Source organism: Heterodontus francisci, unplaced genomic scaffold (assembly GCF_036365525.1).
Source record: "Heterodontus francisci isolate sHetFra1 unplaced genomic scaffold, sHetFra1.hap1 HAP1_SCAFFOLD_101_1, whole genome shotgun sequence".
In the NCBI taxonomy this organism is placed as follows: domain Eukaryota; kingdom Metazoa; phylum Chordata; class Chondrichthyes; order Heterodontiformes; family Heterodontidae; genus Heterodontus; species Heterodontus francisci.
Window position 1 is genome coordinate 5038349 of NW_027141025.1, and position 72089 is coordinate 5110437.

At 42.9% G+C, this 72089-nt stretch overlaps 2 protein-coding genes across 2 annotated transcripts; both read left to right on the forward strand.

The window, feature by feature from the left end:
• The first annotated feature begins 24622 nt into the window (after nucleotides 1-24622).
• LOC137361870 (deleted in malignant brain tumors 1 protein-like) lies at nucleotides 24623-38592 on the forward strand. The gene is made up of 4 exons (XM_068026474.1): nucleotides 24623-24919; nucleotides 32533-32847; nucleotides 35177-35491; nucleotides 38516-38592. Exons 2-4 carry the CDS (start codon nucleotides 32625-32627, stop codon nucleotides 38569-38571), a joined length of 594 nt encoding a protein of 197 aa, XP_067882575.1. The 5' UTR covers nucleotides 24623-24919; nucleotides 32533-32624; the 3' UTR covers nucleotides 38572-38592.
• A 1749-nt stretch (nucleotides 38593-40341) lies between these two features.
• Nucleotides 40342-55161, forward strand: LOC137361868 (scavenger receptor cysteine-rich type 1 protein M130-like; the record flags this gene model as incomplete). The annotated part of the gene is made up of 3 exons (XM_068026472.1): nucleotides 40342-40642; nucleotides 41777-42071; nucleotides 54846-55161. Coding segments are annotated over 3 exons (912 nt in total), but the record flags the coding sequence as incomplete, so codon positions are not given.
• Between the last annotated feature and the right edge of the window lie 16928 nt (nucleotides 55162-72089).

Here is a 72089-nt window from a genome sequence, read left to right on the forward strand (position 1 = left end):
CTTAATAAATTATACTGGATTCATAAGCAGCCGTTATTTGTAACTTGTTAGGGCAGGCACAACTGAGGACCCCATTGTAATAAATTGAAAATTCAGAACTGAGAATTTTTAGATAAAAGTGCTTAAGCCTCAAAACCCCAAAACATACAATGGTGCAACTTGGAGCCAGACCTTGAAAAAGGCTAAAACGAAATGACTGGTTGTGAAGTTGAGTGGACTCTTGCTCTTGTTAGTCTGACCAACTTTTTTCATTCAAGATTGGGAATCCATGAGGGGAATAACCGGACATAGAACAGCAAGACCTGTGAATAAGATGTCATTTGAATTACGAGGAAAAAGATTGTTCAAAAACATAGAACGAATATCAGCAGCAAAGAGCAATAATTTAGCATTTTAAGCTTCCCATAACCATAGAATCATCGAAACATAAAATGTTTAATGCACAGAAATTGGCCACTTTGACCCATCGTGTCTGTGCCAGCCGAAAAAGGATCCACCTATTCCAATCCCACCTTCCAACAATTGGTTCTGAGCCCTGCAGATTTTCGGAGCTGACGTGCATATCCAGACTCCTTTTCAATGAGTTGAGAGTCTCTGCCTCAACTACCCTTTCAGGCAGTGAGGTCCAGATCACTACAACTCTCTGGGTGAATTTTTATTTCCTCATCTCCCCTCTACTTTTCTATCAATCAGTTTAAAGATATACCCCCTCGGCACTGACCTCTCTGCTAAGGCGAATAGATTCTTCATCTTCATTCTATCCAGGCTCCTTAGGATTTTGTACATTGCAATCTGATCTCCCCTCAGACTTCTCTGTTCCAAGGAGAGTTACCCCAGCCAATCCAATATTTCCTCCTACTTGCATTTTTCCGGTCCTGGCAACATCCTCGTAAATCTCCTCTGTACCCTCTCTAGTGAAATTGCATCCTTTCTGTAATGGGGTGACCAGAACTGCACACAGTACTCAAGTTGTGGCCAAACCAATGAGTTATACAGTTCCAGCATAACCTCCCTGCTCTCATATTCTATGCCACAGCTAATAAAGGAAAGGATTCCATATGCCTTCCGAACCACCTTGTCGACCTGTCCTGCTACTTTCAGGGATCTGTGGACATTGACTCCAAGGCCCCTCACTCCCTCTACACTTCTCATTAGTTTATCATTTATCGTGTATTCCTTTTCCTTGTTTGACATCCCAGAATGCATCACCTGACATTTCTCTGCCTGGAATTCCATTTGTCACTTTTGTGCCCATCTGAGCAGACCATCAATATCTTCCTGCAGCCTGCAGCTATCCTCCTTGCTATCTACAAAACAGCCAATCTTCGTCTTATCTGCAAACGTCTTGATCATGCCCCCTACATTTACATCCAAATCATTAAAATATACCACAAAAAGCATGGGACCAAGTATTGAGCCCCCGGAATACCACTGGAAATAGCCCTCCTGTCATTAAGACACCCATCAACAACTACCCTTTGTTTCCTGCCACAAAGCCAATTTTGTATCCACCTAGGATTTTGTGATAATTACTGTTTCTGAATTAACACATATATCTGGGCAGAAGGAACTGATCTGGCTCCAAGCCGAATGGACCCTGTGTTCTTTGTTTCTCTAAATATGTGGACCATACGGTCACAGAGATTGATCAACTCCAGCAGCTTAAGACTTCTGCAACATTTAAGAAAGCATGGTAATATTTTGATCTGAAGACTTGGCCTTTTTTTAAAAAGTCAGGAATTGGCATTAATTCATTCATACATTTGTTTATTTTTGTTATCTTTCTGGAGAAAGTCTTTGTAATTATTTGTAGCCAGCTTGCATAACAACTGTAGACATTAGTGTCTCTGATAAATTCATCTGAAACCACGAAAGATGGAAATAATTGTTTATGACATTTGAATCAATAATAAATAAATTAATATGTGTTGCTATTCCAAGCACTCAAAGGGAAATCTACCTGAGAAGGGATATAAACATACGTAATTTTGCAAAACGTTCATGGGAATACTGTCGAGGTGGTTGCTGAGTATTGAGGAAAACCTTTTTTTTAAGATGCATAAATGAAAGATGTTATCAACTGACGACACCATTATTTGAATTTGGGAATCTTAGACGAAAAACAAAATCAGTATGATTCGGTGCGTTTCCTATCATCAGTTAACCCCGCATTCCTAATCTGTTGTTTTAATGTATGTACTTACTTGATAATAGTTTAGGAATAAACAGCACTCATGTGAAAGGATAATGATTGTCATCGAGTGAGGTGATCAGCAGGTCGAGTGACAGTCTTCAATCTGAGGATTGTCAATGAAGTTTTAACAGATAATAACATACTTCATCATCAGTAGTCACTTCGGGTTATGATATTTTAGAAGGTAAGAAGATGCAAATTTGTGCAGATCACACCACTCATGAGCTAGAGAATAGAAAGAGTGGTCAACAACACAATGAGATTAAGGAAGAGGCAGATTTTGTACTGTGGGGAATTGGAGGTTCTTGGAATGATGTTTTAAAATGACTAACGCTACTTAATCCTCATAATAATTAATCAGTGGACTCATTAAGAAAGGATTGAGTCAATTTAGTACGTTGTGAATGATAACATGATTTGTAACTTTTCCTGGGATTCATAATTAAACATCCATCTATAAAATAAATGTGTTGAGGTGGGGTAAAATCCGTCGTGGTGCGTCTATCTTTAAATAGGCAACTATTTTGTTGCAACTTGCAATAAGTAATTTGAGTTATAAGATAATCCAGTTTCAATTTTAACCTAACTTATATCAAGCAAATAGGAGAGAAAATATTTGAGTATGACCACTGGGATTCAGAAGTGCAACAACAACTGAGACAAAGACAAAAGTATTATTAGTGGAGGAATCAAATGAATAGACAAACAAAACATGGCAAGGCCTGGAATCAAATGGAATGTCGATTCTTGAAACAAAATAAAACACATTTTAAATATTGTATTGGATAATAAAGTTTCTTCAATGCTCAACAGTTGGCGAGTAACAGTTGTTACAGAATAACACCAAGTAGCTGGGTTGGAAAGTAAAGGTAAAGGGAAAGGTCTACAGTTTTTTCAATACAGTATGTAGTTTTTTTTAGGGACCCAAGCTACTTTGTGTAAATCATCTAATTGTTGGGTAATTTAAGGGTACAAATTAAGGGTACGTTATGGCAGGGCAGCTCGACAACTAGGAGTGCTGCTCGTGAGCGATATGGGAAGTTAGGGACACTTACAGTGTCCAGGGCGAACACGTGTGCAGGAGGTGTCTCCAGCTGCAGCTACTCGAAATCCGCGTTTCGGATCTTGAGCGGCGGTTGGGAACACTGTGGAGCATCTACGAGATTGATATAATCGTGTATAGCACGTACAGGGAAGTGGTCACACTGCAGGTAAAGACTGTATCTAACTCCTTCTTGAAAACATGCAATGTTTTGGCCTCAACTGCTTTCTGTGGTCTCGAATTTCACAGGCTCACCACTCTCTGGGTGAAGATATTTCTCCCTATCTCGGTCCAGAAAGGTTTATCCTGTATCCTTAGACAATGACCCCTGATTCTGGACTCCCCCACCATCGGGACCATCCTTCCTGCATCTACCCTGTCAAGTCCTGTTTGAATTTAGTAGGCTTCTATGAGAACGCCCACCCCCCCGGCTCACTCTTCCGAACTCCAGAAAATATAGTCCTAACCGACTCAATCTCTCCTCATACGTCAATCCCGCCATTCCAGATCTAACAGAACTCAAAATAATGAGGAGTTATGATGGAGTAAGCATGTGGAAATTATTTCCTCTCATGAATACGTTTGTCATCAGAGATCATGGCCAGGATTTTACTGGCCCCCAGAGGCATGATTGGAAGCCAGGAGGGGTGGGGAGGGGACAAGGAGAAAAGCGGCGGCTGGCAGGGGATATGGCAGGATGGAGATCCCAACGCATCCCCCTCGTCCAGTGATCCTGGGGGCAGGATAGACCGACAACAGCCTTCTCGCCCAGTGGCACATTGACGATCTTAAGTGGCCTATTGTGGGATAATTATGGGATCATTCCACCGCCGCTGGGATCTTACCAGCAGCGAGGTCCTCCACCACATGGAGAGGACACCTTGTAAAACGAAGCACTCACCCTGTGGCCGTGCGGGTGGGGTGGGGCGCTGCCTCATTCCTGGGTATTTTGTTGCCCACAGAGCACCTCCACCAGGAACCAGTTCATTCCCGGGACCTCCCTCCACCTGCACCACCAGAATACCGCCTTAATCTCTCACCGGGGCCTAACGGACTGTAACTGGTGACCCCGCTTCACCTACCTCTTCTCTGGGCTTCCAGCGCTGCGCCTGGGGGCCGAGGAGTTCGATAGAACCGGCAGAATAACTGGAGGGGGAATGAAGAGACAGTATTTTACACAGAGGCTTGTTAAGATCTGGAAAGCACGACCTGAAAGAGTGATGAAATCAGATTCCTGAGGAATGTTTAAAGACAATTAAACAAGTGTTTGCAGTGGAATAATTTGCAGGGTTACCAGAAAATGCTACATATGTGACAATAAATTAGACAGCTCTTTAAAAACGACTCTGACTAAAGTAGGCGAATGGCCTTTCCTGTGCATCTTTGATTCGATGATCTGGGCGCCAGATCAGTGATTCATTTACTTTTCACACTGTCACATGTCATTATCCTCGCAGGATAGGCTGGTAGTTGGAACCTGGGTTCATTTCATCCATTAATGGTCACATTTCATCTCATTGGTGTATTTTACCAGACTGTAATTCACGGTTCACACAAGTCAAAATCTATTGGGTATTTGGAAGGAAACATTGGTTTCTGTAGAAACTTCTGTCAAAGAATTAATTTCCACAACAGTCAGAGTTTCAGAAGTTGCTGGAAGGAGCTCTTAGTCTTTGAGAATAGCGTTCGGTTAATGTTCTGTTCACATCGCTGTACCCGGCACCAGAACGATGCTGCTGTCCTTCCTCACCCTGTCTCTGCTGCAGCTTTTGAACTGTGAGTTACGGATTATTGAATGCATTATCTTATTTACTGATACACTGATTATTATTACAAGATATGTATTATTAATCTAATTATCATATTTAATACAGAACCCATTCAGGAGATGTAGAAAGTAAATAATGCTTTATGCATTTTTATATTCTTGTGTCGAGTGCAATGAAATATCGGAACTTGTTTATTGCCTTCTACCTGCCGCTCGTACAGACAGAGCAGACTGGAGTTGAAAATCTAATGGGTCTATTTAAGCAGGGTCTGTTGGAAAAAGAGCCACTTCGCTGTTACAATAGAATCTGTCAGTATCTGGGATCAGTTTACAGAAAACGCATCTATTTTATTTACAGTTGTCATTCATTGGGATGATATGAAATGGATACTGAAAGGTTTATACAATTTGTAGAAGTTTCATTTGACACACATTTGGGATTGATTGTTTCCATTTTAAGTTCCATCAACAACAAATAGGAATAAACCTCCATATATATAAAAATGACTTGCGTTTATGTAGCGCATTTCACGACGTCAGGACGTCCCAAAGAGCTTTACTGTCAATTAAGTACTGTTCTGTAGTGTTGTCCATACTGTAATGTAGGAAACGTGGCAGGCAAGTTGCACAGAGCAAGCTCCGACAAACATCAATGTGATAATGGCCAGAATACCTTTAGTGTGTGTGTGTGATGTTGATTGAGGGATCAACATTCCTCAGAGCACTAGGGATAATTCCCCTGCCCTTTCTCCAAATACTGCATCTGAAAGAGCTGACGGGGCCTCAGTTTAACTTCTCCTCCGATGGAAAGCATCTTGGACAGTGCAGCACACCCTCAGTACTGCACTGGAGTGGCAGCCCACATTTTGTGCTCAAGTCTCTGGAATTAGACTTGCACCCACCATCTCCTGACTCAGAGGCGAGAGTGCTAACAATTGAGTTATTGCTGACAGTAATATTGTATTGGTGACAGTAAACAAGTTTGGAATATTCTACATCTCATTAACGGGAATTTTAAATTCCCAGTTGAATTTGTGTTGGGCACAAAGACCAAGGCAGTTTGTTTTATTACCCGCCCCCCCCCCACTCCCCCCGCCGTCCCGCACTGCGTTTTTTACACTGACACAGCCAGCTGGAATTGAAATTCTAATCTGATTATTTAAAGCGAGACTGTTAGAAGTAGAGCGCCGTCTTTGTTTGAATAGACTGAATATGAGTCTGTGTGTAAGTTATCTCACTGAGTGTCGAGCACCAGTCAAAACTGCTTCGACGGCTGACATTAACCGCCACACACATTTCTGTCACAGATATTTTTCAATACAAATGTTGTCTGCTCTTCTAGTGATACAGTTCATGAGACAAAATATTTTAAAATAGTTTGTTCAGTTTTGAAGTGTAATATTCAATCTATAATTCCTCTCAAATGTAGATGGAACCAAAATTTGTCAATTTGTTTTCATTGTTAGTATAATTATCAAGTGCACTCTGCAAAAAATGGCGTTACTGAAAGTTCCTGAATCGTTGGGGAATTTGCTCTGTCTTATTGATCAGTTAGTGATGATCTTCAAAATTAGTATCTTTTACATTAAATTCATTATTATATATCCTCCATTTGTATGTACAGTACCTAAAGATAGTTCAGTTTTCCCAATCACATATTTTTACACAGTGTCATGTAGTGTGTAATGAGTGCGTGATAATGTTCTTTATTATTGCTCCAACGGCTCATGCTTGTTGCATATTTGTTGTTTTATTCCATTGATGATTCAGTCTGTTTCTCACTATTTACCGTGTGTCTTTGGTTACATTCATTAATCTCTGTCTATTGAAACTTTATTGGTTTACTGACAGGAAAATTTAGTCTGAGTGCTATCCAATACTTTATGTATTTAGCGAATTATACTTCCGTGAATATTAACTAATTGGAGAGTAAAATCCTGTTTTGTGGATTAGTTAAAAAAAAATTATTCAAGCCACTGAAAAGATAAAAAAATGAAGTGCACATGACTCCCTGTATCCTTTTCTCCAATCGCTAGTTGCTCCGAATGATTTTTAAAAAGCAGGCATGCTTTATGACAAATAAACAATGTTTCATTGCTGTCATATGAAGCGAATATTGAAATAGTTTATATCATTTGTGGAATTCGCATTGAATACGGATCTTGGGCTGTTGGCTTGATTTTACATTCTATCAATATTAAATACAGAACAATTATCCATTCTTTCTCTATCAGAAATCATTGTTTTTATAATATCTTACATCTGATTAACACGTCTTCTCAATTCCCTGGTGGGACATGTGTGAAACTATCATTTAAATCCAAAATTGAAAACAAATCACGTGGCAATTTATTTTATGTGGTCCTCTGCGGCTATTGTACCGACACGACTGACTGGAGTTGAAATTCTCAGCAGATTATATAAACACAGCAATCGAGCAGCAGAATGTGATCAGAGTGAGAATAGAAGGTCTCGGGGTTTGGGGTCTGGGGTCCATGGGAACACAGAGATTATAGAACAGCAGTCAAAGCTAAATCTACTGCTGACTGAACCCACACGGGCATTTCTGTCCCAGGTATTTCACATTAGAAGTGCTGTCTGACACTAGATGATACATTGAGTGGAACTGAAATAATTTAAATAAGTTTGTTCCACGTTAGAGTGTTGTACATGATCTATAAATATTGTATAATATATTAACTAGAGACAGAACCAATATTACTTGAATTAGCATCAGTTATTACTGTAATTGTGAAGTGCCTGTCCAAAAGATAATGTTAGTGAATATTCCAAAATCTGCGGAAGATTTTCCATTTATTATTGTTTACTTAATGATGACCTTGAAACTTTCGAACTTTGTATTATAAATTCTCAACTTATTTCACATATTCGTATGTACAGTGTCAAATAATGATTAGTGTGACAAAGTCTCCTTCCACATGCTCCTTTTTTGTAAAGCATCGTGAAGTGTTTCATGAGATATCATGAATAGTCTCCTTCCACCTGCTCAATATTTTTTCAGAGTTTTTCGGTCGATGATTCCATTCAGTTTCTCACTGTTTCCAGAGCGGGTTTGGTTACATTTGTTAATGTCTATCGACAACAAATGCAGGTTCACGACAGGGAAACACTCCCTAAATGTTATTACATACTTCCGTGATGAATTTTCTTTTGGTTTTGTAAAAGGGATTGTGTTGTAAAATCCTGATCTTGAAAGTAATTTAAGAATATTTTCTGCAAGCCACAGAACAGAAGGAAAGTATAAAATGCAGCTGACTCCCTGAATTTTTGTTTTTAGCAATCCGCACCAGATCAAAATCAATTTATAGGAAAGTGCATATTTATTTTAATTTGTCATTTATTGAGATCGTATAAAGTGAATATTGAAACAGTTTCCTTAATTTATAAATTTGTCATTAAATACATTTTGTCCTGTTTGATTTCAAATAGGGAAATGTTATCCATTTTTGTCGTTGACAGCAAAAATTGAACTAATATTTGTCATCTGATTAACATTTAATTGCATTTCCAGAGGAGATATGAGTTAAATTTAGTTTTAGTACCAAAATTGAATATAAACACCGTAAGAGTCGGTTTTATGTTGTTTCCTAAGACTCTCGTACAGACGCAGCAGACTGGAGTTAAAGTTCTAATCAGGCGTTTAAAACGGAGACTCCTGGAAGTAAAAAGTAGTCAGTGTTACAATCGAGTTTATGGGAGTCAGAACTGCAGAATACCGGGATCTCCATCCAGTCGACTCATCCCACATTGAGATTTCTGTCCACGGAATTTCTCAGTGAAGTGCCGTGTCATACAGAGAATTAGATTAAATATTGTGTACAGCATTTGGAATATTCAGAATGGACAATAAATATTTTATACTATATTAACTGGAGGTGGAATCCAATATTGGTTCATTTGTACTGATTATTAATAGAGTTATCAATTACACCCTCCAGAAATGATGCTACTGGTTTCAGGGGGATTCGGTGTGTGAACTGTTTTATTTGGTCACCGACAATCTTCAAAACTATCATTTTTTATAATAAATCATGCTTTCTGTTTCATACATTGTTGTGCACGGTGTTGTGTAATAATTAGTATTTCTCAATCTATTTCTACATGATTCATACATTTGATGCAGTTTTCAACATCCAGACGTGTTTCGGCATCTCTTTCCACATGTCCCATTCTTTTTGTATCGTGCGATGCGGTGTTTAATGAAAGATCTGGAGTTTTTTCCCAATCTCTGGGGAAAGGTGGGAAAGTGGAGATGGGGCAATAGATGAGCCATGATCTTATTGAACGGCGGAGTCGTCTGGGTAGGCAGTATGGCCTAACCCTACTCCTATTAAATTCTTTAATGTCCTTCCACAAGTCCCATACTCTGGTAAACTTGTGGAACAAATCCTGAATTCTTTTCCGTATTTAAAATTAACAGACAGTGCCCAGAACAATTTGTCTCAGTTCTGTAAATGTTTGATGCCTGTTTGGTTATTTATAACAATGGTATCGTTCCTTCAGGCACTAGCTCATGTGTTTTGGAGATAGATTGTTAAAAATTACTGATAATGCTATTGACGCACTGAATCCGGATTGTTTGATATGATTTCCTTCTGTCCGGTGCTTTGCTTGTGGTTGTAAGCTACAATAACTGTAATTATCTCAATTCATTTGCTTCTGAAATCTAAAAGAGCTCACTTAATTGCGGAAGTTGTTCAAGTTGGACCTAAAAAAGTTTGATATAATCATTTTGATTCTTGACCCACCGAGTAACCTGCCGTGAGGAATATGCACTTATAAACTCTCTGTATTGACTGTATTTTGTAACCCCTAAACCACCTCTATCCTTGGTTTTTTAACTCATTCAAGAGTTTCAATTCTGGGCTTTGAATATCCCACGTTTGTCCCGTTTCAGTTCACCTCCTTTGAATTTATTGTTATTTCCAATTAATATTTATCTATTACTCTTTGTGGTAACATGGTGCAATAGCAAGTTAACATAAGTATAACATGTATAAATAACTTAACAGTTTTGCACCAAAACCATTAGTCTAAATATCAGGAAGTTAACCGTGCGACCACTGAAATTTGAGGTGCTGGGAAGTGGGAGTCGCTGTAGGTCAGTAAGAGCAGGGGAAATGGGTGACCGGGAAAGTCCGCACCAGGATAACAGCAGCAGCAGAGTTTCAGATCTGTTGAAGTTTACGTAGGGTCGGAGACCGACCAGAAGAGTGTGGGAATATTGGGTATATTCTCTGTATATAGAGGTGATTTGGATAACGGTGCACAAAGAAATGCATTCAAACTCCTTCGAGTACAACAATGAGAACAGTTAGAAACTGTGAGGAAGGATATAAGAGCAAAATGGAGGAATCAGCAGATATGAGTAGTGGAGATAAATGGGAAAATAGTAATGATTGAGAAAGGGGTATGACTGAACATTTCTCTGAGACAGTAAGAGATAAACTTGTCGCATAGGCAAGAATGGGAGTCCCGGTTACAGGTTGTTTAGATTCATTTTCGGGATATGAGTTCGCTGGCCAGGCGGAATTTACCGAGCATCCCTTCTTTGCCGGAAGGGATGGCGGGGTGTTTTCTTGAACCGCTGTCGTCATGCTGGCGATATTGGTCTGCACCCATTTATTGTCCATCCCTTGTTTCCCTCGTGGGCTTGCTCCTTGAACCACTGGATTATCTGGAAAAAAAATCTGGCGTGACATGGATGGTTACAGGCTGAAATGATAAATGCATGAAGAGCAGGAGAAATGAATGAGTGGATTGAAGAAGATTCACGGACTCTACAGAAACACTGAGGTTGGAACAGTTTTTCAGGAAATTCTGAAAGATTATTCCCCCTCGCCTCTCATTGGGTCACTGGAAAAGGGGAATTTGCGGGAACTGACTATTATCAGGTAAAGTTAGTAGGAATGCTAAGGCTCCAGGACTGGGAGGAAGTCACATACTATTTACATTATAGAATTAGGAGGATAAAGAGACCAGTGAGATTATAGTTGGGAAAATGTATCTCATGAAAGATACTCAGTAAGCACAGCTGAGGACAGGAATCGGTGTCCCGTTGCTCAGATCACCAGGGTATACAAAGAGACAACAATACATGGGAGATATATTATCACCAGCGAGCTGGGGAGCAGGTCAACACACCATCTATAGTGTATAATGTTGAGAACAGAAAAACACCTGGAGATCTGAGATCTGAGAGAGAGAGAGAACAGCGGGAGCAGAGCTTTGAAAAGCGCGCCAAGAAATAGGAAGCCACAGAGAGAGAGAGAGTGCAGCGGGAGCAGAGCTTTGAAAAGCGCGCCAAGAAATCGTAAGCCACAGAGAGAGAGAGAGAACAGCGGGAGCAGAGCTTTGAAAAGCGCGCCAAGAAATCGGAAGGCACAGAGAGAGAGAGAGAGAACAGCAGGAGCAGAGCTTTGAAAAGCGCGCCAAGAAATAGGAAGCCACAGAGAGAGAGAGAGAACAGCGGGAGCAGAGCATTTCTCCTATATAGGCGGAGCGCACGCGGGACTGCTGGGTAAGTGAGGTTACATATTTGGATGAACTTCGGATCATTCGGGAGGTGGAGGGGGTTATTGAGAGGAGTTATAGGGAGGTAGTTACACCTCAGGTAAAAGAAGTAGGTAGATGGGTTACCGTCAGGGGAAGGAGAGGAAACCAGCAGGCAGTGCAGGGATCCCCTGTGACCGTTTCCCTCAACAACAGGTATACCGTTTTGGATACTGTTGGGGGGGGGACACGACTTACCAGGGGTAAACAATGGGGTACAGGTCTCTGGCGCAGAGTCTGTCCCTGTTGCTCAGAAGGGCAGGGGGAAGATGTTGTGGCCATTTCGTAGACATGGGTAAAGCAGGGACAGGAATGGATGTTGCAGGTTCCGGGATTTAGATGTTTCAGTCAGAACAGAGAAGATGGTAAAAGAGGGTGGGGGGTGGCATTGTTAATCAAGGAGAGTATTACAGCGGCAGAAAGGACGTTTGAAAACTCGTCCACTGAGGTAGTATGGGCCGAGGTTAGAAACAGGAGAGGAGAGGTCACCCTGTTGGGAGTTTTCTATAGACCTCCGAATAGTTCCAGAGATGTAGAGGAAAGGATAGCGAAGATGATTCTCGACAGGAGCGAGAGTAACAGGGTAGTTGTTATGGGGGACTTTAACTTTCCAAATATTGACTGGAAATACTATAGTTCGAGTACTTTAGATGGATCAGTTTTTGTCCAGTGTGTGCAGGAGGGTTTTCTGACACAGTATGTAGAAAGGCCAACCAGGGGCGATGCCACATTGGACTTGGTACTGGGTAATGAACACGGCCAGGTGTTAGATTTAGATGTAGGTGAGCACTTTGGTGATAGTGATCACAATTCGGTTAGGTTTACCTTAGCGATGGGCAGGGACAGGTATATACCGCAGGGCAAGAATTATAGCTGGGGGAAAGGAAAATATGACGCGATTAGGCAAGATTTAGGATGCGTACGTTGGGGAAGGAAACTGCAGGGGATGGGCGCAATCGAAATGTGGAGCTTATTCAAGGAGCAGCTACTGCGTGCCCTTGATAAGTATGTACCTGTCAGGCAGGGAGGAAGTTGTCTAGCGAGGGAGCCGTGGTTTACTAAAGAAGTTGAAGCGCTTGTCAAGAGGAAGAAGAAGGCTTATGTTAGGATGAGACGTGAAGGCTCAGTTAGGGCGCTTGAGAGTTACAAGCGAGCCAGGAAGGATCTAAAGGGAGAGCTAAGAAGAGCAAGGAGAGGTCACGAGAAGTCATTGGCGGATAGGATCAAGGAAAACCCAAGGCTTTCATTAGGTATATCAGGAATAAAAGAATGACTAGAGTTAGATTAGGGCCAATCAAGGATAGTAGTGGGAAGTTGTGTGTGGAATCAGAGGAGATAGGGGAAGCGTTAAATGAATATTTTTGTCAGTATTTACAGTAGAGAAAGAAAATGTTGTCGAGGAGAATACTGAGATTCAGACTACTAGGCTAGATGGGATTGAGGTTCACAAGGAGGAAGTGATAGCAATTTTGGAAAGTGTGAAAATAGATAAGTCCCCTGGGCCTGATGGGATTTATCCCAGGATTCTCTGGGAAGCCAGGGAGGAGATTGCAGAGTCTTTGTCCTTGATCTTTTTGTCGTCATTGTCGACAGGAATCGTGCCGGAAGACTGGAGGATAGCAAATGTTGTCCACTTGTTCAAGAAGGGGAGTAGGGACAGCTCTGGTAATTATAGACCTGTGAGCCATACTTCGGTTGTGGGGAAAATGTTGGAGAAGGTTATAAGAGATAGGATTTATAATCATCTTGAAAAGAATAAGTTCATTTGCGATAGTCAGCACGGTTTTGTGAAGGGTAGGTCGTGCCTCACAAACCTTATTGAGTTTTTTGAGAAGGTGATGGAACAGGTGGATGAGGGTAAAGGCGTGGATGTGGTGTATGTGGATTTCAGTAAGGCGTTTGATAAGGTTCCCCACGGTAGGCTATTGCAGAAAATACGGAAGTATGGGATTGAAGGTGATTTAGTGCTTTGGATCAGAAATTGGCGAGCTGAAAGAAAACAGAGGGTGGTGTTGATGGCAAATGTTCATCCTGGAGTTTAGTTACTAGTGGTGTACCGCAAGGATCTGTTTTGGGACCATTGCTGTTTGTCATTTTTATAAATGACCTGGATGAGGGTGTAGAATGGTGTGTTAGTAAATTTGCGGATGACACGAAGGTCGGTGGAGTTGTGGATAGTGCCGAAGGATGTTGCAGGTTACAGAGGGACATAGACAGGCTGGAGAGCTGGGCTGAGAGATGGCAAATGGAGTTTAATGTGGAAAAGTGTGAGGTGATTCACTTTGGAAGGAGTAACAGGAATGCAGAGTACTGGGCTAATGGGAAGATTCTTGGCAGTGCAGATGAACAGAGAGATCTTGGTATCCAGGTACATAAATCCCTGAAAGTTGCGACACAGGTTAATAGGGCTGTTAAGAAGGCATATGGTGTGTTAGCTTTTATTAGTAGGGGGATCGAGTTTCGGAGCCACGAGGTCATGCTGCAGCTGTACAAAACTCTGGTGAGACCGCACCTGGAGTATTGCGTGCAGTTCTGGTCACCACATTATAGGAAGGATGTGGAAGCTTTGGAAAGGGTGCAGAGGAGATTTACTAGGATGTTTTTGTTTTTGTTTTTGTTTACTAGGATGTTGCCTGGTATGGAGGGAAGGTCTTACGAGGAAAGGCTGAGGGACTTTTGGTTGATTTTGTTAGAGAGAAGGAGGAGGAGAGGTGACTTAATAGAGACATATAAGATAATCAGAGGGTTAGATATGGTGGATAGTGAGAGTCTTTTTCCTCGGATGGTGATTGCAAACACGAGGGGACACAGCTTTAAGTTGAGGGGTGAGAGAAATAGGACAGATGTCAGAGGTAGTTTCTTCACTCAGAGAGTAGTAGGGGCGTGGAACGCCCTGCCTGCAACAGTAGTAGACTCGCCAACTTTAAGGGCATTTAAGTGGTCATTGGATAGACATATGGATGAAAATGGAATAGTTTAGGTTAGATGGTTTCACAGGTCGGCGCAACATCGAGGGCCGAAGGGCCTGTACTGCGCTGTAATGTTCTATTTTCTATGTTCTATGTTCTATACATTGTGCTCAGGGAGATTGGGAGCAGATCAACACACTTTCTGTAGTATGTAATGTAGAGAATAGAAAACCACCGGGAGATCTGTGAGACACATTGTCATCAGGGAGATTGGGTATAGGTCAACGCACCGTCTGCAGTATATAATGTTGTGAACAGTAAAAATACCTGGAGATCTGTGAGACACATTGTCATCAGGGAGATTGGGTACAGGTCAACACACCGTCCATAGTATATAATGTTGTGCATAGTAAAACACCTGGAGATCTGTGAGACACATTGTGATCAGGGGGATTGGGTGCAGGTCAACACACCGTCTGCAGTATATAAGGTTGTGAATAGTAAAAACACGTGGATATCTGTGAGACACATTGTGATCAGGGGGATTGGGTACAGGTCAACACACCGTCTATAGTATATAATGCTGTGAATAGTAAAAACACCTGGAGATCTGTGAGACATATTGTGATCAGGGGGATTGGGTACAGGTCAACACACCGTCTTTTGTATATAACGCTGTGAATAGTAAAAATACCTGGAGATCTGTGAGACACATTGTGATCATGGGGATTGGGTACAGGTCAACACAACGTCTATAGTATATAATGCTGTGAATAGTAAAAACACCTGGAGATCTGTGAGACACATTGTGATCTTGGAGATTGGGTGCATGTCAACCGACTGACTGCATTTTTCAAAAGCAGGAACTTTTACCCAGTAAACGGGAGGACCATTGATCGAACATCATTAACGGGTAAAAGAATAAAGCACGTCGGCGAGGGCAGCTTACAAGAGAATCAGAGCAGCAGCAACTTAGTAAGAAACAGTCAGCACGGAGTTGGAGGCTGACAGACCCTTCATGTTGTTTTTTTTTGGTTGAGGAAGCTATATATTTTATGGAAAAACAGAAAGGGCCAATTACACCTTTATAGAAACTTTGAAAGTTCCCAGTGGAAGATTATGCAGTAAATTAAAAGGCATTGAAATTTACCACAGGATCAGAAAATCTTTAATTGAATTTAAATGTTCCCATTCCTTCTCGAGCTTTGGATCGGAATGCTGAATTCACTGAGAGTGCCATCACCAGTGGGTTTAAAGGCGGTTACATCACCACCCTCTTCTCAGGACACCTACACACGGGTCAGAGCACCATCAGCACAAATTTACAGGGCGACGGGGAAAGGCAGTGGGACTAACTAGACAGCTCTTACAAAGAGACAGCATAGGCACCATGGGCCGAATGGCGTCCATCTGTGCTGTTTCATTGTAAGATTCTATAAGGGAGAGGACCATCAACACCGCCTTCTCAGAGCACCTTCACACTGGTAATACATGGAGACCACCCACCGTCACCACAAGGAGACAGTGTATCCAGGTGTCAGTGTGTGTATATGTGAAAACATTTCTGGCTACATTTTGGCCCATTACCAATATTAATTTGTTGCAGAAATTTTATTTTGGGTGTTAAGAAATGAAATCACAGATCCCGGTATAACTTCTTCTGCAAAGCAAAAGGAATAATGACCCTGCAGTTAGTTGTATTTGTGTCTTTTCTTTCTGACATTGTCATTCCTTTCTTGTCCCAGTGAACTCTAATTGTTAACTTCTTATTTCAGGCAGACCTGGGAACAGTCAGGCTGACCCGTCAGGTAATCGCCCATTATTTTCACACGACCTGTTATCTCTTTGCTCTAATTCATCCCATTAAATATTAAGCTTGGACGACAATCTCTGTACTATTTTTGATCACGGAATAACCCGCTGCCCGGTTGCGAGCCAGAAAGGGAGTGTGTCCCTCATAATGTTAGCAAAGGTCTTTAATTCTAGCTGAGAGATGACTGCTGCCTTCATGTGGAGGGACAATAACTGAGGGTGTCTGAAGAGCAGAGTGTGAAGGATCAGCTCCACTCACACTGTTACCTAGCTGAGAGATGACTGCTTTCTTCATGTCGAGGGGCAATAACTGAGGGTGTCTGAAGAGCAGAGTGTGAATTATCAGCTCCACTGATACTGTTGCCAGTCCAAAGGTCCACCTCACCAATCTGCTCTGATCTCCAGATCACATCACCATCCAGCCCTGTCTTTATTGGCTATGGTGGGTGAGGGTGCAATTTCCTCTGCTCTTTCCAGGTGCTGGGATCTCACTGTGTTCGTCCATTCAGTACTGAGCACGTAAACATGTGATCATACCAACTACGCCCATCTCCCCACTTCTGCAGGTTAAATATATTCTGAGCCTGTCCCCATCCGGATCCCATTGGAGCCTCTGTGTTGGTGGGAATATCTCGCTGCCGCCCGGTTCCCAGCTGGTTTGCACTGTTTATTAGTGTTTCCCTTTCCTTTTTCTTCATGTGCAATATTTACTCCGGGTTTTATTAGGGTTCAGGGTGCAGACTAATGTTCTTATCAATTCATGCCTAGTGTATAGGGAGGGTCCGTTCGCTGGGAACGTGTGGGTTTAACACACTATAACCTCTTGGTGATATTTCTGATATTTTACCGAGACGGTGAAGCTGAGACTGGTGAATGGGGAGGGTCCGTGCGCTGGGAACCTGTGGGTTTAACACACTATAACCTCTTGGTGATATTTCTGATATTTTACAGAGACGGTGGAGCTGAGACTGGTGAATGGGGGCAGTCGGTGCGCTGGGAGAGTGGAGATTCACTACAGGGGACAGTGGGGGACTGTGTTGGATTCTGACTGGGACCTGCCGGACGCCGCTGTTGTGTGTCGGGAGCTGGGCTGCGGGACCGCGGTCTCTGCACCGGGCTGGGCTCACTTTGGGGAAGGGACCGGACCCGTTGTGACGGCTGATGTGGAGTGCATTGGAACTGAGTCCGCTCTGCGGGACTGCGAATCGTATCAATGGGATCAGTATTTCACGTCACACTCCGATGATGCCGGCGTCATCTGCTCAGGTATAAATCTTTCTCAGTTTCTCATCTGCCGCCGCAGCTGATAGAATCTGTGAAGAAGCGAAAATAAAACAATCCGGGTCAGTCCGTACCTGGAAAATCAGATGATAATAATTCCAGTAATCTCTGGTTAAAATTATCGTTTCTATTAGGATCACTGTTTAAACTTATATCATTAGTAATATATTTCATAAACATTCTCCACCGGGAGAAGTAAATACCTGATACGGAGCACATTTGCAATACAGACAAAGCAGTTTCCATTGAGATTTTCCCTAAAGCTGCAGTGAATGAGCTGAACCGCAGGAAATTTCGCAATCTTAATCCAACTCTCCATTCATCAACCCAACAACCGCTGCCAGGCATGTACTGTCAGCCTAGCTGTCCACCTGCAATGATCGCTTGGCCTCAGATCTGATATATTACACAGATTGTGAAGCTGAGACTGGGGAGCAAGGGAGGAAGGGAGGCAGGTTTCTCAGCCTTGGGGAGCCGAAGTAATGGGTCCACAGTTTTTGGGAGTATCACAAAGAGGAAACAGCTCTGTAAGATCCCACCGCTGCGTGCGCATTGCCATTTACATTTTGGCAAACGTGAAGAAAGTGAAATGCACAGAATATTAAACAAAAGAGCTAAGATAGTTCAGGAAGCAGTTGCAACGATTAAACTCAGCACCGTAGAACTATTGGAAGAAAAGCGCCGAGTTTTCCTGAAATCCTGACCAGTTACTGTAAGGAGGATAGTGATAGAATTCAAGAGGACAAAGAGATGCTGGTGAAATGGGCGGACAGGTGGCAAATGCAATTTCATGCAGAGAAGTGTGAACTGATACAATCTGGTTGGAACAAGGAGGAGAGGTGATATCACAGAATCACTGAACTGTTAAAGTGCGGAAGGGGGTTATTCGGCCCATCATGTCTGTATGGGCTCTTTGAAAGAGACATACACTCAGTTCCATTCCCCTCTCTCCATACAATCTTCCTTTTCATAGAACTGTCTAATTCTCTTTTGAATGCTTCAACTGAACATGTCTCCGCCACATTCTCAGGTAAATATTGCAGATCTGAAACACTCGCTGCATGAAACATATTTCCCTCATGTCACTTTTACTTCTTTTACCAAATGCTTTGTATCGGTGCCCTCTCCTTCTCGATCCTTTCACCAGTGGAAACAGTTCCCACCCTGTAAGTGGGATCTTACAGGGCATTTTCCTCTTGTGATACCCATAATTACTGCGGACCCATTACTACGGCTCCACGAGGCTGAGAAACCTCCCTCCCTCCCCTGCTCCGCAGTCTCACCTTCACAATCTGTGTACTATATCCGATCTGAGGACAAGCGATCATTGCAGATGGACAGCCGGGCTGACAGTACATGCCCGGTAGCGGCTGCTGGTTTGACGAATGGAGAGTTGGCTTGAGATTGTGACATTTCCATATAGTAGATAGAGAACCCTCATGATTTGGAATACCTCGATCAAATCAACTCTCCGCCTTCTCTTCTCCAAGGAAAACAGACATAACTTCTCCAATCTATCTTCATAACTGAAATTCCTCAATCCCTGGAACCATCCTCATGAAACGTCTCCATACTCTCTCCAATGCCCTCACATCTTTCCTCAAGTGCGGCCCCCAGATCTGAACCCAATACTCCAGCTGAGGCCGAACTAGTGTCTCATATAAGTTCTACATATCTTCCTTACTATTGTACTCCACGCACCTATTAATAAAGTCCAGGACACTGAACGCCTTATTAAACGCTCGCTCAACCTAGCCTGCCACCGTCAATGACTTAGCACTATTCAACCAAGGCCCCTCTGCTCCTGCAACCCCTTTAGAATTGAGCCCTTCATTTTATAATTTATCTCCATGTTCTTCATACCAAAATGAATCACTTCATATTTCTCTGCATTGAACTTCATCAGCCACCTGCCTGCTCATTCCACTAACTTGTCAATGTCCTTTTGAAGATCCGCACTATCCTCCTCACAGTTCGCAATGCTTCCAAAATTTGTGTCATCTGCAAACTTTGAAATTGTGTCCTGTAGACTATATAGATTGGGACCCGAATATTGAAGGATACATGGCATTTCGGAAGGACAGGAAGCTAGGAATAAGCAGAGGGGTCGCTCTGTTAAATAATGATGGTATTAGCACAATAGTGAGGGATGACCTAAGTTCAGCAGACCAGGATGTGGAAGTCGTTGGGGTAGAGATGAAAATTCATAAAGGCAATAGGTCACTTGTCAGAAGTGGTGCACAGGCCACCTAACCTTAAACACACTGTGGGACGGAGTATAAAGGAATAAATAATGGAAGCTTGTCCGAAAGGTACACCGATAATTATAGGGAGATTTTCACCTACATGTAGCTCGAAAAATCAGATGGCCGAAGTCGCCGAGATAAGGCGTACATAGAGTATTTTCGGGATAATTTCTTGGAATAATACGCTGCGGTGCCAACCAGAGAGCAGGCAATCCTGGACCTGGTATTGTGCCACGAGATACCAATAATTAATGACCTCATAGTTAAGGCGCCCTTAGGATGCAGCGATCATGATATGATTGAATTTTACATTCAGTTTGAGGGAGAGAAGAGTGGGTCCATGACTAGTACTTTAAATAAGGGCAATTATGAGGGCATGAACGCAGAGCTAGCTAAAGTGAACTGGCAAATCAGGTTAAGGGATAATAGAGATGCAGTGGGAGATATTTAGGGGAATATTTCAGAATATACAGAGTAGATACAATTCAATGAGAAAGAAACATTCCAAGAGTGGGACCGCAATCTGTGGTTAAGTAAAACAGTTGAAGTTCGTATCAAACTTAAAGAAAAAGCCTATAATTGCACAAAAATGGGAGGCAGGTCAGATGATTGGGAAGAATATATACAAAAAAGCAAATAACGACTAAAAGATTGATAAGGAAGGTAACATTAGAGTACGAGAGAAAGCTAGATAGAAATATAATGACAGATAGTAAGGGTTTATATAGATATGGTTCAAAAAAGAAAAGAGTTAACCAAGTGAGCGTTGATCCTGTAAAAAATAAGTCTGGGGAATTAATTATGGGTAATAAGGAGATGGCAGGTGAATTGAACAGATATTTTGCATCGGTCTTCAATATTGAGGGTAAAGGTAACATCCCAGTATTAGCTGTAAGTCAGGAAATGGAAGGGAGGAAAGAACTCAAAAAAGTTACAATCACCAGGGAAATGGTACTGAGCAAATTGTTGGAACTGCGAGCTGACGGGTCCCCGGGTCCTGATGGACTTCATCCTGAGGTGTTAAAAGAAGTAGCTAGTGAGATAGTTGATGCGTTAATTTTAATTTTCCAACATTCCCTGGATTCGGGGTAGGTTCTTTTAGTTTGGAAAATAGCAAATGCAAAGCCTTTATTCAGAAAGGAAGGGATTTATAAAGCAGGAAACTACAGGCAACTTACTTGAACATTTGTCTTGGGAAAATGTTACAAACTATTATTAAAGATGTTACAGCAGGGCATTTAGATGAATTCAAGGTCATCAGGCAGAGTCAACATATTTTTGTGAAAGGGAAATCACGTTTAAGCAAGTGATTGGAGTTCTTTGAGGGAGTTGCAAGTGCTGTGGATAAAGGGAAACCTCTCGATATATTGTACTTAGATTTCCAGAAGGCATTGATAAGTTGCCATATCAAAGGTTATTGCAGAAAATAAAATCTCATGGTGTAGGGGGTGACATATTGGCATGGATAGAAGATTGGGTAGCTAACAGGAAGCAGAGAGTAGGCATAAATAGCTCATTGTCTGGTTGGCAAGATGTAATGAGTGGTGTGCCACAGGGATCTGTGCTGGGACATCACATTTTCACAATTTATATCAATGACTTGGAGGAAGGGACCGAAGGTATGGTTGCTTAATTTGCTAATGACACAAAGATAGGTAAGAATGTAACTTGTGAAGAGGACATAAGGAGTCTGCAAACGGATATAGATAGGTTATGTGAGTGGGCAAAGACCTGTCAAATGGAGTTTCATGTGGGAAAGTGGGAAATTGTCCATCGTGGCAGCAAGAATAGAAGAGAAGCATATTATATAAATGGTGAGAGATTGCAGAGCTCTGAGATGCAGAGGGATCTGCGTGTCCCAGTGTATGAATCTCAAAACATTTGTATGCAGGTACAGAACGTAATTAAGAAAGCTAGTAGAATGTGATCATTTATCGTGAGTGGAATTGAATACAAAAGTAGGGAGGCTATGCTTCAGCTATACAGATTATTGCTGAGACCACATCTGGAGTATTGTGTACAGTACTGGTCTCCTTATTTAAGGAATGATGTATATGCCTTGGAGGCAGTACAGTGAAGGTTTACTAGACTAATATCTGGAATGGGTGACCTGTTGTACGAGGAAAGATTTGACAGACTAGGCTGGTATCCGCTGGAATTTAGAAGAGTAAGAGGCGACTTGATTGAAACATATAAAATCCTGAGGGGTCTTGACAGGGTGGATGTGGAAAAGATGTTTCCCCTGGTGGCAGAATCTCGAACTAGGGGTCACAGTTGAAAAATAAGGGGTCGCCCATTTAAGACAGCGATGAGGAGAATTTCTATCTCTCAGAGAGTCGTGAGTCTTTGTAATTCTCTTCTTCAAAAGGCAGTGGAAGCAGAGTCTTTGATTTTTTTAAAAACAGAGGTAGATAGATTCTTGATAACCAAGGGGGTGGAAGGTTATCGTGGGTAGGTGGAAATGTGGAGAAATCAGTACAGCCGTGAACTTATTGAATGGTGAAGCAGGTTCGAGGGATCGAGTGGCCTACTCCTGGTCCTAACTCGTATGTTCATCCGTATGTTCGTATATAACAGGGTATATCTAAAACATCCTCTTTATTAATGTTAAACCCCTCTAGTATGTGAATTACCAGCTCTTTTACCATTGCCTGAGGTGTATCTTCTTCCTTGGTAAAGAAAGATGCAAAGAGTTCAGTTAATAGCTCAGCTATATTAAATCCCCTTTCTGGTCCCTGATCGGCCCCACTCCTCCTTTTACCAACTTTTTGCTAGTTATCTGTCTATAAAAAATATTGGAACTTCGTTTAATGCTAGTTGCCAGTCTCTTTTAAAGGGTACAGTTCTAAAGTGACTGCAGGACGAGAGTGATCTGGGAGTATTTGGGATCAAATAGTTGAATGTAGCAGGGCAGGTTGAGAAAGTGGTTAATAGGGATGTTGGTCTTTTTTAAATAGAGGCATGGAGTACAAAAGTAAGGAAGTTATTATGAACCTTTGTGAAACACTGGCTTCACCTCAACTGATCGATTGTGTACAATTCTGAATATGGCACTTTAGTAGAATGTGAATGCTTAAGAGTGTGTGCAGAAAGGATTTACAAGGAATGTTCAAGGGATGAAAGACTTCAGTTATAATGATAGATTGGAGAAGCTGTGGTTGCTCTCCTTCAAACAGAGAAGGCTGCGAGGAAATTTGATTGAGGTTATTCAAAATCACGAGTGGTCCAGACAGAGTAGATAGAGAGGAACTTTTCCTCTTGGCAGAAAGGTCAATAACCTGAGGCCACTGTTATAAGGTGGATGGGAAAAGAACCAACCGTGACATGAGGAAATACTTATTAACGTAGTGAGTGGTTAGGATCTGGAATGTTCTGCCTGCGAGTCTGATGGAGACAGATTCAATTGTGGCTTTCAATATGGAATTGGACAAGCACCTGAAGAGAAAATCTTTGCATGTCTATGTAGAAAGGGCAGAAGCATAGGACTAGTGAGGTGCTCTTACAGATATCCAGCATGGACACAACGGGCTGAATGGCCTCCTTCTGTGTTGTAAACATTCTATGATTATATGCTGACTGCTGCAGCTTGTTAGTCGCAAACTGTCTGTCCAGTTTTTAAACTTAAAACTGTGAATGTGGTTGCAGGGTAATTAATTGCATACGAAGGGCTTTGAAGGGTGATCAAGACAGACTGTAGCAAACTGGCTACAAAACAGTCAACAAATTGTGGGTTAAAGGTAGTTATTCAGACTGACAAAAGTTGAGAAGTATTGTGTGACAATTCATGTCAATGGGTTAGCGCTGTGCAAATGCGTTCTATTGTTTGGTCCATTCCGAAGATTACGGCACACAACATTAAGAAGCGGCTGAGCACGCAGCACAAAGCAAAAGTTAAAGGCCTGATAACACTCCAGCTGTAGTGCTGAAGATCAGTGCTCTAAAACTAGCGACAACTCTAGCCAAGCTGATCCAGTACAGTTACAGCAGTTACAGCACTAGGATTCAACTGATATGGTGTGAAGTTGCTCAGTTGCACACTGCCTAGAAAAGTAGGGAAACACTGACTGGTTAGTACCCAATCAACCTCCTCCCAATCAACACCAAATCTTTCCTTGTGCTGGGTGTGACTCCCCTTTCAACGTATCTCTCTTTAATAAAACTCATTTTTTTTTGTATTTTCCAGAGCTTTGTTAACCTGTATTGCTATTTTATTGATTTTTATATCTGCACCCCTGAGTCCCATTGCTCCGCGACACAATTTAGATTATCATTGTCCAAGGAGTATGGGTTCTCAGTCTTCCTACCCAAATGTGTAAGTGCACATTTATCTGCATGAAAATTCATTTACAATTTCGTTAACATGAAGTATTTTTCTCACAATCTGCCTTTGTATTAACTATTGCTCCAAGTCAATGTCATTAGTGAATATTACAATTGTACGTCCTTTTTCTGCGTCGAAATCATTTATGTTAAATATGAACAACAGTACTCCCAGCACCAGTTCTTGTCACACAATACTTCTTGCCCAGTTCTAACTGCTGATACAGTGACGGCGACTGGGTAAGTTATAAATAAATAAAGGCACATTTTAAAGATTATAGTCCTGTCACATTATAAGCAGTAGTGATACAGGAAACCCAGCATCATCAGTTTTGAACAGAATCTGAGAACGGCTCGTGTCAGATCTGTGATTAATCAGATGCGTATTGAAATAAAAATCTATGTATTATTGTGATTATTAACGTATTATGCTAATTATGATATAATATGCTTATTAAGATCACAGATATCCTCGACTAACATCCGGAGACTCCCCATGCTCAGGCAGACTGGAGATCCAGTACGGTGAAAACTGGGGAACAGTGTGTGACCTTGACTGGGATTTGAAAGACGCCAATGTGGTCTGTAGTCTGCTTCAGTGTGGAGTCGCCGTGTCGGTGCCAAGATATGCTCATTTTGGAGAGGGCATTGGGCTCGTACGGTCTGATATCTTTGACTGCACTGGAAATGAGACCAGTTTATTGGACTGCCGTCTTTTTCAAGGAAATCAGCAGGAGTGCAGCCACAGGAACGATGCCAGTGTGATCTGTTCCGGTGAGTACAGACTTACTGAAAAGCAGACAACTCCCTGCTTAATATGTGGAAAACTGAGGAAGGTGGCATTCCCATGTTTCTGTCTGAAAGGTTCATATCTAAACTAGTCATTATAGTTTATTATTACTGCTAAAGGTCTGGTGTAACGTGGTACAAAATACCCACAATTACTGGTAAACAAGATGGTTCTGAATCTTAACATTTATTTTGCAAGAAGCAGAATTTTCGCAAGTTTGTTTACCACTGCACCGAATGTATATTTAGAATTGAATATTGGCTGCAACAGTTGGGAGTTGACTAAAGGAATATGCACTGGCCTATTTCGATACTTTAATTTGAACACCACGAATGATCCGACATTACAATAGCCTTCTGATCCTCCCTGCCCACGTTAGTATTCTTATCATACAGTACTGAAGCAGGCCCTTCGGCCCACCGACTGTCTGTCGACCAACAACCACCCATTTCTACTGATCCTACATTACCTACCACTCTCCTTGCACCTACCCACAGTCGGGTTAATTTACAATGGTCAATTTACTTTCGACCTGCAAGTCTTTCACTGTGAGATGAAACCAGAGCACGCGGCAGAACCCCACGCATTCACAGGGAGAACATGCAAACTCCGCACAGACAGCACCCAGAACTGAACCCAGGTCACTGGAGCTGTGATGCAAACCACTGCTCCACTGTGCCCACGTTAACACTAACTGAACGGCAGGGTATAAAAGCACGGCTGTACTCCAGCACTGCTCAGTGCAATCAGGCCAGAATTGAAAGATTACAAAGTTATTTTATAGAAAGTGTGTATTTTACCCGCTAAATATGACAGGATCGGACACATATCCACATTATCAGTACAGAGCTTTCAGTTGCACTAGCCTGTTCGATCATTCAGTTAGATCATACCTGATATGTTCTTCAAGTCTCTTTACCTGGCTTTGACCCAGATTCCTTGATACACCGAGCTTAAAAAAATCTATCAATATTAGTCTTGAAAATTTAGATTAGATGTAACATCCACAGCTCTTTACTTTGGACGTTGTTAGGGAAAGTTCCAGATTGCCGCTGTTTTTATCGAAAAATGTGTTTCCTAATTGTTCTTTGAGGCCCAACTATCTTCTGGTGCTTCGTCAGTTACCTTCCCACCATCAAAATGTCAGAAGTTGGGCTTTTTGCTGAGAATTGCATGGTCTTTAGTTCCATTCACAATTCTTTGGATTAAGAAACAGTTCATGCCCAATTACATCAAGAATCCGGACATTATTTAGACTTGGGCTGATAGGTAGAAAGTAACACACTCACCACCTCCGTGTCAGTTAATGACTATTTCCAACAAGAGAGACAATATCATCTCCCCTAGCTATTATAATCAGTGAATTCACTACCACCATCAAATCCTACTGGGTGTTGTCATTGACAAGAAACTGAACTAGACCATTCACAATAATGTAGTGGCGAGTGGAGCAGGTCAGATGATCGGCATTCTGTGGCAAGTAGCTCACCTGCAGAATTCCCAAAGACTTTCCAGCAGCTGGAAGACATAGGCTGGGAATGTGAAAGGACATGACTCTTATAAATTTCAGGGAACCCAGCCACAGTTTGTGTAATCCTTCTTCATAATGAGGGGAGGCAATGGTGTGGTGCTAATGTCACTGGACTAGCAATCCAGAGTCCCAGGCTAATTCTGGGGACGCTGGTTCAATTCCCACCATCGCAGCTCGTGGAATTTAAATTCAGTTAATAAATCTGGAATTAAAAACTAGTCTCAGTAATGGTAACCATAAAACCATTGTCGATTGTTATTTAAAAAAATCTTGTTTCGTCATATCCTTAGGGGATGAAATCTGCCATTGTTACCTGGTCTGGCCGACATGTGACCAGAGACCTACAGCAATGCTGTTGACTCTTAACTGTCCTCTTACATAGCCTAACAAGTCACCCAGTTGTGAAAGGTAACGATGCATGAGCAATGAATGCTGGCCTTGCCGGCGACACCCACATCAAATGAATGAATAAAAAACAGAAACATTTGAAGCCAAGGAATCATTCTCGCATCTTTTATGCTGCACACTCTCCTTGGTCAACATATCCTTCCCAAAGCATATTGCCCATAGCTTAACATTACACCAGATGGGGCCTGACCAGTTTTTTTTTAGCTGCAGCATCATTTCTTCACCCTTGTATTCCATTCCTCTAGACATAAATCCCAGTATTCCATTGGCTGCTTTGATTTTCGTTCCTGTACTTTCCCATGACCCTGAAGTCTATTTTCCCTGTGCTGCATCCGGCTTTTCACCATGTAGAAAATACTGTAATCTTTTTAAGTCCAAATTGGACACCTCACGCTCACCAATATTGAAACAGTTTTACACAGTCACGGAATCTTTTTTTTTGTAAAGTTATGCTTAAAATATGCATGATTACAATATGGCTGATATTTTATTTCAATGGCAATATTGAGTATGTCAATTATATGTGGCTTTCTATCCAGAGATCTAAGTCATTAATAAATATGGTGAATAGTTGAGGTTCCTGTGGGACGGCGCCATCACATCCTGCCAGTTAGATGATCTGCCCATTATCCCTGCTGTCTATCTCCTGCCACTAAACAAACGTCCGAAGCAGGTCAATAATTTCCCTAAATTCTATGAGCTTCAAGTTTAGCCAACAATCAGTTACAAGAGATTTTGCTGAGTGCTTTCCGGAAGTTCATCTGAATAACATCCATTCAGGTTCCCCTGTTCTCTACTTTAGTTACCTCCACAAAATATTTGATCAGGTTCATCAAGCATGATCTACCTTTTACAAATCCACGCTGGCTCTCTCTGATTGGCTGTCACTTTTCAAGGTGATCAGACACTCCATCTTCAAATGTACACTCTAGTAATTTCCTGACAACTGCTGTTAGGCTAACCAATCTATAATTGCCTTGGTTCTCTCGCTAACCTTTCTTTAAATAGCAGTGTGACAATTGCAATTTTCTAATTACTGATCCAGCAGTTTGCTCTCAATCATTAACAAAGGGACGGAAGGTGTTGTTTACAGCGCTATCAAGCAGTACTTACCAATAAACAACTCACTGATGCTCAGTTTGGGTTTGTCGGACCCCTCAGCTTCAGACCACATCACACCCTTTGTACAAACATGTATGATAAAGCTGCATTCCAGATGACAGTGACTGCCCTCAATGTCAGGGCAGCATTTGTCCGACTGCGGCAACAAAGAACCTTAATAAAAGTTGTGTCCATGTAAATACTGATGCAACGAAATTATGCATAATTCCTGCCATTTCCTTATTTTCATTTATAATATCACAACTGTCATTGTAATGAGACCACATTGCTTTTAATGACAATATATTTCTGAAGTTATTGTAAAAGTTTTGTAGCTCTTGCGAACTGTTTTGTCATCCTTTGCTATTCTTTGTATCTCTGCCATTCACGAAGATCTGTGCATTTTTCTTTTTGTATTTTTGCATGTTTTTGGTCTCTTTTATACTTATGATGTTCTTGTGTCGTGCACGCCAGTCCATAATAGATGAGGTTGAGTTTGGAATTGGACCATTCAATGCGGTGGTCATTGAGTTGAGCTTCCTTGATGGCAGGCTTGTGCCGTTCACTGCGTCAAGGAAGCTATGGAGACCGATAAACACAAGACCTTCCCCCTAACAGTGACCTGTTCCTCGGTGAATATCAGGGTTTCCCTCCTCGAGAAACGCACAAGCACCTGCTGTGCAGCCAACAAACCACGACCAGAACAGTAGCATGGATTGACTTGCCACGATGCACAATAACTGACGAATCAGCAGCAAGAATAATGGCATATACTGACCTCTCATGGAATATAATTAACTGACCAAGAAAAAACAGAACAAGAACATGTAATAACCTATCAGTAGTAAGATCCTGCCCACATTCCCGTTCTGCACTGCATATAAACAGACTGCTTCCACCAATTACAATTATTTCTCCAGACAATGGGCAGAGTACATGGCCCAAAACGTCGTGGTCTGTCAGTATTTCTAACAACTGCTTTTTCAAGAAAGCAACTGCTGTTCTCAGCGCAAAGGCACGTGATGTAAAACCGTAAAATGGTCTGACTCAAATGTTGAATATTTTAGTTTTCTATTTCCCTGTAGCACCTAGATATGCTACATTTACAACTGTGCTCTACCCCCTCACCCGCCCCCCACCAGCCTCCCCTCACCCATTTACTAGTTTAAGGTTCCTGTAACAACCCTATTTATCCTTTATTCTGGGACCCTGATCCCAACCCGATTCAGGTGCTTCACATTCCAACAGAATAGTTATTTAATATCCCAGTACAGGTGCCAGGGTCCTTTGAAAGGTAACAGCTCTTTCCAACATCATAACCTTCAAGCACGTGTTCATCTCCCTGATCGTTTATTTTTCCTATGCCAATGTGCAAGCGGCTTGTATAATAATCCAGATATTATAATCCTTGAGATCTTCTTTTATATTTCAGCTCCTGGTACTCTCCGAAAAGAACCTCTTGCCTACTCTTTGCAATGTTGTTTATGCCTAATTGGTCCACAACGACTGGATATTTCCACCCCAATCTTGCATTCTGATTTGAGATAACCCTCACTTCGCACAAGTTGGGAAAATACTGTGTGGGACTGTTAATGCCCTAATTATTGAATCACTTAAAAGTATCACATTATGCACCACTCCTCCTCCTTTTGAACAGCTTCCTATTCGAAGGTATCACGGTCAACATTGTGGCTGTCCTTCTAACAGTCTTCATCCTGATCTTCACAAATAGACAGTACTTTGTTCCTGTTCACTTCTGTATATCCTCGTTCTCCATTACATCTGGATTTCAAATCTGTACACTATAAGCTGCAACAACCTCATTCTGATCCTGCAGCTCTCGACAAGGTGTGACTGAAATCTGCAGCAAACTGTCAAATACTCTTCTTGCTATCATATGTGTTGGTGTTTTTCCAATTCCCACAACAGCTCTATGATCCTGAGCCAGAGAGGTTCCAGGTTGAGATATCTACTACAGACAAGTTCCCTCGGTTCAGTTCCATTCTCTACAAATTCCAATATCCAGAAAAAAACCTGCTCTGCCAGAACTTAGTCTGTCTTTATTTTAGAGGTAAAATTATTTGTTGATGCATTTTAGCTTTAACACTATTTTACTGGTTAGCTAACGCCGAAACACTAAGCACTCATCAATTAACATAGTCCGTATTTACAACTTACCCACGCCCTCTCACACTCTGACCTGACAATTGCTTCACTGAGTGAGTTTGTCCCTCTATTTGCCAGGTGTCTGTCTCTCAGCCCCTTCCAATAGGCTGTGCTACTGCTGGCTGTGGCGCTCTTTTAAACCGGTTGCTCTAGTCACTGACTCCAGTTTAACAGACAAAACAGAACACCTCCATCCGAACGCTCACCCTCTACTACCTAGAAGGACGAGGACAGCAGATGCATGGGAACACCATCTGCATGTTCTCCTCCGAAGCACACACCATCCTAATTTGGAACTATATAACCGGTCCTTCACTGTCGCTGGGTCAAATCCTGGAAGTCCCTTGCTAACAGTACTGTGAGTGTACTGAAAGCGCATGCACTGCAGTGGTACAAGAAGGCGGCTCACCACCATCTTTGCAAGGGCAGTTCGGGATTGGTAATAAATGCTGTCCGAGCCCGAAATTCCCACCCCCTGTGAAAGAATAAAAAATACCTCCTTTTACCCCTCTGCACCGAATTCTTACTCTGAGCAAACTCTAACTTCCCACTATGTTCATAATGTATTCAGTTAACATTGCAATCTTTGTTTACACTCTGCCTTACCAGAAGTCTAAATATAGAATCATAGAAAATAGGAGTAGGCGTAGGCCAGACAGCCCTTTGGAGCCTGCTCCACCATTCAAAAAAAGTAATGGCCTATCATCTAATTCAGTACTCTGTTCCCGTTTTTCCCCATATCACTTGATTCCTTTTGTATTAAGAAAGATATCTATCTCCTTCTTGAATATATTTAGAGATCTGTCATCCACTGCCTTCTGTGGTAGAGAATTCCACAGGTTCACCACCTTCTGAGTGAAGACATTTCTCCTCATCTCGGTTCTAAATAGCATACTCCATATCCGGAGACTGTGACCCGTGGTTTTGGACTCTCCAGCCATCGGGAACATCCTCCCTGCATGTAGCCTGTCTAGTACTGTTCGAGTTTTATAGGTTTCTCTGAGATCCTCTCTCATTCTTCTAAACTCTAGTGAATATAGTCCGAGTCGATCCGATCTCTCTTCATACGTGAATCCTGCCATCCCAGGAATTAGCCTTGTAAATCTACTTTGCACACTCTTAATGGCAAGGGCATCCTTCCTCAGATAAGGAGACCAAAACTGCACACAATGCTCTAGGTGTGGTCTCACCAAAGCCCTGTATAGGTGCAGTAACATCTTGCTCCTTTACTCAAATCATCTTGCAATGACGTCCAATATTATATGCTTTTTGAGGCACATTCGAGATACAACAGTCCAGACAGTTTCCAGCTGACAGTAATTACCCGAGTTCGCACAATCACAGCTGATTGACAGCTTACTGCTAACCTGACTTACCCTGTTAACTGCGAACAATGAACTGCCTTGCAGTTTGGTTTTTAATTCCAAGCGAATTGCTAAATGTTACGGCTAGATTTAAGTCTTAGCCACTAATTACCAAATTCCAAACTTCCCACTCTGCTGACAACACATGCAGCTAAAGGTACAGTCTATGCTTGCACACTTTGCCTTAACTCTACCTTACTGCATTGCAGAAGAAAATTCCCCATGCAGGCAATTGCAGTTCAAGAGGACGGTCCTGACACCGGTTTCAAGGGCAAATAGAGTTGAGCAATAACTGCCACCTCTGCCAGAGATGTCCACATCCGCATAAAGAAAAGCAGCTCCGAAATGGGCTTGTTTTGTATTTGTTCTCCAGATCTTCTATAGCTCATCTATCAAACCCCTTAACCATTTTAAACACATCAACTAGATAAGCTGTAATCCTTCTAAACTAAATCTATTACAAACAAAGTTTATGCAACTTATCTTCATAATGTACCGTTTAAAGCATTGTTGCCATTCTAGTGACACTGTCCTGAACAACCTCCACAGCCAATGGTTTTGTGAAGTGCCGTGCCCAAACGTGACAACAGATACAACTGAATCATCACATCCTTCATCGTTTACATTCCAAAATCCAAGAGATAAAGACCAACAATCGATTAGCGTTTGCAAGAAGAGCTGTTAATTTTTGAGTGTTCAGCCAACTTCTTAAAGAGGTCCTGTAGTAATTATTGTGATGAAAGTACACAGACCTGAAACATAACTCTCTTGCTCTCTCCACAGATGCTGCTAGCCCTGCTCAGTATTTCCAATATTTTCTGTTTTATTTCAGGTTTCCAACATCTGCAGTATTTTGCTTTTGTGTTGCTGTGGTAATTCTAATTGTTTTTTGATAGATAATTTGTGTAAAGTATGGATAGATAATCATGTACATAAGATTCAACTTTTATACCCATTTTCTATTTTGCTGTTTCTATGCAGAGGATGATTTATAAATTATTTGGATTTGGATTCGTTTCCAATACAGGGAAACATGGACCTCGATTGGTTGATGGGACGAACAGATGCTCTGGCCGGGTGGAGGTGCTGCATGGAGACCAGTGGGGGACGCTGAGTGACATGTACTTTGATCTGGAAGACGCCAACGTGGTCTGTGAGCACTTGCAGTGTGGGACAGTAACCTCAATCCCGGGAGGAGCTCACTTTGGGAAGGGAGCCGGTCCAGTGTGGAAGGAAAGTTACAGGTGTCGGGGGAATGAGACGCGATTGTGGGAGTGTCCTGTTTCATCCTGGGATCAGTTTAGCTGCTCCCATGAAAATGACGCCAGTGTCATCTGTACGGGTGAGTCATCTCAGTCAATTGAACTGAAATACACCAACTGTTCTGCTGTCAAGCATCATTAACTATTTCCACAGGTCGCTGATTCACTAGTTTTGCTGATCCCATGCTTCCTTCGACACTAAGATTCTGAGATGTGTTTGTCGGTTTATTGGTCTGAATTAAATTACAAATGAATCAAAGAGCTTCACTCCAGTAAACATTGAATACATACAATGTCTCGTGATTAGTACTTATCGCTCATATAATATCTCTTTTGTGGTAAATCTAGGGCATTATTCAAGGGCTATAGAATCAACAATTTGCTCCCAGGACCACTGCCATAGAATGGAAATTTTGCTCGAGCATTGAAACTGTTCTCAATGTTGGCCGTTCAAATATGAATTATCATGGAATTCTCTGCAAAGATCAGCTGTGCAATAGAAAAAACTGTGAACTTGTTTCCAACTAAATAGCATGAGATAAATTTTAATTTCCATTACATTAAGGGCAATAAAATGATAGTGAGTGAAGTAACTCGTTATTTCACCAATATGCCATGTCTTTGATTATTTCACAAACTTGATGTAAATTACAATTCTCCCAGTTATCCCTCAACCAGCGCCCTCTTATAACAGATTATCTGCTCAGTTAACTGATCGCTGTCCGTTTGACATTGCTCAACGCAAATTGCTCCCACGTTTCACAATTTAAAATATAGGTAATAAAAACAGTAAGTGCTGAAAATACTCAGAAGTTCTGGCAGCATCTGCGGTGCAAGAAACAGAATCAACCTTACAGTTTGCAGATCTTTCATCAGAACTTAGAGATTTAACAGTTTTTAAAGAAAGGGGAAAGCAAGGAAAGAACGAAAGGAACAATCTGTGATATGGTGGAAGGCAGGAAGAATTAAATGGTAAATGGGACAATGCAAGGCAGAAAGAGATAGGAATGGGCCAAGTGAAAAACACATTTCGAGAGGAGCTGCAAATTGGAAGGCAAGACATCGTCCAAAAAAGGGGAGGGAATCTTTCCTGAAATTGCTGAATTCAGTGTTCATTCCAAAAGCCTGTAAAGAGTCTAGTGGAAAGAGGAAGTGCTGTTTCTCAAACTTATGTTAATCTTCATTGGAACTGTGTCGGAGAAAGAGGAGAGAGATGTCAGAGTGGGAGCAGAATAAATAATGAAAAGGACAGGCAACTGGAAGCTAAAGGTAAAGCTTGCAGACTGAACAAAGGTGTTGTGCAAAGTAAGCACTCAATTATGTTTGGTGTCCCAATGTAAAGCAGACGGTATCATGATCAGTCAATACAGTGAATACAGTATACTAAAGAGAAGGCAGTACAAGAAAATCGCTGTTTCACTTGGAAGCAGTATTTGGCGGCTTGGATGGTGAGAAAGGTGGAGGTAACAGGGCAGTGGCTGCACCTCCTGCGCATTCATGGGAAGGTCCTGGGGGAAGGGGTGCTGAGAATGATTGAAGAGTGAATCAGAGTGCCACAGAGCGAATGGTCCCTTCAGAATGTTAAACGTGGAGGGAAGGGGAAGATGTGCTTTGTCGTGGCACCACATTAAAGGTGGTGGAAATGGTGGAAGATGATCTGTTGAATATGGAAGCTGATGGAGTGGAAGATGAGGAGAATCAGAATCCTATCATTATTCCGGGAGGGGGAAAGGGTGAAAGCAGACGTTTGGGGAATGGAATGGACGTGCTTGAGGGCCCTGTCAACCATGGTGGGTGGATGAGGAGGTGAGGAGAGTCCTCGGTTGAGGAAAAAGGAATACATATCTGGAACCACTGGTATGGAAGTTTGCATCACCAGACATTGCAGATGGAGCAAGTGAAAAAATGTGATAGAGTAATTCGAAGAATTGGGGTGTGAGGAAGCATAGACAAGGTAACTGTGAGAGTCACTGGGTTTACTCTTTATATTAGTTAATAACCTATCCCCAGAAGCAGAGACAGAGATGTTGAGGAAGAGAATGGAAGAGTTGAAGATGGACCATGTGAATATAAGGAGGTTAAACTGGAAGAAAAGTTGATGATATTTTCAAGTACAGGGCGAGAGCTGGAATATCAGTGCATGTGGACAGGAGGACGGCCTTCAGTCCCTCGGCTATCACCTACAGTTCATTTTACCCTCTGTCCCCAGTTCAGCAACCGTAAGCTACTCGGTACGTCTCTAAAATGTATTTACAGAGAAAAGGTAATGGTGAAAATGATCTTTCAACAAGCCTTCTGAACAATGATGACAGGAATAGTAACCATTAATATTAATGACTTTTCGGGTGGCATTAAATTCTGAGATATTTTGCTTCAGTTTCACCATTCTCAATCTGTTTCATGTTGTAGATGAAAATTGGTCACTAATTCTGACTAACGGGGGAAGCTGGTGTGATGGGAGAGTGGAGATTTACTACAATGGCAGCTGGGGGAGATTGCAGGATAGACACTGGACCCTGAATGATGCCAATGTAGTCTGTACACAGCTGGGTTGTGGTGAAGCGACAGCCGCTTATAACTATTCAAAGGACGGAGAGAGTGAAGGACCCATCTGGGTGAATGATGTCCAGTGTGAAGGAAACGAATTGCAGCTCCAGAACTGCATCTTATTCACATTGAATTCGTCTCTCACTGACAGTATGGATGTAGGGGTCCTGTGTTCAGGTAAGCAAATTCTTCACTGCTTTTACAAAAACATAAAAGTGAAATGTCTAATCTGCTGAGAAAAGTGATAATATCGGTTACTTGTTCCTGGGTTTCTCAAAGCAGTAATTTCACTCGAGGAGAGTCGGAGAGGATGGTGGGCGGTCGGGGAGCTGGGGTGGTGTACAGAGAGAGAGGACACGGACACAATTAAACAGCAAGAACGTTTGTATTACAGAAATTTCAATTAACACATACATCACAAGGGGTTTAACAGGAATGTAAACGGAGAGAAAACTGACACAGAGCCAAACAAAGAGATGTTAGAGTGGGTGACGAAATGTTTAGTCAGATGAAAGCAAAATACTGCGGATTCTGGAATTCTGAAACAAAAACAAGAAATGCTGGATTCACTCAGCAGGTCTGGCAGCATCTGTGGCAAGAGAAGCAGAGTTAACGTTTTGGGTCAGTGACCAGAAACGTTAACTCTGCTTCTCCTTTCCACAGATGCCGACAGACCTGCTGAGTGATTCCAGCATTTCTTGTTATTGTTCTTAGTCAGATGGTTGGATTTGAAGAGCCGGAGACACGGAAATATTTCTGGTGGAAATTCAGATCTGGGGGTTAGATGGTTAAAGGCAAAACTGAAAGTGGTGGGCAATTGAAGTGGGTGAAGTGCAACAAGCTGTATTCAGAAAAAAGCAGAGCTCCTGAAATGATTCAGGCTGGAGATGGTTATACTGATGCAGGGGGAGAGCATGAAGGTGTCTGAACATGAAGATCATATTTGGAAACTCTGGGTATTGATCGCAGGGAAACCAGTAGATCGTCGAGTGCCATGGCGTTCCTGAGAGGAGCTTCATGTAGGGAAGGCAACAAAACTTTGGATGAGCTGATGTTTCTGGAGGATGCAAGATGGGTGATCGCCCAGGAGAACATTGAAATATTCGATTCTGCAGGCAACAAAGCATGGGTGAGCATTTCAGCAGCAGATGGGCTGAGGCAGGAAGGGAGGTGAATGATGATAGAGGTGAAAGATAACGGCCTTATGAGAAAGAGAATACGGAATTGGATTCTCAGCTGTGGTATCAAATCCGGCGCCAAGCTTGCAATCAGTTCGACTGTATAGTATATAAGTGGAGGTAGCTGTGTGGGAGTTGGTCTGGTGCTAGTTTCATTAGATTGTGTATAAAAGTAGACAGATGTTTTGGACTAGACACTTTAAAGTTTCATTGTGTGGCATGTTAATGCATGCATGTGTTCTGGGGATGTTGCATTATGCAGAGTGTAGTTTAGTTTTGTTTAGTTTAGAGATACAACACTGAAACAGGCCCTTCGGCCCACCGAGACTGTGCCGACCATCAACCACCCATTTATAATAATCCTGCACTAATCCCATATTCCTACCACATCCCCATCTGTCCCTATATTTCCCTACCACGGCTAGGGGCAATTTATAATGGTCAATTTACCTGCCAACCTGCAAGTCCTTTGGCTTGAGTGTGGGCAGATGTTTTCGGGTTGTTCCAATGAACATTTATTTGCATACGACATGTGGAACTTACAACATATGAGATAGTTAATGATTCAGATTTGATACCGATTGGTTACAGTAAGCATTTTCTTCGGACACTGCGGAAATCAATACATTCCAGCGTTTCACGTCAGAAGTTTACAGTGCTGAATGGTTATTACACACTCAGTCACTGGACAGAGTCGAGTATGTCATCTTGTTCTTCAGTTAGGTAGATGTTAAGCTCCACCCAACATTTATGCCCACCTACAGAAGCCATGTGTCTTCTCCTTGTCTTCTACTTCTGTATCTGATGGGTCACATTGCTGATGTTTATTCTCCAAAGTGCCTGACGCAATTAGTCCAATCATTTTTGTCCAGTCCAGATTAAATACTGGTTTCTGTTCAGCCGGGAGGTCTGCACATCGACAGTTCAATTGCCCGTAGGCGCTTCCTGATCCTGTCCAACATTTTGCAGAGAGATCCTGTTTTCTGCCCTCTTTGGTCCGGTCCAACAGTCATATATTGATAGAATTAGTCGTTTAGTTCATTGATTTTTTACAGACAATCGCAATTGCTAATGTCCCTCACATGTTTCGTTTGCTCATTTAACATAATTGCAGCAGTCTGTCTGGACAGACAGGTCTGCATCTTCTCTGTTCAGACATGCGGTTTATGTATCTAAAATTACTCAAATATATTCCTTGTCAAAGACAGAGTCCCATCCTTTCAAAGGTAAGTGATTCTCTTATGCAATTAATATTAAATTGATTTATGATAATGTTAATAATGTTATAATCAACACAACCCTAGAACGTAGTTCCACACGAAGATACTGCATATTGCAAGGCTGATGTTTAAGGGTAGGACTTGTGGACCTTACATTCTCCAATATGAAGTGGAGTAATAAAGTAATCATGAAGTAATAAATAGCATGGATTAAACTGCTGGTCTTGCCAGTGACACCAACATTCCCTGAAATAATTGAAAAACATAAAAAGGCACGGTGACATGTGGGGAACTATCTGGTAATATAATCCTGAATGTATCAGTCGCATAAAGCATCATTGGGTCCTCTTCATCTTCACTAAATCCTCCTGTTTGACAAAGATTATCCAGGAAGCCAAAGAAAACGCACAGCAAATATTCTCCATCATAAATCTTCCTCCTGAACCACTCCCCTGCCTCATCCACCTGAACTCCAAAAATAATTGAGAGGAGCTCATAGACTTTTTGTCACAAAGTTCAAAAACATCCGTTCAGTCACCTCCCTTTCTTCCCCAACCCATCAGGCCTAACTTCCTATCAGTTCCCACCCCCATCCCATACGATCACCCTGAATTCACATTTCTTGTTTCTCTCCTAGAATCCTTCACTCTCTCTCTGAACCTGTGCTGTTGATGGTATCCACATTTTGCTGTCTACACCTTATTTCTATTAAACTACTGAACACAAACATTCCCTTCCTGGGTTCCATATTAGCTGGCAATATTAACGATTCTCTTTCTCTCTCTCTCTCTCTACATTTTCAGGCTCCTCTCCATCAAATCAGCAGTCATCACACCTCTCCTCAGAAAGGAACCATTGACCACCTGTCCATGCAGGTTACTGCCCAGCTCCAACTGATCGTACCTCGCCAAAGTCCTTGAATGTGTTGTCGCCTCCCAAATCCATGCTCATCTTATATGAAGCTGCATGTTTCAATTACGCAAATCAATTTTCTATCCACACCACAGGCCGAAAACAAATGACATCCGAAGTGATTGTGACAAATATAAACGATTCCACCTCCTCTTTCTTGACTTGTCTCAAATTTTTATATGATTGATCATGAAATACTTGTCCAATTCCTCCCCATTAACACACGGCTGGGTGGGACTGCACTCAGCTGGTTCTAGTATTATCTGTACAGTCATGGTCAGAAAGTTGCCAGCAATGGTTTCTCTTCCTGCTTCTGCAAAGTCACCTATAGTGTCACCAGAGGATCGATCCTTTGACACTTCATTACTCATTTACATGCTGCCTTTCAGTGATATCCGCAAACAAAGCCTCAGTTTCCACATGTATCTCACTGTATCCAACTCTACCTCACATTCAACACTCTTGAGCCCTCCAATGCCTGTACACTGTGAGAATTCCAGGCTGACATTCAGTACTGCATCAGCAGAAAATTCCTGCAACTCAGTATTGAAAAGATAGAAAACATCAGTCCCCATCGCATGTTTCCTTGCTGCCAACTCCATTTCTCGCCATGCCAACTGTCTGTCACTCAGCCAGACAGCTTGTAATCTTGGTGTTATATTTGACCCCAGGGTGATCCTCCTATCAAATCTCCATATCCTCATTAACACTGTCTATTTTCACCTCCATGACATCACCCGCATTTGCCCTTATCTCGTCTTGTCGATAGCGTTGTTCCCTCCAGACTCGATGATGCTAATGCAATCCTGGCTGGCTTCACTAGTTACAACCTCTGTAAGCTCCGCTGTCTCGACCATTTGCCACTCAGGCATCTGCCCTCTGCCCACTGACCTACTTTGCCCAGCAACGAGAGGTTTTAAAATTCTCATCCTTGTTTTCAAATCCCTTCCTGGCCTCACAGCTCCTGTCTTTGCAATCGGCTCCAGACTGGCAGCTCCCAGTTCTGGCTTCTTGAGCATTCCTGGTTTTAATTGTGCACCATTGGCGGCCGTGCCTTTATTTGCGAAGGTCACATGCTCTAGAATTACTTGCTTAAATATCTCTGCCTGTCAACCAGTCTTTCCTGCTTTAAGACGTTCCATAAAAACTAACTCTTTGACTTAGCTTTTGGTCATCTGACCTAATATATTTTTCTGTGCTCTGTGTTAAAATGTCTTTGATATCACTCCTGTATCGCGCCTTGGGATGTTTAATTACGTTAATGGCGCTAGATAAATGCAAGTCACTTGTAATTGAAGATGAGGGAAATAGGAGATGGCAGTAAATGTCTGACCAAGATAACAAATTAGGGGAACATACATGGACAAGGAACAGATACAGTTATATAACATGAGTATAAATTAACTGTGAATCGTGTGAGTGATTGCCTGTTTGACACCGTACACAGCGTTCAAAACATAAAAGGGGAACTGGAGATCAGAACTTGTCAAAGCCAGATGTAATAGCATATCTGAAACATTGCCGTTCTTTACATTCTATGTAAGAAGTAAGTGTAAACAGATATTCTGTTGTATAGTTTTATTTACCTGTCACAGGTGCTTTTCACGTTCATTTTTTGAGCTGGTGATGGTAAAATCAGTTGTATTGAGTGATGATGTGAATGTCTATTGAAAGTATAATCCTCATGTACTGTTATCCAACAGACCACGTGCAGTTAAGGCTGTCTGACGGTGGAAGCCCATGTACTGGCCGAGTGGAGATTTATTACAATGGGACTTGGGGCTCAGTTTGTGATGATTCCTGGGATCTGGCGGACGCTGACGTGGTTTGCAAACAGCTGGGTTGTGGAAAGGCATTGGACCTGGCACTTCCTGCATCTTGTGGACCAGGCTCAGGGCCAGTTTGGTTGGATGAACTGACGTGTTCCGGTAACGAATCATTTCTCTGGGAATGTCCCTCAGCATCGTGGGGTCACCACGACTGTTCTCATAAAGAAGATGTGAGGATCATGTGTTCAGGTGAAGGTGCTTCCATGTGCCCATTTTCCGTAGTGTTGTGCACGCGGTTTCACAGGGAAGATATGGCTTCGAATTGCATACAATGGACAGCACGGAATCTGGCCATTCGGACTAACTGGTCAATGTGGTGTTTACGTTGCCCACGAGTATCACCCCACATCATTGCACCTAACCCTCTTTGCATATCCTCCTGCTTCTTTCTGCCTCATGTACCTGTATAGCTTTACCTTAAAGGCATCAGTGCAAATCACCTCAGCAATTGCATGTGTTCGGAATTCAAAATTCAAACCACTCCCTAGGTAAAAAACCAAACAAATTCTCCTGAACTTCTTATTAGATTTATTCGTGATTATCCTATATTTATGATCACTAACTTCGGTCTCTGTCACTTTCGAAGTGATTAGTGCCTCTGTATCCCGAGATCTCTTTGCTGATCGACATCATTTTGACTCTTATTTTGCAAGAAGTACGTGGCCTCTTTATTCTTCCTGTCAACACTGAGCACCTTAGACTTATCTCTATTCAACTTATTTGGCAATTGTATGCCCATTCGGCCCGTTTATTAACGTATTCCCGTATTTTGTCTCTGTCTTTCTTAGTGTTAACTATATCCCCAAATTGCTGTCATCTTAAATTTTGAAATTAAGTCTCCCTTGTCTAAATCCAAATCGCTCATGTAAATGTTGAGCAGCAGTGATCCCAGCCCTGTGGAACACCACTTCCCAACTTCCACCATTCTGGGTTACCACATTGTACCCGGACGGTGTGCTTTGTAGCTGGTTTCCTATCATTCTTCCACTGATCTCTTGACTTCACAGGCTCTGACCTCAGTCATGATCCTTGTCAGAGGCCTTCTGAAAAAAAAACATGCATATTACATCGACTGCATTATCCCTGTTATCTTTCTGTAACTTCTTCAAAGAATTCAATAACGTTGTTTGTCTTTTCTGTTGTGAAATCCGTGTTGATTATTCTTTATTACTTTATGGGCTGTCAGTGTTTTTCTATCGCTTTTCTGAAATAATTACTGGAAATCAGTGAACACAACCGGTGCAGCATGTGTTGAGCTGTGCAGTATGAACATACAACGAGTTATCAATCTAACTATCTGGATATTTCTTGTGTCATTGACAGAGCACAAAGAGCTGCGGCTGGTGAATGGGAAGCATCGCTGTGAGGGGAGAGTGGAAGTGTTCTACAATGGCACCTGGGGAACAGTGTGCTCGGATACACTTGTTGAACGTGTTGCAGAAGTGATCTGTAAACAATTACAGTGCGGTCCTCTCAGTTCGATCGATTATTATGCTCAGTCATTCGGAGAAGGATCCGGACCCATTTGGCTCGATGGGATGGAATGTATTTCACACGAATCGTTCCTTTGGCAATGTCAAACAGAACCGTGGGGTAAACACAACTGTGAACACAGGGAGGATGCTGGTGTTGTTTGTTCAGGTAACACAACAAACCTCTAAATGTGCGAGTGTCATTTCAAACATTGGTGTGTGATACAGTCAGCATGTTTCTCTTCTCAACAGAAGCAAAAGTAACTGAGGAGCAGCCCCACAGATCAAAGGACTGCATTCGAGAATATGATTGTAAACGTGGGCTTTCACCAGGTGCTACTTCCTCTTTATTATACCAACTATCTGACATGTACTACTTTCTTATACTACATCAATAATAACCATTGATTCTCTTTGCCAGATTCTGGACATTGGTTGCGCCTGTTTGGAGGTAACACCAACTGCTCCGGGAGAGTTGAGATATTGTGCAATAACAGCTGGGGCACGGTGTGTGATGACTCCTGGGATATGGCCGATGCCAATGTTGTCTGCAGACAGCTGGATTGTGGTCACGCTCTTTTGGCCCCAGGAGGAGCTACTTTTTCCCAGGGTGACGGTGTTATCTGGCTGGATGAGGTGAAATGCACTGGAAGCGAATCTTCTCTGGCCGACTGTCCTTCTTCATCGCCGGCTCAGTCTGACTGTGAGCACAAGGAAGATGCCAGTGTGATTTGTTCCGGTGAGGGTGACAGGGTTTGGAGAGTGGGGTTAGGGTTCATTGTTTTGTTAAATTGACTCACTAGTTCCAGAAATTAAGCACAGTATTTATCGTTTAAATGGAAAGTGCTGAAATTTCATCCTCCTGAACCTTTTGTACAATATACTCCACAGGGCTCGATGTGCCTCCAATTGCTGTCCCGTCCACATCTGCAGGTACTTACCATTATTAGTATCCTCGCCAGCGTTAGGGTTTGAATTAGTTGAATTGGTATTGTAGTCATTTTCTCAAGATGCTATGAGCACTTTCTCACTGACTGGAATATCTTTTCCTCACCGCATATTTCAAATGGTCTGGTTGAAATTCAGCTAATTCCAGATTCTGGCTGGACCTGAACTGTCGTGTTCTCATCAGAAACATGGGGGCACTGTCTCTGTAATTTAGACTGGCTCACACTTCCCTCTGGTGCAATGTGCACCACACATATTGTGGAATGTTCAGTCTGACTTATTGCCCGGAAGCAGTGGATATAATTATTAACTCCCTTTTGTAAATATGTTATTGTGCAAGACGGACTGTGTATGTGTTAAACCTTTCTGTATTATTGTCATTAAGAACAGGGATATAAAACTACTTCCATCCTAGTTGCGGTCGGCTTCGGAGTTCTGCTAATCTGTGTGTTGATCTCACTGATGGTGGTTATACAGAAAAAGTCAATCAGAAGAGGTGAGGTTCATATCTTACCGCGGATCCAACGAAAGATCCCAGATATTGTGTCATATGCATGCAAAACTCTCGTTCCTCACAGATTTCTATGGACTGTCAAGTGGCCTTGTTAGAAACACATTTTTTTTTTTTTTTGCTGATTTTCTCCATTCAATGTGCTAAGGATTTGGTAAAATGTGACATTTAAAATGGAGAATGATTTGAAGTGTCCACATTCACTGTGAGAGTTCAGCACATCATACATGAAATTCTGGAAGAATTTACTTATTGTAACAAAGGATCCGGAAGTTTACTTCAACTTTTTAAGCTGTGCATTCAACTATTTACTTGTCTGGTAATCTTCCTTAATCCATTGGTTATCAGTTCCAGCCTTTCAGATTCCGGCTCTGGGCATCCAATATCGAGCTGTCTAACCGTGTCTGACTGTTATTTTGACAGGTGATACTTGTATAGGACCTTCTGTATTCACCAGCGGTGCTTCAACATTCCAAAACGACGCTTCCACTCATATTTCACCCATCCAAATCACTCCTGATTTATTATAAGAAATGGGACGCTTAATAAATGACACTTTTCATAATAATATAAAGTTCCTATAGAAATAGACCTCTCTCTCTAAAGAAAGATTCTGTATCTGGGACAGCATAGGCGCCTAGCACTGCCAAGGACCCGACCAGAACAGGCTCTGTAACAAGACAGTCCTAAAGCTGATAAGATCGAGCCTTGTAACCTCACTAGACAGGCAATCGTTTACAAACGATCACAAGCAGGAGATCAGGTCATAGAGTCATAGATTAATAGAGTTATTCAGCACTGAAACAGTCCCTTCGGCTCAGCGTATCTCTGCCGGCCATCAGGCACCTATCTATTCTAATCCCATTTTCCAGCACTTGGCCCATGGTGTTGTATGCAATGGCATTTCAATTGTTCATCTAAATACTTCTGAAATGTTGTGAGGGTTCCTGCCTCTACCACCTCTTCAGGCAATGTGTTCTAGACTCCAACCATCCTCTGGGTGATACTTTTCCCCTCAAATCACCTCGATATATCCTTCCCCTTACCTTAAAACGATGCCCCCTGGTTGCCGACCCCTGCACTAAGGGAAAAGTTTTCTTCCAATCTATCCTATCAATACCCTTCATAATTTTGTATACCTCAATCATATTCCCTCCTCAGCCTTCTCTGTTCTAAAGAAAGCAACCCCAGCCTTTCCAGTCTCGCTTCATAACTGAAATGCTCCTACCCAGGCAACATCCTGGTGAACCTCCTCTGCACCCTCTCCAGTGCAATCGCATCCTTCCGACTGTGCAGTTCCCAGAACTGTGCACAGTACTCCAGCTGTGGCCTAACTAGCGTTTTATGCTGCTCCATCATAACCTTTCTGCTCTTATATTATGTGCCTTGGCTAATAAAAGCAAGAATCCCATGTTCTTTCCGAACCACCTTATCTTTCTATGCTGCTGCCTTCAGTGATCTATGGACAAGTACACCAAGGTCCCTCTGACTCTCTGTACTTCCTATGGTACTACCATCCATTGTATATTCCCTTGCCTTGTTACTCCACCTAAAATGCATCACCTCACCCTTCACAGGATTAAATTCAATTTGCTGCTCCCTTGCCCATCTTACCAGCCCATCTATATCGTCCTTTAATTTAAGGCTTTCTTCCTCACTATTTACGACACCACAAGTTTTGGCATCATCTGCAAACTTACTCCTCATACCTCCTATATTCAGGTTTAGATGATTAATGTTCACTACAAACAGCAAGGGTCCCAGCACCGATCCCCGTGGTACATCACTGGTCACAGGCTTGCACTCAATAAAACAACCCTCGACCATTACTCTCTGCTTCCTACCACGCAGCCAATTTTGGATCCAATTTGTCAAATTGCCCTGGATCCCATTGGCTCTTACCTTCAAAAGGGAAATATTGAGAGTTCAGGGCTAAAATGTTCCCACAGAGTTGAAGGGTTAGACGAACAATTCCAGGGATATTGTGGGTGTCAAGGGATATGGAGGATTGGATAAGGATCAAAAAGGAGGCTACTGGCAGATTCAGAGCGCTGAAAAACAGCGGACTCCCGAGAGGAGTACAGAAAGTATAGGGGGTACTTAAAAATTGAATTCGGAGAGCGAAGAGGGGGCATGCAATAACACTGGTGAGGAAGATCAAGGGAACGCCCAATGCATTTTTTAAAAGTATATCAAGGGCAAGAGGATAACCAGGAAAAGAATGGGACTGATTAGGGATCAAAATGGCCGTCTGCAATGTGCAGGCAGAGGTCGTAAATTCGGCTTTAATGGATTACTTTTCATCTGTGTTCACCATGGAGACGGCCGATGGCGGTGTCGAGATCAGGGTTTGTGAAGTACTTAAACAAATTAGCATTGAAAGGCAGCAAGTGTTTGTTGTTTTAGCGGGCTTAAAATAGAAAAATCCCCAGGCCCAGATGAGATGTGACTTAGGCTGTTAAGTGAGGTAAGGGAAGATCCAGCAGGGGCTTTGACAGACATTTTCAAATCCTCGCTGGCCACAGGAGATGGACCAGAGGATTTAAGGACAGTGAATGTCGTACCATTATTCAAGAAGGGTAGCAGGGGTAAACCAGGTAATTACAGGCAGGTGAATCTAACGTCAGTGGAAGGGAAAATATTGAAACAATTTTGAGGAACCTGATTAATCTCCAATTGGAGAGGCAGGCATTAATCAGGGACAGTCAGCATGGCTTTGTTAGGGAGAGATCGCTTCTAACAAACTTGATTGAAATTTTTTCCTCAGTCAACACATTTGTCCTCAGTCTGCTGCAGGTGAACATAGGGATATGCAGTAAAATTGACACATAGACATGCACGAAAATACGCACAACAAAACTACTCCACATTCACTGTATCCGACTTTGTCCCTTTACTCTCTCTGTCTCTGTGATTTGGATGTGTTCGCAGATAATTTACTGTTCAACGCTCATGGGTTGCAACTAAACTTTCATCTTCCCACCCTCCATCTGACAGGTTCTGTCACTAGTGGCAAGGGTTCACCGGCTGGTTTATACCAAGCAATTTATGAAGAGATTGGGAATATTCCACCTGGCAAGGATTCCTATCAGATCCGGCGTTCAGGTCTGTGTTTTATATTTCATGCCGAATGTTCACAAGACAAATGTCACTTCCAAATATCTACCCCATGTTAATGGTCAGTTTACTGACTGAACACTGTCAGAAATCCGCTCGCTATCCCCAGGTGAAGGAGTCATATCACAGTGAGAATGTGTCTATATCTGTGCGTATAGCAAGATTAGCAATGGGTTTGAGAAGATTTCCGCCCGTTGCTACTGCTTCAAGAACGTGATTTCTGTTTGTTTGTAACTATCATGTCATTTTATTCCATTTAAGCTAGACCATAAATAGTCACTGCTCTCAGGAGGAGACAGTCACATTGACTCAGAGTTTATTTCTCTAAGTGACTGGATTTCTGGATCAGAAACACGCTTCCATCAGGAACTCCTAAACTGAAGTCGGTGGTTCCTGCAAAAACATATCCCAACACTTTGTATTCTGAAGTTTAACATTAATCTACAAATTCTTTTTCACAATACTGGGGCAACAACACTAGCAAATCGATAAAAGTTTTGTCTTGCGATATATTTGGAGGGCAATTTAACCATTGAGATTAATTTCTCAGGTTGCAAAAAAAAACAGTAAAGAACAAATCCGTTATTCGTCTCCTTTCACTCTTTACACTTTTCTGCCCCATTATCCGGGGTGGGGTTCGGTTTTAAAGCCACCACCATCCGTTTGAGACTCTGAAATTGAAAGAAACGCGGACAGAATGGAGGGATTCTGGATTATGAAACTGTGCGAACTGATTATGTTTTACACTATTGTCTCTGCTCTGATGTCTGAAATCTGACCCACCAGCTGTTTTAACTGCTCGCTGTATGAGCCAACATTCATGGTCCATTCCTAGTTGCTCTTGAACCACTGCAGTCCCTGTGATAAATGTTTTACAACCGTGTCAGACACAAAGTCCCAGGACATTGTCACCAGATGATGACGGTGTTATGTTATTTGCTGGAACGTCCCAATCGATCTCTCCAATAACCATCCATGTTTGTGTTTAACAGTTACTGATTCCATTGAGTCCCTAAATCGGATTGAATATTACACCAGTCACAGTTTGGGTGATACGGATCCTGGATCAGAAAATCCTGAAGGGAACTCCTCCAGTATTCAGGGTGGGTACATTTTTATTTGTTACCATCACGTTTTTTTAATCCATCACGCAGTCTGTTATCTAAAATCAACAACTAAATATATCAGAACTTAATCGCTGTAAAATGATGCTGCTGAATGCATGGGGATTTGCTGAGGGATTTTAGTTTTTAAGAAAGGAGAAATAATTTGGATGTCTGCAAAATAATACCGATTGCAACCAATACTTTAATGGAATGAAACATTCAATTATTGTGATTTCTGACACTGTTGTGTGGGCGGTGAAATGTGACATTTGTGTGTATGTTGAATGGGTGATTCAATGGGACAGATGTGACTTTAAAACGGAGGGCAGAATTTTGTCACACAGTGGCGACAGACTGGGAGGGAAATTGCCGCTGGATAGCAGTGCAAAGGAAGCCCGACGTATTTACTCTGTTAAGTGATATTCCTGGAAGCGGCCGAGCTGGTGGGTGGAGGCTGCACTTTAAGGCACTGGGCAGGCAATTGAGTCAATAAACAGGAAATTCATGGCAATTTTCCAAACCATTCACAATTTAATGAAAGGTGACAACAGTTTTCAGAGACTCGCCATCTATAAGGAGGGGGAAGGACAGAGGAAGGTCAGTTTTGGCTGTGAAAAGCATTGTGGCACTGGAGGGAGGGGGAGAGATACTGTATCGCGGTATTGGCAATCTGGAGGCTGACCTATCTTGGCGATCATAACAGAGGTATTTAGGATGAGCATCCTCTCCGACTTGAAACTTACCTACACCAAGTAAAAAGAATGGAGACCTTGAGAAGTGAGTGCAGCAATTTACAATAGGTCTACGCCACGCCGGGTTTGAGGCCTCCCATTGTGGAGGAGAATGAGAGATGGAAGCAGCTGCAGTCCCCAGGAGTTGGGCTGCAGCACCCAGATAGGGACAATAATCATGAGGCTGGAAAAGAGTGTGGATGAGCAGGGCACACAGCCGCAAAAACCAGCTTCTTGAGTGCAGAAGATGCTACCCACCAGAGAGGGCTTACCATCAGAGGCTCTGCTTCCTGCAAATATCGGAACAGCAGTGTCACTGAAGATTGTGCTTCTCCAAGAAGGTGGGCACTGAGCTGTGCTCCATGGTGTAGGAACATCTGAACAAATGAGTGAGGCACCCCTTCTCTAATTTAATTTTTATCATTTGTGACATTTAAGGCTGTCAAATTAATGTTAGGCACTGCACTCACCTTGTCATACTATATCAGGGCATTGATCCCGTTCCTGCACTGAAACCTCTGACATGGGACTACCTCACGGCTGCTCACTCCCTGCTCAATCTCCTGCCATGCCCTCCCCACCTGCCTCGCTGGCCTCCTCCTCCGGTCCCGATGGAAAAGCGCTTCCCTCCTTGCCCTTGCTGCCTGGAGGAGCACTTCCATGGAGGCATGCGAAAACCTGGGCGCCAACCTTGCTCTGGCTGCTGCCATCTGCCAAACATGCAGGTTGTCAGTCTCCCAACCAATATCCTACACTGCCCCTTCCTTTCAATCGATTACAGGCTGCATTTTAAACATAGCATGAGCTATGACTCGCCTATCGTGACACGACACGGTCCCATCATTCGCCAGCCTCTAATCTCACTACGGCTGAAGATCACAGTTTACCCTGGCTGGCCCGTGTCGACTGACGTCTAATAATATAATTCTAAGTATTCAGTGATACCATTTAATTTCAGTGAAAATCATTATTTCTGCTCAGGTCTGGTTCCGGGTGATTATGATGATGTTGAGACTGGAGCCATTGACACTCAGGATGGTCACTTGTTGCTGGACAGTAGTCCTGATGATCTCTTCACAAGTGCTGGCGGTGATCTCTCCACTCTCGGTGAGTTAAACTCCCACAGTCACCAGCTCTCTGTCACTACTTTGAATTTCGTTCCACTCGGCGATGTCACAGACTGCTGGTTGATTTAAATACATGTTGTGATTAAAGGAAATTCGACAAAACAATGCTTGAAATATTTTAGAAAAGACACCCTTATGTTATTCGGTGTGTGATATCTCTCTTACTAACACTTTGACTGGAAATCTTCCAGGTGCTCAATCTGAACACCCTGATACAGTCTTAGCTGATCCATTTCATCTGCTATCACCCAGCGGTAAAAAAAAAAACAACACGGTGATTGGAGATGGAAAACATTCCGAGGCCAACAAATTCCAGTCCCCTTTACGTTATACGTATATAGATGACCCGCATTGGACCAGCTTTCAGTCCAATCATTAAATCATAAACTTTCTCTCCACAGTATACAGCTCTCAGACCCGCACTGAGCCCACTTTCAGTCCAGTCATTCATCCATAAGCTTTCTCTCCACAGTATACAGCTCTCAAACCCGCACTGATCCCGCTTTCAGTCCAATCATTAATCCATAATCTTTCTCTCCACAGTATACAGTTCTCAGACCCACACTGAACCCACTTTCAGTCCAATCATTAATCCATAATCTTTCTCTCCACAGTATACAGCTCTCAGACCCGCACTGATCCCGCTTTCAGTCCAATCGTTAACCCATAATCTTTCTCTCCACAGTATACAGCTCTCAGACCCACACTGATCCCGCTTTCAGTCCAATCATTAATCCATAATCTTTCTCTCCACAGTATGCAGCTCTTAAACCCGCACTGATCCCGCTTTCAGTCCAATCATTAATCCATAATCTTTCTCTCCACAGTATACAGTTCTCAGACCCACACTGAACCCACTTTCAGTCCAATCATTAATCCATAATCTTTCTCTCCACAGTATACAGCTCTCAGACCCGCACTGATCCCGCTTTCAGTCCAATCATTAATCCATGATCTTTCCCTCCGCAGTTTCCAGCTCTCAGACCAGCACTGATCCCGCTTTGATGCCTCCCTCCATTCCTGAAAACAATGAGGATGTTCACTGTGACACGTTCACAATAGCAGACATTACACCAAAGATGGGCACTGACTGTGTAGTTCAACATCTTACATCTCCATCAGTCTGGTAAGACCAATGTTTTATAATTTGTTCCGTGTATTGTGCTGACAGTGTGCAGTCCCAGCTGTTTCCGATATTAAGAATATCGATATTGATTCCAAAGTATCAGAAAGATGATGGGTGGCACAGTGGTTAGCACCGCAGCCTCACAGCTCCAGCGATCCGGGTTCAATTCTGGGTAGTGCCTGTGTTGAGTTTGCAAGTTCTCCCTGTGTCTGGGTTTTCGCTGGGTTTCCTCCCATCACCAAAAGATTTGCAGTTGATTGGTAAATTGGTCATTATAAATTGCCCCCAGTAGACGTTGGTGGTGGAGAAATGTAGGAACAGGTGGGGATCTTGTACGAATTTGGGATTAGTGTAGGACTAGAAAAAATGGGTGGTTGATGGTCGGCAGAGACTCGGTGAGCCGAAGGGCCTGTTTCAGTGCTGTATCTCTAAAAAAAAGAGAACATTTTCTGTACTTACAAAAGAAATAGGAGGCTTATTGAAGCAGAAATATTCTGAGGAGATCATATACTGTATTTGATGTATTTGTTTGGTGGTTAACATTGCTGTAAACCTCTCAAGTCGTTTTTGTTGTCCTTTCAGGTAAAAGTCAGCCTCAAATCCAGTGTATGATGTCTGGAGGTGGATCACAGACTGATGTGTTATTCTGTGTTAAATCTGAAGGAACGGCATGAACTTTCCCAACAGTGTGAACACGATAATTGTGCTTTGTTTTACGATATAAACATCACTTTATTTTTTATCAACCATCATTTTACATTGTTTTGAAATAACTAGATTTGGCTTTTCTCTTTATTTTGTCTGAAGGTGCGTGTTTTCTGTTTAATTAAAATACCAAACAGAATTGATTTCGGAACATTTCTCTGTCTGTACAAATACTGAGATATATTACTTCGCATGTAATTACACTGTTACAGAGATGAAAACCATTGCTTATTAATGAAGAGTTCATGTAATGTTCGTTTTGTAACCGATTCACTTTTCCATATCCTGTTTAAAAAGGTTTAGAACACGTCAGGTGACAAATAAATGGTCTGTCTCTTTAATCTGCATTTATTGTAACTTCTTCCTCCACCACCACATACTCGATATGGACAAATTACTGCAGTTTCTAATGTAAGTGTTGATGTACAATGGGAATAACCTTCAAAAATAATTAAAATGATTTATTCAATGTTGCAGTTGGAATTTGTGCCTTTGTCAATATTAACGACTGTATTGTGGTTCAAGGACTAAATATACACCAGTTTCGAGATACAATATAATGTTTTCCTGTGCTGCACTATCCTGGAGTATGGTGGGAGAGCAGGAGAAACTGGTCAGTAATTCATGCGTGTTTGCCGTCAATTTTAAACATTTCTGTTCGTCATCAGCAGAGCGCAATTGTTACTCTGTCGGGAGAGCAGCTACACCATGCATTACTCTCCAGAAAATTGTGATTTTTGTGATTCGTCGGCTTACTGAAATACCCGTATCCACCAGCAGACGGCGAACATCATTTGAATTGGAAACGAATTTTGCTGGAAATACATAACAGCTGAGATATCATCTGTGGCGAGAGACACAGGACGAGCTTTGAACGTTATTGCGATTTCGTCAGAAATATATATTAGTCGAGATTAATTACTTTTAGCAAATACAGAATCAGGGAAAAAGGATGGACTGGAGAGAGTAAAAGAGTGAAGGTTTGTGTTAAGATGGAGGCAAGTATTATGAAATGAATTCCACCCCCTTTACTCTCTCTTATCTATCTCCCTGTGATGTGCAGCACTTTATTCTCTCAACCCTCACATTGTCATTAAACCTGCTGACAATGGAATCGCTGTTGTTGTTTGTTGTAAAGACCTCTACCTTGGGGAGCCGAAACACGAAACTCTCTGACATATCGTTCCACTTCCCCCAGACCATGAGTCCATCACTGAACATCATGTCATCCTTTCCCATATTATCTTTGAACTCATTTCCTCTTGACATCTTCACGCCGTGCCTGTGACCGCGCACAGCCCCTTCGAAATCCTCCAAACATCCACAAACAAGGCTACATCGTAAGACTCAACATTTCAATCTGTTCCTTTCCGATGGATCTTAACTCTTTCTATTGCACTTTCTCCCCTTGTCTTCTTCTGTCGCCATCCACGATTTTAGCTACTCTGGTTTCCGGGCCATAAATGTTTCCTTTTCACCATGGACATCCAGTCCAACACTGTAAACAAGATATGTAGGTTCCTTCAACTACATCCCTCCCCAGGCCGTCCAACCACTCTGCATTTACATCTCTCACCAAGATGTTCATTCCCTTTAAACTTCTCTTTCCCTCTCCAGAGCATGTAATTCTCTTAAAACTCTATCTCTCACTCGGGTGATCAATCCCTTTAAAACTCATTAAATCCATTCAGGAAATTCGGATCCCTACAAGTCCATCCCTCATCAGGACGGCCATACCCTCAATATGTCCATCTCTTACCAGGATGTTCAAACTATCTGCAACTTAGCCCATTCAAAATATTCAGGTCTGTACTTTTCCATCCCACACCGGGATGTCCAGTCGCTTTGCAGTCCATCTTTCACCAGGATGTATCTTCCACCTACACCTGTATCTCTGAATAGGACATGCAGCCTTTCTGCATCGCAATCCCTCGCCTCGCCATCCAGTTGTTTGACACCTTTACGTCCCACCAGCACACGACATCTTGTTTGGGTACATTGATGACTATTTCATTGTAGTTTCCTGACCTCATTCTCAGCTGAAAGGAATTAACTTTGCTTCCAGCTACCAGCCCTACTTTACATTTACACGACCCATCCCCAATTCGATTCCTCGAAATCTTATTTCTAAAACTGAGGATCGGCAGGTAGCTCACAATGTCTATCTGTAGCCACCGACCCAGAGACCTAGCTCGATTATGCACCCCACCTCCCCCATCCTGCTTCGTGTCAGGTCTCTATTGCCTTCTCCAGGTATCTGCATCTCTGTTACAGCAGTTCCAATGATGCCACCTTCCACATCATCATTTCCGAATTGGCTTCTGTCTTTGATTGGCTGAAGAGTTCCCTTCTTCAGGCACGTAACCTGCAATTTCGCCCTCATCCCTTCTCGTCACCACCAGAGCCATGATCCAGTTTGCCTTGTCCTCACTTGCCACAGCAACACCTACATATTCAACTGTTTTCTGCAATTTCAGCCGCCAGCGCCATGTGACGACTAAAGGCGTCATTCCCTCCCTTCCCCATTCAACAATCCAAAGGCACTATTCCTTCTGTCAAGCTCTTGGTTAGTCCTCTGTCAATCCCAGAATCACTCCTCTTGCAACAAAAAACATCTCATGCAATGGTTGAATGATGCAACACCTGTTCTTTCCCCTCTTCCCTTCTCACAGAGAGCGTCCCAAACATTCTTTCTGGATGAAACAAGCATCTAATTGTACCTACTTCGAACTGAATACATGGTATTTGTTACTCACAATGTAGTCTATTCTGTTGAGAACAAACGGCGATTCGATGAGGCTTCAATGAACACATCAACTTTATATTAGCACTTTTCAGCCCTAAAATTGCTCCTGTATTTTTGAATAGCGGGTATTTGTAATGGACGAGCAAGTTGAATTGGAGGAAGTATGGGTTCGTGCTCGGTGTCCGGATCCCCTATTGACTCACGACAGTAGCAGTTACCCTGGACTCAACCTTCCTCTTTCCTATCATATTGGCAGATATGTGGTCCTCTTTGACAATTATTTCATATTTCCCTCCCACTGCCATGTATCAGCAGCCAGACCTGGAGCCCACACTGAGAGATGGCTCTGTCGTGCCAGTCACTGCACTGTCATTGTGCAGCAGAATTGGAGACCACATCGAAAGCTGACCACGTGGTGCCTGGCATTGCATGGTGAAGCAGCGAGTAACATGTGAAGTCTGAGAACAAGTGACTAAATATTGGTTGCATTGAAATGCTACTCAAACCCCTTCATCCCACCCCTGCACCAAGTGACCCACGAAGATGATTCTTCCCCTACATTTAGGTCAAATCTCGTCTGCACCTGGACAGAGAAAATCCCTGCATGAGGCATTCCCACGCCCACACACTGTGAGGGCCCGAAGTTATTACTAAAACATTTTGCACAAATTGACATGGATAAAAGTTTGACTAATATTACGTTAATAAATTGCACTCACATTAATATTCATTCATGTCCCACGTAATAGTGTTCCCTTGAAGGCTGGTATTTTCTAATTATAGAGCTGCCCCTTTTAATGCAGCGTGGTGGACGCGTGCAGCCATCGTAAAAATGGTACTGCAGATATTTACAACCAGCATTTTCGGCGGTGCGACCGAGAATGGGACTGGAGTCAGGTCGGTGCATCTGGACTGCATTGCTGGTGCCTCCATGGGCATGGGACGAGGGTCTGTCAAGGGCACAGATGTACTTCCCTCTTGAAAGAGGACACTACCTGCAGCTGCCGTAGCGCCAGTCTGATCCCATGGGACTGTGCATTATCGCTCACTGATCTGCATGAGAGAAAACTAAAGGACACCACTGATCCGACCAAAGCTCCTCTCCATTCGAACCACTAAATCTGTCAACGCTGCTTCACGACTTTTCGAGGCTGGAAGTCACTGTAGAAAACAAAGCCCCAATAGCAGCAGGTTGGGTTTCAATCAAAGCTGGCCTTGGTGGCTACCAGGGCTCTTGCATAGTAAGCTTCCGTAGAGGATAACACATTCTTCATAAGAGAATACAGGCAACTCGTTCCATGAACAGGAACGTCCAGGTGCCAGTCATAGACTATTGGCTCCTCCATAGTCTCATCCATGATGTTGAAAGTCTTTGACAGGTTACCCACGCAACCGTTCTCTGCTGGTACTATTCCAATTTCCTTTGCGTGAACACCCAGGCATTGAATTGGTATTCCCCACACTCTTCAGCAATGTTTGGGTCAGGGCGCACTCGCCTGCCTCCTCTGTCCTCTACTGTGCCTTTCACCACTACCCGTGCTGCTCACTTGCAATGTTAACTTCACCCTGCACAGACTGTGCTATCTCACCATCATTCCCATGCATTGTGCTAAATGCTGAACTGGTGCGTGTTGAAGTCAGAGGGGTGACTGTTCAGATTGGTATTGCTGGATTGGTTCTCCTGCTTCTGAAGGGCCTAGTCGTGCAGAAGAATCTGTCAGCAGAGACAGTAAAAGCGAAATATGAGTACTGGGCAGGCTAAGCAACCTCATATCTGTGAGAGTGGAGAGGCACCTACAATTTGCCGCAGCTCCCTTAAAGAGATGTACATCTAGGACATGAAGAAAAGAAGAGAACCTTTCGCAAAACAAATCAATGTCGATGGTTATGTATTTTGCTGCGATGTGTCCGCTTTAGAGACCTGTTAAGTTAATGAGTCACGCAGCACTTTCTGAATAGTTTAGATGTGTGGTCGGGGTCAGTTTATTTGAACTTGCTCAGTTTGTCCGTAGGAGGTCAGTTTATGAAAATACTGTCCGTTTATGGTTAGTGGCCAGTTGATGTTCAATGTGCCATTCAATGGATGCCGTGCACATTTATTTTCTTGACCATGAAACAGTTATGAAATACTGGATAAACACATATTGCATCAGTTGGAGCCATTGGTGCAGTTTATGGAAGTGGATCTACCAGTGGCGGTAAGCATTATGATATTAAACATAATGTCAAGAAAACCTGCTATAAAAAGGGGATTTTTTTAAATTCATGGATTGGCAACCTACTTTAAACGTTTAATTATTAAGTATAATAAACTCACCTCTTCCTTGTTTAAACTCAAGAAAACTTGTCCAATTGGTTCTTTTACGATCACAACAAAGGACAAAGGTAAAACACTCACTCGAGTGTTAAGTACATCCAGTGATTAGAAAGGAATAACCCCTGCTGCGGTCAAATGAGAAGAAGGACAATTGGGGTATAGTGTGACCCTCGTCACCTGATCGTAACAATAACCAATGCACTATTCTGTATTCCAAAGAGACAACGATACCACTGTGAAAATGTAGCCAGTGCACTATTTAGTCTTCCCCACCAGAGGTGTAAGCTGTTATTCACCAAATGAGGTAGACATTACTACATCATTGTAGTCTTTGCACTCATCATTGCTATATAAATATAATACTGCACTGTCATACCGACAAAAGAATGGAGGTATTACTGTATCAATGCAACAATTGTATTGTGCAGTATTCACCAGCAGAGGGAGGCAGTACTGTTTAAATGCAAGCATGACACTGTTCAGAATCCACAGGCAGATATGGACAGTATTATACCAATGTAACTATTGCGCTGTGCAGTTTTCACCAGTGGAACAGTCAATCAAATTATATTCTGGGCTTTGGGAAGTTTCAATTCATGTCTGTGCAATATCTGGGCAAGTACACGGTTTGACATATAACGTGTTCAGAAGAAAGCATGTTACTGACCTTGTTTGTTTAGTGACTGTGATTCATGGCACTTTCCAAGGGACCTATTTGTGTCACTGCGAGGTTTCTCTTTGATATCAATAAGATTATCCTTGCAATGTTACTCTACTATTGCGTCAATGACTGACAGGCACCTGTAGCTTTACAAAGAGGGAGAGAATGGATCAACATCTGAGAACAATAGGCTGGAAGAGTATGCTCTGGGACTTTCAATGTGTATCTTCAAATTGCCATATAGTATATATAGAAATTATGATACATATGGCAGTTCAGAGTGTCCACAGGTTGTGCTATCTCTGCTCGTTAGTTCCTGGTGAGCCTCCATCTCCAACTATTAATTCAGTAAACTACTGTCCTTTTGTTTCATTAACCACCTCATTACTGCTGCCTGTTCCTTGTAAGGATCAATGACTCTGATGGTCTCTGGACTGGCCTGTGGTTCAGCAGAGTTTAATAAGACATATGAGGAAAAGACTGAGGACCGAGTCAGCAAACTATTGAACATAATGGAGTCTTCTTTACTCTGTTTTCTTTCACTTTCTCTTTCAGTGCCATCTGCTGGCTCGTGTGTGCATGGTAGCCTCAAATGAACAATACGTACAATACAATTGTCAAAACACTACAATATCCAGTTAGTAACTGTCTGAAGCATGCTTTACTGTATTTGTTTTATCATTTAACAACGTATATTCGCGGCTCTTGGTGGTAATTGCATCTCGCCATTTGAACAATTACATGACATCCCTGGATTGCGAGTTGTGTGTGCAGGGGATCCCTCGGGTGCGAGAATTTATTTGCAAGAGAATACTGGGAGTGAGACTATGTACTAGTTTTCACAGAATCGTAGGGCATTCTCAGCATTTACAAATAGACCTCTGGATTTATGTTAACGACAGACAGTTCTGGGATTGCTTATCAATGAATACAATTTGTCCATTGAAGTGACAGCATTTGAAAAGAATTTCTGGGAGTCTTGTAATATCTTCTGTGTCCATAAGATTTTCGTTACAGGAGACCTTGCAACTGTCAGTATTTATTGTGTCCCGTTAATGTTATCTATTGACAGAGATACTCGGAAATTACCGTGTTGACAAGGAAATCCTCGAATTTCAACGTTTATACAGGATCCGGCATGTGTGGCATAAGTTACATCCGAATATCAGTGCTTACTGGATGTTCCTTCGTTACTTGCACAATTTTCAGAATGTTAATGGCTAATCAGGGCGGCACAGTGGTGCAGTGGTTTGCACCGCAGCCGCACAGCTCCAGTGACCCGGGTTTAGGTCTGGGTACTGCCTGTGCGGAGTTTGTAATTTCTCCCTGTGACCGTGTGGGATTCTGCCGGATGTTCCGGTTTCCTCCCACAGCAAAAGACCTGCAGGTTGTTCGGTAAATTGACCATTATAAATTGCCCCGAGTTTAGGTAGGGAATGTGGTATTAATTTAGGATTAGCATAAATGGGTGGTTGTTGATCGGCACAGAGTGGGTTTCCGAAGGGCCTGTTTCAGTGCTGTATCTCTCAATGAATACGCAACAGTATTTATGATTTACAGGATTGGCCGGCTTCTCACAGATACAAGAGACCCAAACCAAACATCTTAAACCTCCATCATTATGTACGAGTAATTCAAGTTGCTGTGGCAAACAGTTGCTGTCAACACACATATCTCATACTTACTGTATTGTCAGTCTGTTTGATACGTGCAAAACATAGCTCAGGGGGACAAACCTATCAGATTATGACAGGACCCGAGATCCCTGCAGAAACCAGTGAGTGGATGGCAAAGTTATCAGAGTTATTAGCCTGGTTCCAATGCAGTTTGTGAATTCTTTGGTTAAATGTCCATTTCAGGAGAGTTGCTGTTTCACATCCAGGGAATGAATTCATTTCAAGGTTTTCTACTTGTGGTAACTTTATAGTGAAACCTCAGCTGTGCTAATTGATTGATCAGCATTCGATCTTCAGGCTATTTTCATTCTCCAGGTCTACTTTTACTCCCGGATATATCAGGCTGACATTCATTTTTATTTATTGAGTTACAGTGGTCAGTTTATTGAAACAATCATCTACCTTCAGCTCTCATCTTTGCATTGAATCATAGTGAGTTAACAAATGACATTATTAGAGGCTACATTCCTGTTGATTGGATCACAAGGAGTTAACCGTTTACAGTAACACAGCCTCACTCGCCTGACTAGATTATTAACAGTATTGCTGTTTCATTAACCTATATATGCAGGTAGAGAAAACAGCCTGAACATTTCACGAGTTCATCTATTTTACTTTAAAACCACAGGGAGAATTGATGCTCCTGCTTTACCTAACTTTGCTGATTGATTTGAACTTAGTCATTTATCGTGACCTGTTGATTTTGGGTTTTACATTTTGGAAAGTGTTCACCGATTACCGTATCTTTGTACTGTGAGTCAGTCTTTGGAATAAGAGATCAGTTTATTTGCAGTCACTAAGCTGTCACATTCTTCCCCCGATACTTTGTCCTTATGGATTTTATGTAGCTAAGTTCAAAGTCCGAGGTGAAATGTCCTACAGCAGTCTGTTGATGTCACAGAAATCATCACATTGTCAGGCGCTTCCTCTCAGTTGAACAGAACAGCAAAACACACAGTGACTGTTCTGAGGTCCTGCAGACTGTGAGCTGCATTTCATATATTTCGGTAATGGAAATTCTTTGTTGATTCCAAGTGATCACCTTTTATAAAACACATTCTGTAATGCTTACAAGGAAAACATCACATCCCTCCCTGCACAGTTCAACGATGGTGAATGTTTGGAACTTCTGATTACCAGTCAGTGTGTCTTTGTGTTCTTATTCTCCAGACAGTCTCACTGAGTGATTACGTTCCCTCAATGATTTGGCAAGTTACCCTCCAAAGCTACACAGTCCTTATATGGAGTATAATTGTGCGGCATTTCTGAGAGGTACGATTCAGAAACACATTGCCGCTCTGCAGTGGGCTTATACAGCAAAATTGGGCAAGAAAAACAGTGATGTGGTCATGGCAATCGAGGTGGCTGCCCTCGACAGCAAGGCAGCAAGTTACAAAATGTATTTCTAATGAGATCACTTTCCTCATCCCCTCATGGCCCCTTTTTGCCAGCCTCTCCAAAGTCATGTTTCTATTGCATGTATTTCTTTCTCTTTACATTCAATTGCAACCTCACTTCTTCTATAACATTCTATGACATTTCCTTCTGTAAAAAGGCAAAATCCTGCGGAAGCGGGGAAGCTGAGAAATTAACAGCAAGTGCTGAAACTGCCTTGTAGTCAAGGTAGCATTTTTAGAAAGAGGAACAGAGTTAAAATTCCCGGCTGGAGAATTTTCGCCAGAACGATAAAGTGTCCTGTTGCACCAGTATTTAAGTAAGAACAGAGGATGGGAAAAGGGGAACAGAGGAAAGGAATAAAAGAACTGAAGAGAATAACTGTGATAGGGTGGAAGGCATGAATGATTGAATGGAGAGCGGAATCATTCCTAACCCCCGCTGTCAAAAACAAATAGAGGAGTAGTTATCACGTGCGCTTTTGAAGTTGCTGCTGATTCCGGAAGATTGAGACCGTGGAGCAGGCCCTGGACAGAGAGGTCAGCATGGGAATGGGGCAGGGAATTATAATGACAAGTGACTGGAAGCTAAGCATCACGTTTGCAGTCTTATTGGAAGAGCTCAGCAAAACTGAACATGTGTTTGGTTTCCTCAGTGTAAAGGACAATGATCGTGAATACAACATTTTATTATTTAGAGATACAGCACTGAAAAAAGCCCTCCGGCCCACCGAGTCTGTGCCAACCAACAACCACCCATTTATACTAATCCGACATTAACCCCACATTCCCAACCATTCTCCGACCACCTACCGACACTCGGAGCAATTTACAATGGCCAATTTACCTATCAACCTGCAAGTCTTTGACTGTGGGAGGAAACCAGAGAACCTGGCGGAACCCCAGGCAGTCACACTGAGAACTTGCAACCTCCACAAAGGCAGTAGCCAGAACTAAACCCGGGTCGCGGGAGCTGTGAGGCTGCGGTGCCAACCACTGCACCACTGTGCAAGTACAAGTAAATCACTGTTTCACCTGGAAAGAGTGCTTGCAGCCCTGACGGTTGAAAGAGAGGACGTGAAAGGGCAGGTGATTCATCTCCAGTATTTGCATGGGAAGGTGCCATTAGAAGGGGATTGGGTGTTTTTACTGATGGAAGAGTGAGTCAAGATGTGCATTCAGAATGCTGAAAATTCCACCCAGCAAATTATTCCCCCGTCACAATTTTCCCCCTGCAAATTTATCCCCCCCCATAAATTTCTTCCCTCCCCCGCAAATTATTTCTACCCCCCGCAAATGTCCTCCGCTCCCAACTCAATGTTTAAAAAAGGCAACATTTCCCCCCCTGGTAAATTCCTGCACTGCGAATCCCCACCCCCAGGCCTTGAATAGACGCCCCCATCTAATTACCCCTCGTCTACACCCCTATCTGATATCTCTCCTGTGAACAGACTCCCATCTAAATACCCCCAGGAACAGACTCACATCTAAATACCCGTCCTGTGAACAGATCATCCATCTAAATATACTCAGGAACAGACGTCTATCTAAATACCCCCAGGAAAAGACTCACATCTAAATACCCTTCCTGTGAACAGTTCCCCCATCTAATTACCCCCTGAACAGACTCCAACCTAAGTACCCCCAGGAACAAACTCCCATCTAAATACCCCTCCTGTGAACAGACTCCCATCTAAATACCCCTCCTGGGAATAGACTCCGATCTAAGCACTCCCAGGAACAAGCTCCCATCTAAATAACCCCAGGAACAAACTCCCATCAAAAAACCCCTGTGAACAGACTCCCATCTAATGCTCCTCCTGTGAACAGGCCCCCCCATGTAATTAATCCCTACCCTCCCCGTCAAAATTCCCACACCTAAACACCCCATGAACAGACTGGAGAATATGCACTCCCCCTCCCATTTTAAACCTGGAGTATCCTCCCCCTCCAGTTTTAAACCTGGAGAATCCTTCCCCTTGCATTTTTAGCATAACTAATTCCCTGTGTAAATATTGCCCTCTATTTCTTCCCACTGTAAATGCCCCCTTTCTAAATACCCTCCCTGTCCTCTAAATGCCCCACTCTACTAATTCCCATCATGTACCATCACCCCCGTGAGCATCCCCACCCCTCGCCCCCCATGTAACTTCCATCCCAGTCAACAGTCCGCCCCCATTCACCCCACCCCCCCAACCCCATCCCGTGTAATTGCAACCTCCATCACTTTCCTGGGTGTGGCTCCGTCTCCCGACAATTGATAATTCTCTTTAATTCCTGGTCTGGGTAAGCCACTGGAATTCCATCAACTGGCTCCCGGACCCCCGGCAACTTTAACTCATGTACGGCCAACGGCAGGGCCGGGCATAGAGCAATGACCAACACCCAGAGGCTAACGGCATTCTGAGCCTTTAACGCACAGGAACATCCCAGCCCAGACACATCCCCGTCTGCAAAAAGGCGTTTCACCTGTTCTCCCGTCAGCTTCAGGGAATGAAGCAGAGGAGGACACACACAGACACACACATTGACTGAAACAAGGACAGGAGGAGGCCATTGAGCCCTTTGAGCATGTTCCACCCATGTTAGATCATGGCTGATCAGTCCCTTCCCTCCTTGAGCCACAAGAAGACCGGTAGAGACAGTCCCGGAGCAGGTACACAGAGAGGCAAAGAAACTCTGGCTGGACTCGGACTTGGTGCCAATAGTGCAAACCAGGATGGAGGGAAGGAGGGTGTTTGTGAATCGGCTGTCCGTTCAGCATCTCTCCCCTGTTTTTACCTCAATGGGAGCTAAACTAATGGAAAGCAGGATCCCTGTTCACAATCACCCTGTACAACACCAAGGCAGCAAGTTCAAATCCACCACCGAGAAAGGTAAATGGAAAGGGAGATGGAGAATGAGATGCAGGTAGTCAGAAACCAGTGAGAGAGAAACTGAGAACAGAGGAAACAGAGTTACCTTGACAGCTGGAGGTGCAGAGAGTGAACACAGCAACGGTATAGATATTGAGAGACGCAGAGATGGAAAGAAGTGGAGGGGCAGAGATACAATGTAAGATGTGTTAACATAATAACGAGTGGTGCCCCGGGGCAGTGGGGGTGGAAATGCAGGGATAATCTTTCAGGAAAGGAGGAGCAAAGAAGGAAAGAGTCAGGTATTTGGAAGTGACTGAGTGAAGAAATGGACTGAGAGAGAGACAGATAACGATGCAGAGAGTGGCAGAAAGAGAATGAAAATGAAAACTTGTGAGACTCTAGAGAGGGCCAGAGATGGAAAGTATGTGGAGAGATACAGAGAAAGTGATTTAAAGATGTGAAGAAACAGAGCTAAGGACATGGAGGAAGGTGCAGGGAACAGGTTGCAGCAAGAGATAGAGAGGGAAATCTACGGGATTACATTGACTGTTCTGGAGCAGCGCTTCCCAAACTATTTGCTTCGGAGCGCCCTCCAGCCCATCCCTTGTGGTAAAATAAAATCGCAAACCCCTGAAAAACACAAAACCAAAATACTACGGATGCTGGAATTCTGAAAAAAAAACAACGTGCTGGAAATACTGAGCATTTCCAGCACTTGATATTTTTTTCTATCAGCCCTGCAAACACACAGTCTTCTTTTCTATATCTGGAAATGAATTTGACAATGACACATATATATGTATTATTACTTACCTCTCTGGTTAAAGTACTTGTCTGACGATTCCACGTGGCCAGAAGATTTCCCCTCCGCATCATCAAAACTGCAGTTTCCAAAAAGATTCTTCTTGGGAATAAGAGAAATAAAATTGATTCAAAGAAAGCAAAGCATTTTTGAACAGAAATAAAACACAGCAAGAGCACAGGACTCTTTCCCTCACTCACTAACACAAAACAATCTCTCAGTGACACCCCATCTTACAAACACATCCCCTGACACAGAGCTGAAGAATAGGAATTGTGCATGTGTTTACCCTGTCATTTCCTGTTGTCTCTCTCCCTCTCTCTCTCGCTCTCCCTCTATTTCGCTGTGTGTCGCTGTCCATCTGTTTCTGCCTCTCCTCTACCCCTGCTCTCCCCCTCTGATTCTCTACATGCTTCCCTCACTCCCCTGCGCCTCTCTCCATCTTGTTAATCACATTCAGAAAGACAGATGGAGAGACAGGGAAAGAGACAGGGAAATCTACTCTCAGAACCTCACTCTCAATTCAAATGACTGCTGCACATTTCATTTAACGCTCAAATTCATGGCACTGCCCAAATCACCAGCATTATTCGGGAATTATACCGGCTTCACGCTCAGGACTTTACTCCCAGGCCTTCTGGAGAACTTTACACACAATGAACTCACTTCTAAAATTCAGTCACTGTTAAAAGGCAGGGAATTCTGCAGGCAAGCTGTGCACTCTAATGTCCCAGCAATGGTGACGCAGCAGTATTCAGTTTAGCAAGGTTTTGATTGTGGATTCCTTATCTCTCACTCTCTCTCTCTCTCAATCTCTCTCTCTTCCTCCATCTTTCTCTGCCTTCCCTCCCTCACCCACACCCCAGCTGCCTCTCTCTCTCTGTCTCTCTCCATCTTTCTCTGCCTTCCCTTCCTCACCCACACTTCGCCTGTCTCTGCGTTTAACCTGCCACCCACAGCTATTTCTCACTCTCCCTTTTTTTCTCTCCATCTGTTGCAATGTAGGAATTGATGTAGGGAATGTATGCACAGCAGGATCCCACAATGTAATTATAGCGAGATATCCCATCACAGTTCTCAGAAAATGCTGAACTCCACCTTTAAACTTAGAACAAGTCTTTATACAGCTTCACGTTCAGCTCTTGTAATTATTGGCCCTCGGGAGCAGTTGACACTCAATGAATTATTTCTTTAAAGTGGCCATCACTGTTGCAATGTATGAAACCAGCAGACAATCTTTGCACAGCAAGATCCCACAGGCAGCAATATGATCAGATGCAGATAATCTGTTTTTCGTGATGTACGTTTCGAGATCCCAGAGGGAGGAACATTCCTGCAGTTTGAAAATCTCAAACACCCTTCTCCCTGTCTTTTTTCCCTGCTCTGCCACCCGCCCCCCCTCCCCCGCACCCCCGCACTCCATCCACATTTGTTTCTTCTTCGCTCGATCTGGGATTTAATCTGGATTGAACTGTCCTGAGAAGTATTTCTATCGCCATTTAAAATAACCATACCTCACATTGTGGCACCTATTGATTCATGGTTAAAATAGAGAAAGTGCGGGGGAGAGAAAAGCAGAGGAAGATGGAGAGAAAACACAGAGTAACCCACACTCAGAACCTCAGGAACTGAATTTTAAAGTGTCCTCATTGGTGTCATGTATGTAATGCTGCAGGGCGCCTGAAGCACAGCAAGACTCCACAAGCAGCAATGTGAAAATAGCCAGATTTCAGTCCCCAGAAAGGGCAAAACTCCCTCTTTAAACTGGGAACAAGCTGTTGATTTTGTCTCACCATTTCAAATAACGACATTGCTGTGTGTGTTTTTTTATTAATTTATTAAAGGTTTAAATGGAGAAAAGGAGTGTGAAACCGAGACAGAGAAGAGAAAGCATGGGCAAGATAGAGACAAAGGAAAAGAATGCGGAGATGGAGGGATGCGAACCTCAGAACTACTGTAAAATGAATTAAAATGGGCACAAACAAACCTCACAGACAGCACAGGAAAGAGCAAGTGGCAAATGGGAATTCCTCCTGGGGCTGTTCCTTCAACCCCAGGCTTTCAACCTATCTAAAACTCCAGGGCCCCAATTGAGCAGGAACTGGTTAACCCAGGGCCCCAGGGAGGAAATTAAACCTCGGTCTAATAAACAGACACAACTCACTTGGTCCCATTGAGTGCAGCCTGTGGACAAGGCCTCAGTCTGTCCCCTCTGGAGGAAGTTCCTGTCCAATGATTTCTCGTCGCAAACTTACCCGATCTTCATGATGCAGTTTTCAGAATGAAAATTCCTTAGAGCAAAAGGGACAGAGAGCAAATTGATTAAAAGTCATTGTAAAACAACATCGCACAACAAGAGCCCATGAATTACCCTCGGTGACACAGAGACTCTCTCAGCTACACCCAAACACTGAAAAGCGGGATTAGACTGGATAGATCCAGCACAAGGATGATGAGTCGAATGGCCTCCTTCTATTCTGCGAATATTTGCACTTTCCTTTGTTTCCAAACCATTTTCTTGAAGCCAGATAGTACCCCTTGAAAATTGCGGAGAGAAGACAGTTCTCGAAACCACGGGAATGAGTGGGAGCTTATGTTGGCCAGCGTGTGCAGCAATCGAGCAAGCTCTGCGTTCATTTTTTTCTCTGATTGTTCCCCGATGCAATACTATACCATGTGATAAATGCTTTCATTTGGCTTGGCATGAAAGGTATTCAGACAATATAAAACACGAGGACGCCTACTGTGATGAACATATGCAGGCTGATCACCGGTACTGTGGAGAGGAACGTTATCTAACGGACAATGAAACATTCAGGATGTCCTGAATCCTAACTCGCACCAAGTCCTATTCACCTGTCACTTCTTGTGCTTGATGATTCACATTTGCTGCTAGTCCAGCAACTCTGGTATTAAAAAAATCCTCTTCCTTCAAATCCCTCCCTGGCCCTCACTCCTTTCCCTATGTCTGTGACCTGCTTCAGCAACTACAACCCTCCCTATTTCTGTAACAGCCTCCAGTCCCACACTGCTCACTATCTCTGTAACGTTCTGCAGAATCTACAGCCCTCCTTATCTCTGTAACTTCACCTAGTCCTATAAGCATCCCTGTCTCTGAAACCTCGGCCAGAAGTAAACTCAGCCTATCTCTGCAGTCCAATCCAGCCCTGTCTCTGTAGACTTTCATGCAGCCCTACAATTCCTTCAAGATCTCTGTGACCATCTAGTTAAGACCATTTTCGTCCCTGATTTACATCGCTCCACAATTGGCGGTCGTGTCTTCAGTTGCTGACGCCCTGAGCTCTGGAATTACTATCTTAAGCTTCCCCGCCAACATACCCTGCAATACTTTTCAAATGTCTGCATCGTTTATTTATTTATTAATTTATTTTGCCCTGATGCGGCCATTAAAACGGTTGACTCCTTTTGAAGGCTGGAGGATGCTACAGAGATAGGGAAGTTTTTTGTGGCTGGACAGGTTACAGAGACAGGGAGGGTTGAGTGGCTGCAGGAGTTTACAGAGATAGGGAGGTTCTCAGGGGCTGGAGGATTATGCATAGCTGGGAAGGCGTTGGAAGAGTTTACAGAGATTCAGAGAGCTGCAGGGTCTGGTGGAGGTTATCGGGTTATGACCGTTATAGGTCTTGGAGTAGGTAGAGATTCATGAGGGTTTAGGGGCTGGTGGAGCCTACAGAGATTGGGAGGTTTGTAGGGGCTGGAGGAGTTTTCAGAAGTAGTGAGGGTTGTCGGGGCTACTGGAGATTACAGGGATAGTAAGGTTTGTGGAAACTTGAGGAGGTTACAGATACGGGGAAGCCTTGTAGGGATTAAAGGATGTTCCAGCAATAGGGAGGTTTGTATTATCTAGAGGATGTTACCAAGATAGGGATCAGCTGTAGGGACTGGAGGAGGTCAGAGACATAGTCAGGGTTAGCGGTTTCAGACGTTATTGAAGCGATAGGGAGGTTTACCGAGGCTGGTTCATCTGACAGAGGTAGGATTATTTTTTCAGGGCTGATGAGATTACAGAAATCGAGATGGATGTAGCGTCTGGAGGAGGTTACAGAGAAAGGGAGGGCTTTAGGGGGCTGGATGATCTTACAGAAATTGGTAGGATTTTAGGGGTTTCAGGAATTTGCAGAGATATGGAGAGTGTAGGGGCTGGAGTAGTTTTCAGATATATGGAGAGTTGTCGGATCCGGAAGAATTCCAGAGCTCAGGGCCTCAGCAAATTACAGAGATAGGGAACGTTTCAGGGTTGGAGGATATTACAGACATAGGGAGCACTGTGGAAGTGGAAGAGATTACTGAGATAGGGAGAGTTGTAGTAGTGGAGGAGATTGCAGGCATAGGGAGGGTTGTAGGAGTGAATTGATTTACAGAGGTAGGAAGGGCTGCAGCGTAGGTTTTGATTAAAGATTTTCAGATATAAAAGGAATTGATAAGAATTGTGTGGACATTTGCCTTTTCCTGCTGGTGTTAGATTCAAGGGCAAACCTTTAAAGCAGAAGGCAGGCCATTGATGGTGCATCGCATTGAGAATATTGCTTGAGTGGAACTCTCTCCCATGAAATAAAATCAGGAAATGCTGGAGCCTAATAAATAACTTTAAACCTGTGGTAGGTACATTTTTCCCCCACCAAGTGGATTGAGGAATATGAACTCTCAGGTGGATTATGGAGTTCAGATTCAGATCTGCCATGATGTGACTGAGTGGCACTTCATTCTTGAGGGCTGAACGGCCTCCAGCTAATTATATGTATATCAGTAGCAAGAACATTAAACTGAGCTGATTAGATCCCGTTATTATGTGCAAGGAATGATGAACAATCATTTTTTTGTAAGTACTTGCAGCCTCACAGTAGATTTTTCTGCTACCTACGATTATTGCATTAACGCCAACATCCTCTCCTCCTCATTTCCCCTCATTCTCTTCTCAGCAGCAGTTTTTTCCACGAGAAGTCAGTTCCTACTGCCACAAGACTCACTCTGGATTGTGTGTGTGGGTGTGGGGGGGGGTGGGGGGAGGGTAGGGTGGGGGTGCGTGCATGTGTATTTATGTGTGTGTGGTTGTGTGTGTGTCTTTGTGAGTGTTTGTGTGTGTGAATGTGAGTGTGCTTTGATTTTATTCTTTAATGGGCTGAGGCGTGGCTAGCTAGACCAGCATTTACTGCCGGTGTCTAACTGCTCGTGAGAATGACATGGTGAGTTTTAATTAGTATGTGTGTGTGTGTGTGTGTGTGTTTGAGATGGTGTTTATGAATGTGACTGCGCGTTTGTACTTGTGTGTATGTCACATTGAGCGGGGTTTGAGGTAAATGTGTAACCCATGTGGCTCCTAAAAATATTATTAGTTTTAAAACTTTCAGTTTTCTGTCATTCATTGGGAATGGTCAGTATTTTATTCTGGCCCATTTGAAGTTCACTTGTTGCCTTTTATTTGTCTTTGCCTCTCACAAAGATGGCGGCCGCTGATGGACAACAAGACAGGCTACGGCCGTTATTGTTGGCAAAGCGAATCCGGGAAGAGACAGGGTTGAGCCAAAGTTATCCGTCTTCTCCAACAGCGCCAGGAGGAATTTGTGGCTTTCTAGCTGCAGCAAGCAGATTGTTTTATTTGATTAAAATAGTTATGAAAGAAAATATGTTACATTTCTTTCTGGCAATTCCTCAGACTCCCTCATCCATGTGGCCCAGTTTACACCTGAGAAAAAAAAGACAGTTTGTTGGCAGGCTATTCTACCATGGAGAGCTGTACAACTGAGCCAGATCCTGGAACTCACTCAAAGGTAGCATCTGTGGGAGCTCCATTGCCGGGGGAAGAGCAGCTAGTTGAAGCCAGAAGGCTGGGCATTATCTTCTCAAGGGGCAATTAAGGATCGATAATTAATGCCCTAGTTGCAAATGGGAAGCACATGCTGTGAATCAATCTACACAGAAAATATTTTGAAAACAGCTTTATTCTTTCATGGAGTGGCGAATGACACTGCAGTATGTACTTATGATCTGAGAGTAAGTAAGTGTGGTTTATGAATGGGTTAATGTGCGATCTCAATCTAACAGTGCCACTGAATGTGAGCGGGAGGGTGAATAATGTCCATATTCTCCATTGTCTCAGCTCATCTGCGGTGGAAACCATCAGCCATGACTTTGTTATCTAAAACTTGATAAATCAAATACTCTCCTTACTGGCCTCCCTATTTTCACTCTCCATAAAGTTCAGTTTATCCAACTCCCTGCTGTCCCATCTCTGAACTAGGATTAGGTCCCGTTCACCCACATCCTTCGTGTTTGCTGACCGACATTCGACCCTGGTACAACAACATGATTTTTAAAAAAATAAATATTCATCCTTGTGTTCAGATCCTTCCATGACCTCATCCCCATCTCTGTAACCTCCTCAGGCTCTTCACCCCTCCCTATTTCTGTATCCTGCACATGCCCCAGCAATACTCCCCAACTGTAGCACCTCCTGCAACCCCTATTACAGTCGCTATTGCTGAAACTTCGTCCAGCCCTGCAACCCGCCCTATCCCTGTATCCTGCTCCAGCTCTGCAACTCCCCCTATCTTCGCAACCACCTCAAGCCAGTACAGCCCCCCCCCACCCCCTTACCTCGGTAAAATCCTCCAACCCTCCAGCCCACCCAATCTGTCTAACTTCCTCAAGCCCCTACAACCCTCCCTATCCCTTTAAAATGTACAAACGCTACAACCATCCCTATCTCTGTTTCCTACTCGAGACCTTCATCCTGTCTATCTATGGAATCTCTTCCAGCCACTACCAATCTCCGAGATTCTGCACTCCGATAAGAGAGAGAGAGAGAGAGAGAGAGAGAGAGAGAGAGAGAGAGAGAGAGAGAGAGAGAGAGAGAGAGAGAGAGAAAGCTTCCCACCATCAGCAGCATATTGCTGGTCTCCGACCAAGTTTTGTTTTCTGAGCAGCACTGATGAACTGTGAATGGAACTAGTGGCAGTTGAGGGGAGACTGTGATTGCTATTTCTCTTCATATTCTACAGAGGGAATTCTGGCTTTCTATCTTCCTCCTTTTCTGTCCAGTGCTCCGAAGGTGAATTCTTGCCCGCCAGCATATTGTTATTTGTCATGTGCAACCATCGACCTTGCCAAACCCAGTCAGTGTATTTCCAGAATCCAAATGTTTACTTCTGGCACAGTGCCCAGCTGCCCTTTGGTGTGTGTGACAACCCCAACACCAGTGGTTTTTCAGTCATCGAGCTGTCTGTCATCTCTTCTCTGCTGCTGCACTGCTCTTTGGCGTGTGTCTCTTCATGACCCCAACCCACCAATGTATTGTGGGTCAACCCGCTGTCAGTCACATCTTTCCCATTGTGGATAAATATTCCATTCATGTACTGGAAATACTTGGACCCGCCTTGGACTGCTCTCAGTTGTATTGTTTATTCATTAGTCGAATAATTGATGTAACTGGATATTTCACCGTGCTCTTGAATTGCTCTCTGAACTTGGACTGAGTCACCCCATAAATAAATGTATTTGTGCAGCAAATTAAAATCCGCAACATCCATCCAACTTGTTGAAATATAGATTCAGAACTGTTGTAATCCCTGGGATCAGATACTGTGATGTTATAATATAAGAAATGTATAACATGCACTAACCATAGATGTATGAAGCTGCCTGATATGGTGAAGAGTAAAATCACAGACTTCCTTCTGTTCTCCATCTCTGGGTCACTGCGATTCTCTCTCTTGTTTTGACCCCTCAGTCCCTTACGGACTCGACTGGCCACTAAAATGTGTCTGACTGTCAGAGCGTTGAGCAACAGAATTGAAGCGAATGGGAGCAATGGGGTTAAAATCTTATTAAACCAGTCAAATCCCACCCATCCATTATCAGTATAATAGCTTGCTTTGATAACACAAAACCATGGTACATTGTCCATTATCCATATAGGTCCAAGCATAAAGTAGTAGGGGATGTTTTGTGAACAGAGCAGAATGCAGGTTGTTGCTAGAACCACAGCTGCAGTTTTCTCAGTGCAATACTTTGTTTTCAGCTTCTGGCAACAAATAGCCGCAAATCGATCACAGGTGAAAGTGATAGTGAACCAGACAGAACAGTGTGCGGCTGCACAAACCAGGACAATGTTAACACTACACACAGGGGTGATTTTCAGAAAGGAACCTGGGAAATACGATGTACTGATCCTTAACAGTATGACCTCAGTGATAATGACCAGTAGATCTGCCGTTGCCATAGCCACCAGGTAACGAGTTGTGCATGTGGAGAGGCCGCATTTTCCCTGAGCCAGGATAACAATCGCGAGTAAATTAACTGGAAGGGAGAAAAGGGAATAA

Bases quoted from the DNA above. Each gene is read 5' to 3' on its own strand.
- LOC137361870 (XM_068026474.1), top strand. From the start codon at position 32,625: ATGTACTTTGATCTGGAAGACGCCAACGTGGTCTGTGAGCACTTGCAG. The intron at 32,848-35,176 runs GTGAGTCATCTC...TTCATGTTGTAG, and splicing joins CGCCAGTGTCATCTGTACGG to ATGAAAATTGGTCACTAATT. The intron at 35,492-38,515 runs GTAAGCAAATTC...CTACATTTTCAG, and splicing joins TGTAGGGGTCCTGTGTTCAG to GCTCCTCTCCATCAAATCAG.